Below are 72,089 nucleotides of genomic sequence, written 5' to 3'. Positions count from 1 at the left end.
TACTTAAAAATGCAGCCTTTTGGACAGTATACCGTAGTCGAAAATATTGTCTTTGAAACAGCAATATAGCGTAGTACGATTCCAAGAGCAGTATGTTGTTATCAGACGAAAATAAAATGTACGCGTTGGCGAGAAATCGTATTGGTATTACACGTCTGTGTACGAGAAAGCGAGTACGTAAAATTCAATAATCTAGTAAAGGGGTGGCCAACACAAATTATTTTACGGGCCACTTTGGAAATACATTACGATCCCGTGGGCCACATATAAAATTATATTAGTATTTTGCCCCAATACAAAAAAAGGCGGAGTAAACATTTTACACAGGATTCATTATTATAATTTTTTTTTTTTATTTTTTTATTCAGGATTAAGGCTTCAACTACTGGGTCGTTAGCCTGTGTTTACAATGTTTAATTTATTCATTATTATTACAAAAATAAGCTTTGGTGTATTGATTATTTGAAATAAACAGAATGAATTATTATTGTATTCATCACCGTATTCTGAAGCGCATGTGATCGACCATGATTTTATGAATACTTGCATGATATGGTTCACCGACAATACTCGGGAACAAAAATATTGTTGATGAATCAAACAGTTTGTTGGGATTACGTTATTAACAATACGGATTCCACGTTGTGGGAGCATTCCAAAATATTTTATTGGGACAAAAATAATTTTTTTTTTTTTGAAAAATGTTTGATAAATCTCGCGGGCCGCGGGTTGGCCATCCCTGATCTAGGTTGAAATGTATAGTTCAGCGCGGAACAGCGCTCTAATCGAAAGTTCAACGCGAGGGGGTTAAAAATGCGCGTAGTTCGGGCTGCAACCAAATTGCATGCCAAAAAAAAAAAAATGTCCGAATCGCATGCCCCGTCTCAGAGGTGTATGTCCGAATCGCATGCCAGTTCGATTTTAGCAATTATTTTTATTTTTTTTTAATATCCTGGGATGCTGTATTTTATCAATCCATTTTTCCTCTCATTTTGACATCAGTTCTACCTTTTTTATCTATAATAGGTAATATTTCAGAAATTACATCATACATTTGAAAGTTAATCGTCTATACTGCTCTATTTCCATAGTCAATATTCTATCTTATCGATATAATAATATTGTTATCTGGTATTGGACATCATTAAATGTCTATACATACGTTTGTATACATACATATAGCTTAAAAATTAAATTTTAAAAATTTCTTAAAATAAGCTAAATGCTGAACTGCCCAAACACATTGCAATTTTTAAAAATTCGCCCGAACGGCATGACTTCCCAGCATGTAAAGCGCGATTCACACTGGTACGGCACGACACGACAAAATATTCTATCAATAAATTGAATACGGTAATTCACACCGATCCGGCAAGCTCCGTAACGACACCATACGACACGACACGACGATACATTCGAGCAAAGAATGTTTTGTCGGTCTGTCGGTGCCTGTCGGAATCAATTTAGTTGAAATATACATATTTTTATGTATTCATAATTATTATATAATTGTTACTTTATAACTCATAAATTATTATTTATATTTATATATTTTATTAATAATTGAGTACCTATATAATAATTTGTTGAGAAATTTCAGAATGAATCGCGTGCAAACTCGTCGAGCGCTTGGTTTGTACACATAAAGATTATATTATGTTATACAATAATTTTATAATTATAATAGACGAAGTACATAGATACAGCATTTATATCATATTGCGCGTCGTGCAGTACTGCTGTCGTTGCCGTCTTGCCGATGTCGGTCGCAGGTGTATTGGACACATTTTGATCGTGTCGTGTCGTACCAGTGTGAATCGCGCTTTATTCGGACGTACACCTCTAAGACGTGGCATGCAATTCGGACGGAACCCTCCGAGACCTGGCATGCAATGCGGACATTCCAATTGATGTTTATTTTTTTGGCATGCAATTCGGACGGATCGGTGGTTCGAGTAACATTCAAGGTGTCCAAAAAATTACGAAACGGTACGCGTGCCCAAAGGCCGGTCCAAAGGAGAGGTTAGCTGAAACCAATATTGGCTGTCCGCATCGACGGTCGCAACGCGTGTACATCGCGTCTTTACGCACGGCACTAATAACACCGCTTATCGTTTCCGGTACGGCGTGGTTCGTGTGTTACAAATCGTCCGTTTTTTTTTTTTTTTTTTTTAACTATAACGATAACAACGCGCACCGCAATGTTCATTACGGTTTATAATAATTTATAGGACTAGGGTTTTTATACGCGATCCGAAACCGTAAGACATGCGAACGTATCCTAGCCCTGAGCTAGCGCGTAGTGTGTGTCATGTTCTCGGGATCCTACGCTATTAATAATAATAATAATAATAATAATAATAATTGTAATGTTTTCGACCAAGTTGTACGGGCGCGCGCGCGTACGAATAATAACGCGGTACGTAGATTATGCGCGCGGCCGAGTCGACTTGAAAAGTGCGTTCATCGGCGGCGGCGGCGGCGGCGGCGGCGCGGTGCATACCGGTTTTCGGATGGCTCTCTTAACCCGAGCACAATTGGTACGGGCGGCGGCTGCGGCGGCGAGGTCGTTTTGAAACCACTTTGTCTCTATACGTATATGTATATATATATTTACGTGCCAACCTCAGATCATGATCCCACACCGACGCGCCGCGCGCACGCGCGTGTGTGATACCGATATACTCGCCGCCGCAACCGTACAATAAAATGCGCGCGCGCACGCGCAAGAACGCGCCCTCACGTACACGTACGTACGCGTACGTACCCGACAACTCGTATGGGCGCGCGCGCGTATATTATAATATTGTACCGCGGCTCGTGCGGGTCCGTGTGCCAACGCACTCTCGACTCGCACCGGAGTACGCGATATTATTATTATTATTATTAATATTATTATAATATCCGTACAGCCGCCGCTCGCCCCGGTACGCCCTGCGCTGTGTTTGTACATTATTGTTGTTAATATTATTGTTATTTCTATTATTATCGCGACGGCCGTCGAGAACAATATTAAACGTATCATAATGTGCGCGCGGTAATCGTCGGATTATTTTTTTTTAAACCGCACGTGTAGGTTAGGTTAACCTACCACCAGCACCTGCAGCGATCGCGCGGACGGCCGCTTAACGCGTACAGTTTTTTTTCGAGGTTAAAAAAACCGCGATGACAAAAATATTGCGTATGCGTACGTAAACGAGTGCGATATTTTAGCGATTTTATTTTTTTTTATTTTCACCCGAAGATTTAGCCTTGTCGTTGAAGCCACTTTTTACTAACAACCGTTACTACTCCCTTCGCTTCAATAAACCATCTACAGCCCATCGTGTTCTGGTTGCATTGAAAAAAAATTGTTTTAGAGGTTAAAATATTGTTCACGAGTCCTCTTGGTTTCCTTCTTTGCACTGTTATGAAGTAATTATGTTTTAAAATTATATTTGTCGATATATTCCATATGGTATACGTGTAATCAAAATTATAGCGTCTTTTCTACACCTGTTGTCTATTACCGGTTCGATGGCAAAATATTATACTTCCTTTTCGTTAAAATACAATTTCGTTTAAGTTACGAAATGTATAACGATTTCTTTGTCCGTGTGTTTTTCTGTTTAACACATGCGTCCTCTTGAAGTCTGTACAAAATGAAACAAAATAAGTTCACAGCAAACACAATGTTAATCATTACGTCATTACTAACCCGCAACACAATTAATAGTGATCGAGATCGATATGGAAATACTGATGAGATCATTCCCGAGTTTTCTCGATTTTTTTTTTCACCGATTCGATTTTTTTCAAACGTATATATTTAGAGTATACAGTGTACATGCACTATATCCATTGGGAACGGTTTTACGCGTTTATAAATAATACAATAATTATGTGTATGATACTATTATCCAATGTATAATATCATGGATGTAATAGATACATGTTCCTACTTGTGTCTTGTACAGGTATTCGATAATAGTTCCCTTAATTCTATACTCCTATGAATATATATTTCGAAAACTTCTCCCATGCCCTCCCCTACAATTAATATTTTTATTTAAAATTAACTTAACTATCTAAACAAACATGGTATAGAATTATATTATTAGATTTAAATATACTAAATTAGTACAAAGCATACAACAATTAATTGCACATGGTTTATACTAAAGAATATTTAGTTTCACAGGAGCTAAATACATAACACCTCAAATAATTTTAATATTCCAAACAATTATGTATAAATAATTTATAAAAAAATTATATTCACATCATTGTTAACAGGGTTATTGCGCTATGTTTGAAGAGTTTAAGTGTCTCGAAATAATGTGCTTATTATACTTGTATACGTATCTCCTCGACATTCCAATGGTTGTTCGGTTAAAATTATAAAAATTAGTTATGAAATTATCTTCGAGTGTTCATTTTTTTTGTTCAAGTCGTAATTATTTATAAACGTTTTTAATAAATGATAAATCATCCCATTCGAAAAACAGTTATGTGAGCGAAAGCGGTGTAGACGTGTATTGTAATTTATTGGTATTACATATATCATGCAAAAATATTACTTAAAAGTATTGAAACACAAGCATAAAAATGTGTTTAATATTTTATCTGAAAATATTTTCACATGCCACACTAATAGATTAGAAACAAAATTTAATAACTAGGACCAATATTTTTTTTAAAAAAACAGCAATTATAATATATTTAAAAATTTTATCTCGTGAATCATTAAAATTATTGACTGAATTGAATCATTTGAAATTTTAATAATGGTTGAAATTATTTAGTGATGCAGGTTACTTATTTTTGTTATTATTTTGTTCTATAAAGTCTAGCGAGGTAACAAAATCAAAGAAACATGTCTTTTTGAATTCGCTTCTTTTTAAATAATTTTATATGTAATATGTAAACGTAAATACGTAATGAGTATGTATTATACATAATATATCCGAATTTAAATAAATATATATGTTACGGACAAACCTCAGAAATGCCCGAGCAAAACGCGAACTGCCCACAATCCTTGGGCAAAATGTCATATTTCGGCTTTTGATCGGGCAAATCTAGTTATGATCAACCTCATTTGGGCTAAACCGTATACTGACTTTTATCGTAAGGGAAAAACCGTAGTGTCTTATATACGTTCGCTAATATTTAATACAAATAGTGATTTTTATGATACGATTTTATTACGATTATAAATGACCACACGTATCTTGTTAATTTATCGTTGTTATCGTATTTTATCAACTCGTTATATTAAAGGTATGTACCAGAAACCAAATATTTCAGTGCAAGGAACAATTTATTACTAGCGATGATGTACCGAATATCGAAATACCATTAAGGACTGCTGGTATTCAAAATTCATTAACTGTAGGACAAGGATTTATTTTTTGTTCTTGCAAAACTAAGTGCACTACAAGAGGATGAAAATGTAAACAACAAAATATTTTGTGTAGTTCTAAATGCCATGGGTTTAATATGAGTAGTAACAAATAAACAAAAATATTATTTTATTATTATTAATTATGTGTATTCAATTATATTTGTAGTGAAGTTATTTAAGACGCTACGGTTTTCCCCAAATGAGGTTTCAATGTATTAATTTTTTTAAATTCTTTATTTTTACATTATAAGAGCACCTACCTAATATTATTATTTGTTTATTTTCATACGAGTACTTAATATCATTTTATTTTTATTATTATTTAAGTGTATTCAATTATATTTATACAAAATATTTATTTTATGATTATTTGGTTTTGCCCATACGATAAAAGTCAGCATACGGTTTTGCCCAAATGAGGTTGGTCATAACTAGGTTTGCTTAATCAAAAGCCGAAATATGACATTTTATCCAAGGATTGTGGGCAAATTACGTTTTGCCCGGGTATTTCTGAGATTTGCCCAATTTCGACTTTTGCCCGTGACATATACATCCGGTATATAATGGAGTTGTGATAAACGTAGAATATATTTTTTAAATTGTTTTACAGATTTGAGGCTAAACTAGATATATTTCATCCCATATTGTTGTATAATTTATTTCCAGTTGGTAGAGTCTATGCTGTACACGTATCGCGTTTTGAAAGAGAGGATTAAGGATTGTTTCTATACCTTATAGACGTAAGTAAAAAAAAATTTAATTGGTTAGATTCAATCCAATTTTGTTCGATAAAGAAACCGTGGGACGCTTTGTTATTCTCCAATCATACCAAAATAATTTCATTATTCAATTCTTATTGTTTGTATGTTTGTATTACTCATTTAATTATAATTTTAATGACTCATTACAACGTTGAATGTTAGAGTTTAGCAAAATTATTTAAAATAAATGTTACATAATTTTTACAATGTCAGTATGACTGTTTATTGATTATCCTATATGATATTAAGTGAATTTTTCTTGGAAGACTTGATTTTTTTGGATTACTAAACTTTAAGTCCTAAATCATCGTTTAGTGATAAAAAATTCTTTATTATTGTGTATAGTCAACGTAAAGTTATTGAAATTTTTAATATAGTGTAGCTTCTGACTAATGGTTTGGGAATAATATATATAGAGGTAATTTTGTTAAATTTGAGCAGAACTAAAAATTATTGGTTGCATGCAGTGGTACAAATAAGGGGGGTATTTTAAGTGTCTGAACTCCCCCCTTGAATTTACAAAAATTATATTCGATGACTGTCGAACATTTTTTTAAAAATGTATAACGTTTAACTGCCATCATATTTTATTCATAAGGTTTATTAGAACACATTGTAATACTATTATGACAGTTGAATGAAAATCATTATATATTAGAACTTATAAATGTACAATCATGACTTTTAATATAATATATAGAATAAATTCTGCTATGTATCATAAATTATCGTGAAAGTAAACATACTACTACAACCATGTAAACTATTATATTATTATGATGATAATGATAGTCACAAGTGTACTTAAATCTTTTTTTATTTTTTCCAAAAAATCGACAGCACACCTTCCTCCTGGAAATTCCATAATAGTAGGTATCTAATAGCTAATATTTTCCATTTATCGTTGTCAATATCTGTATAACATAATATCTATTTGTTTGACTGTCTGTGCCTATGTATTATTATTAAATCAGTTCAATTGTTCGAATGTTACTGTCGCCGCCGAACAAATAAAATGAGTAAATGTGCTAGTAAAAGTATAACTAACTTTTTTAATTAAAAAACTTTAAAAGCACTAAAAACATACCTCAGAAACTCAATATCAGTGTAGGTATAGACTAAATGGATTAGCAGTGTTGAATATTCACTGTGCAATTGCTATTACTATAAATTACGGCATAAAAGAGTTAATTCGGAGAAAAAAACAAAATTAGTAAAATTGTAATATATATAACTTTCTAAATTGTCTTTATATTTGACGTGATTACTAAAATTATATGTTATTTATACCTAAAAATAAATGTTGGTAATGATTTCCAGTTCATCGAATGAATGCCAAATACAAAAATAATTATAGTGGTAGATTTGAATAATACAATAAACATTAAATAGTGGTGATTCGAAATTCTATAATTATTAGCTTTTAAAAAATAACTGTACAGGTAAATATGTTATGTTATATATTATACCACTGGCGGACACCCTACTTGAAAAAATCCTGATTGTGCCACTGGTTGCATAATTTCAAATTATTCAGAAAATATACATGTATACATACAATATTGTAAAACAATTTATATAAATTTATATATATATATATAATTTATATAAACATGATGTATAATTGGAATCATATAATTGACTCAATATTTTTTCGAAATAATAATACAGCCATAAATTAAATTAGTTGATAAAAAAATACTCACTTGTAGGGAGCTAATCTTATCTACAGTTCCACCTTATTTACATTTATGCTCTACCTTTTATTTTTTTAAATTTTACAGTGTACAGAATAAACATCCGTGTGTTTTGTAGACTAGTGTGAAGCATATACAATGTACAATTTATACAAAACTACATACGTATGTATATTATACATACGTATGTAGTTTTGTATAAAACGTTGTTATGATTATGTGTATTTGAGAGATGACTTGAGAGTGTTAAATCAATACATTTTTTTGTTTTTATACTTCATGTAATAATGTATAGACTCGTCAATATCCGACGATTTTATTACATTTTTATTTCTAGTTCTTAAGCCCGTAAAAGTAACATTTATCAAAATACGTAATGTAACAAGCGTTATTTAAGGTGTGTCACAATTCGTAGTTTTGCTTTTATGTGTTCCGGAAACTATGTACGTCCTTTATAAAACGTGGGAATTGGATGTAGGGTCCGGTTAAAAAAAAATCTATACGTCTTTGATATAGAACAGGAAGTAAATACTTTTATTTTCAAGCTGACATTTTAACGGGAACTTCGAGGTACTGATTTTGATTGATTATTATTTTATCAATTACAATATTTTTAACAATATGATGTATATATATTTAATAATGGTATAAATATAAAAAAAAAATCTTCATAATATCCTGTTACTATATACGTATACAAAAGTTGTCGAGGTAACTATACGTGACGAATCGTCCTGTCGACATTTTTTGCGTTTTCTAAAACCGTATAATAGTCTCAATACCTCTCCGAAAACGTAGTTTCATCGAAGTCATTTGTATACGTATTATACAAACTGGTACCTCCATGTATAGTATGTATATTATATATCAAAGCAGGCGCCTGCGTTCTATTCTAGTTGATTTTATCGCTCCGACAAATTTATCGTTTTTTATTATTTTTCACATAAAAATTAAAATGTTTTAATATCATATACTTTCACACGATAGCATCACACTTTAGGTATTCGTGATCATTGCATACATACATTTTATACATTTTAACACCTCTAATAAGTAATCATTGTGCGCACCCTGTAGATATCGCCGTAGAAAGACGATGTGTACACATATGTTTGTCACATAATATATAATGCAATATTTATATAATTATCGTTAACAATAATGATGATGACGTTACATGGTAATAATATTATTATAGGTACATTTACCCACTTATACCGTCTCTGAACATACACAAGCCGATCACAACTGGGCCTATAGTGAATGCATGTCGTCATTAATAGTATGACGCGTGTTTCCGACAATAATCATTTTTCGCCTCGGAGGCGGTAAACGATCAAAGAATGTTTATTACACATAACGTCGACGTGACAAATCTGGACGGGACTTTTAGTATCATAATACATTTCTTGTTTTTCTGTTTTTTATTCGTTTTTTTTTTTTCGTTAGCCCTCTTCGAGAATTCACATGACTGAAAATTGTACGCGTATAACTGTATATAAATCAGTTGATATACTGTACATAATTTACTTACATAGACACATTTAAAACTACGTCGTTATGATAATATTTTACTTTCTTTAAGTGCTTATGTGTGACATCTATATAAATATTAACAACAAAATAATAATAATAATAATAAAATACTAATTAAAGACACAAAAATATTTATATATTTTTTTAAAACAAAATCGTTTATGTTTTTCATTATGAAATCACAATCAACAATATACTATTTTATAATATTACATGTATATGATATCTATGATATAAATAAACATTAATACATTTTTCTGTTTGATTTTAGAACTTTTAAAGGCGTGAACGATAAATATATTTATATTATACAACAAATAATTAATATTAATTTAGAATAAATACGTTTTAAATTATTTAAAAAAAAAACATATATTTATCCATTAAAAATGTGAAGTAAGACATCTCTACACTATAGTGTATTCTCTACTGCAAATAAAGAGCTAATACAAATATTTTACATCCATATATCTATATATATAAACAATATCTCACGAATATAATAAATAATATAATAGGTATATTTAATTCTATAAAATTGTTCAAGTATACAATTAAGTCACTAAGAATGAAACCATAACTAAGAAATAAAACATAATATATTAGTAAATCAATGAATTAAAGACGTATCTGGTCTATGAATAGCTCTAATTTAAATAATTAATAATATATTATAATATTTATACTTGTATATTAAAATTTTTTATAATCTAAGCGAGTTGATTTCATATAATGTTATAATTATTATAACTGTTCTTAGTCTATTAATTATTTATGCAATTTGAATAGAACTGAAAAATTAAAATCTATTAATTTTAGTTTAAGGTAATATTGAAATTAAAACAAATGATTAAAATCTTTTTTGTGTAAATTATTTTTATAGCACCTTATGAGTTGTAAACTCCATTTATATTTATAAAAGAAAAAAACCGTTTGTGCTTTCAGTTACATATATATATATATATATATAGTATGAACAATTGCTATACGTTAATAAGATTTATGATAAAAAAAATATACAATTTTACATTATAACAATGTAGGTTGGTTAAACTATTTCCTTTTAATTACGTACTACAGCGTTTTACATAAAGTAATCTACGTATAGGTATTTTAAATTTCTATTACCCTCTCTCTAAATTCAGTAACATTTTATATTTACCTAGTATTATTTCTTAGATACCTATTAATTTTAAATTCGAAAAATCGAAAAACTTTATAAATGACTATTCACCACAATATGATATTATTATACACTTTTTTGTGACGCGTTACTTCAAAAAAAAAAAAAATTATTTATTCATTGACGTTACACGATCCCTACTCAATAGTTTAATAGAACGACATTCAGGTGTATTCCAAACATTGTATTATTTATTTAACACCGATCACTGATAAAATATATTGCTGTGATGACACATGCGTCCGCGTGTACACACATATAACGCACGCACGCGCGCACACACACGCACACACACACACACAGGCACACACCTCGTGAACGCAGACACTTTTACAAACACGCTCTGTAAAATACGCATTGTACGAGTACAAAGCGTATTGTAAACAGTGTACCTTTCTGTATATACATATGTATTGATATATAATGTACGATGTTCGAAGGTACAAATGTTTTCGTATGATATCGCGTCGAATCATTGTATTAAAACGAAAATCACTAATTTAAACAAACAAACAAATAATAATAACAACACAATTGATATTCAAATAAAAGTGCCACACGTCGGCGTTGGAACGTAAGCGTATATATATATATATATGTGTGTGTACACAGCTGATATTTGTTACCGATCGTTGTAATCGTCCACGTAAACGATACCGATGGAAAAACGAACGATTCCGAAATACTATAATGGTCCCAACGGCCCATCGGAGTTCACCGTAAGTCTTCGCGACCACGATTTCCGTGGCACGAAACAAACAGTCTTACAACGTGCGCAGCAGACGTGCGCGCGCACGCACCGGTGTTGATAATTGTATTTATCGGAACGAAATACGAATACACGGATCCTGGACAGGTCCGACGGGAGAGACGGTTCGACGACGCGGCCGCCGCGGTCTAATAATGATACGCTCGCGTACCCGTGTGTACACCGTGCACATGGTGTCCACGCTGGCGCGTCATAAAATCACGTACCACGGTCCCACCTGACCAGCGACTATTCAATACGATGTATACACCTCCTGTGCAGTTTCGCTGGGCTCATAGGTGTCTTGGACGTGAGATTTCCCATAGGTTTGTTTACCCCGGGGACTCGCGTGCACGTAATAGGCATGCCGCGTGTACGCCGCGCGTGGGAGTTTAGCCATTAGCGAATATTCCGGACCGGCATGGGTGTACGCGATGCGCGCATAATGTAACCATTCATCTCGGGACGAAATCAAATGTTACACGCGCGCGCAGGTCTTAGGTATTCCGATGATTTATCATGCCTTTTCGGGCGACGCGAAATCATTGTTTTTTTTCTTTTTCTTCTAATCTTTCATCGCGCGTACCCACACGTAAATAATACGTATTATGCAAGCGCGCGCGTTTATATTATACACGTTAAATATAATAACGATAAACGTTTTTTTTTAACAGCGACGTTATTAAATAACGAATAAAAACAAATTTTCATTCGGTTCATTCCGCTCTACGTATTACAATATCACTCGTACGACGTACCCCTGAACGCCAGGTAGGACCGGGTATCGTGGGGCTCGGAGAGGGGGGGGTGAACCGGACCTATTACTATTAAGTTTTGATTAATAAATATTTTCAGTCAATTGTGCCGAGTTCATCCGTATTCGGATGTTCTTATAGTAAATTGTTGGTGTTCTACCGTTATATTTTAATATTACGTGTTGTATACGACACTATCGAGGGCCCAGGAGGCGATCGCCTGTTTGCCTCCCTGGCCAGTCCGCCCTGCCTGCATGGATCTGCGATGAAAACAAATAAGAGAACGTCGACGGCAATATTATTATAACATAAAATATCGATAATAATGCGTAGGTGGTATTATAATAGCGATGCACCAGTGAGTCAAAATGCCATGGTCAAAAGGGGAAAAATGTTGACAGAACTACGTCGAATACAAGTGTCGGACCATATAAATCACGGAGGTCTATATCACTATAGTATCACGAGCGTGCGAATGCGAATAACAGTGATTTCTACTTAATTTTTTTCTATATTCTCATGTTCAATGGCTTTTGATCGATCGTGTTTTGGATATCGACACGTGCCTATGTTATACGAGTTGGTGTGCGCGTCCGTTTGGTTTTTGTTTAATTCCGTACGAGGAGCATTACGGTACTACGGTACCTACATATTATATTAGACGGATGACATTTTGTGATAAATTACATTTCGACGAAAAAAAATAATAATAGTACACAGACGTATGTACACGTACACCTATATGTAAACGTTCTTTTCATTTAAGATAAAATATTTGCTTGGAAAAAAAATAATCCCCGTTATTATTGTTGCAGACAATCACATCCGTACAGACGCGAGTAAACATAAATTTATTTTTTAACGCACGTTTATTTTTTTGCCCGAAATATTTTACGACCGCGATTTCGAACCCGTGTGTATTGATCGGTGACGGTGTACCATTATTATGCGCGGCGCGCGCGCGCGTGTGTGCGCGCGTGTATATAAATACGAGTGTATACACATGTATAACATGCGGTATTCCGATATCCATGGTAAAACACGGAAGAAAAATTACCCTGGTAATAATATCGTGTTCCTTTCAGACCCTTTGGGTACCGTGTCCGCGGGAGGTGGCTAATGGTGTTTGCTTTGATCCTGTCCAATATAATCGTTCCGTACCTGCAGGTTTTGACAATGTACTACAATGCGTGTGACCCGATCGCGTGTGCGCATACGTACGGATAGGTACACGTATTGTGTACGAAGATAAATACATTTACGTACACGTGGACGTGCGGAGCATTTGTACTCCGATTTCGACAGACGACCGCGTCACTGCGCTTAATAGTTGTTTACGGCCCGGACAAGTACCATCACGCACGCAGCGGTTTCAATATGGGATATCGGACGGCCTCGTCGACACGATACGCCGTGGCGATATGATATAATTAAATAGCATACGAAATATGGTCGTAAAATACGCGTTCGAGTGCGCGGAAGATAGGTGTGGGGGCACACGGTCAGAGCCGGATAAAAATCTTAGCCGGTCGGGATGCAACTACTCTGACCCGGGGACTTTCCGTCGAAAACGAATCGATTTATGTCATCTATCGGATGTTCGTAGTCGTAGAAGTTTACATTTTGCCCGGATTTTCTACGGCCAAGAATAACCGAGTGCGGATGTATAAATACGTTTTCGAATTGAAAATACTTAATTTTCTTGAATCATTATTCAATACTTGATGGTAAAATGTTTTTATTTAATCGTAATGTACTATTTTATGCCGTTAAACAAATCTAACACCTGCGCATTGCACCTTCGATAAATCCGGTATTGTACACGGAAATAAGATTAATGGCTGCAGTCGGACGAAATGTAATGTGTTAAATGTTTGAAAACGATTTAAAATTTCGGACGTGGGGCCATTGGAACATGATGCAAACGGAATCAACAGATAAATGTTGAAGTGCCTTATTGACAATTTTTTACAAAAAAGAACGTTACCCTTTTTCAATGTCTACTTACACTTATAACGATATAATTAATTAAAACGTATACTTATATAGAGCATTGTATAATAATCTTACGAATAGCGTTAAAAATAACCCAAAACCCTAATACCTACCTGAAATTTGTTAATTGCGAATAATATGATAATTACCGGTTACTTAAATTATTATATTCAGTTAATTGTTGCAAAAAATAACGGGAACATTTTTAAAGTTTCAATATAATTTTATTGTGTTGGAATGTTAAAAAAAAAAATGATCACTGCACACAGAAATAATATTTGAAATGAATAGTTCAATCCGTTACGTATTGGCTTCAGCCGCATTAATTTTTGAGCGATTGGGCTTGTAAAAATATTGAAATTTTATCACTTATAGACTCAGTAGTGACACTAGAGCTATTGATACCCTGCAGATGGGTGACAGTTTTTTTTTATATTAGGGAAGCAATTCGTTTTTATTATTTACTTATACCCAGGGTAGGCATTTTATGCGCTCTTTCATCTAACTAACATAAAACATCGTACTTAAATAATATTAATCTAGAACATATAAAAATATAAATTTTGCTTATGTAACTTAAATAGTACTTTTTTTTATAATTAAGCAATGACTGACTGCAGTGGGTTAATTATGATGTAGATACATTTTAGGTCAGGTTCGGGTGCCGTTTCAGCGTAGATTGAGTTAGACTCTATTACAATATTACAGTTAATTCGAGAAGAAACGAACTATGAGAACAAATGTAGGTAAAATTGAATGTGTATGTATATAGCATTTGTTTATGTTATCATTATACATTTTCAGCACCAACAAATCAAATATACATCAACTAAGCAAAACATATATAAACTATGACCATCTAATAAAAATTAATTATTTACACAAGAAAGTTAACATGGAAAACGTTTATAAATAAATCTTAAACATCAATAAAATAACTAAACTCAACGTATAATAATGAATAGACTTTACGACTAGGCACTCGTGCTGAACAACACAATCAAAATTATTTTAAAGTGAGGCACTTGAATTGGACTCAGATGATTGAATAATGATTAATTAGTATTATTTTAATGCATAATAATATTATATTATGCGAGTTATATTAATATTATTATAGTTTTAAACGTTTAGGAAGTAAAAATATTTTAGACAAAATTACTATCTTCTTCGTGGTAGGATATAGGGCGGCCTTGTTGTTCTCGGACAAGTAATTGGTGGGCAGCAGAATCCATTTCCTCTCTAGTCATATTTAACGCTTCGCGCAATTCTTTGGATGTATTCTTGACAAAAACTGGATCACAGTACTTCCCCAGGCCTTGTTCCGCTAATATCTACATAAAAAACGAAGTAATAACTATTGCGTGGTGATATTCGTGATTACTTAATAGTAAAAGTAAATATATAGACGTATATTAACTTTAAAATTTGCAACCAAACAAACTATCATTTTTAACAAATTGAGTATTAATGAAATGAGAATAATAAATTTAATAATTTTACAAATCCTATGGCTTGATTTTAAAATCCGACACAAATTATTTTAAGTACTTTATGAACGTATTAATGCTATTTAAATTGTACGCCAGACCGATATTTATGTTACTGTTATTGCAAATCATTTAGTTTTGTAACTTTTTAAGTTACTGTTGACTTAATATAGATATAATAATATTAAGAATAATATAAATAATTAATAAGCAATTAAAAATGTAAATACCCTTCCAACGAGGCTTTCTGCAGATCCAATCACTTCGCCTGTATTCAGTCTATCATCTACGGGACTTCCAGGTACAGAATGTGATAACCTGGTTAACGGAATGGCTCCGTTCATTTCGTCTTTACTACCTGTAAGCAATCAATGTAAATTTTCTTGCAGAATTTAATTAAAATCAATATGTACAAATTAAATAGTCTTTAAAAAAAAAAAAAAAAAAACTTTAAAGGATAAAATTCAATCGATTTTTAAGTTAACAAATGAAATGTAAATTAAAAGTTACAGTAAAAAAAAAAAAATAAAAATGTTGAATGGATTACATGAACATCTGAGAAATAAATAATCACGAAAAATTCTCAGTGTTCAGAATTTTGGAACATAAATACACACATGACTGTTGTAATTTTAGTATACAATTAAGTGTACAGATTTTTCTAGAAAAACTAACGAAAGTTTTAAATTTAAATTTTTTTTAAAAGTAATTTACATTTGTATCATATTATATATATTTATTTTTTTTTTTATAAAATAAAATATTATATTTTACAGTTTAGGTTAAACATAATATATACAATAAAGCTTTACTTAGCATCGATAAAATATATTATTATCAGTATTATACCTTTGAAATGAAATGAAGCGCGTTGTAAAATATGCATAGTTCGATGGTTATTATGGCTGTATAGTAATTTAGCAGCACTGCGGTTGTGCACGGGCCAGTATACAATATCTTCATCTAAGTTCGATATGTTATCATCAGTGTCGAGGCTTCTGTTTAGCCAATCGTAATGGGAGTATCCACTAATGGTAGCGTTTCAAATAAAAGCAACAACAACAACAATAACAACAACAACGATATAAATATGTTAGCATTACATGCATAATTATCATTACAATATGTTATGTTTGATTAATAGTTATATTTTGTTTTGTTTTATTAAAATATCGCGTTCACATCAAAATTAATTTTATTACTATTATGTACAGTACTAAAACAATGATAATCATTATAATGTAATATCACTAGTGTTCAAGCTTAGGCCGATACCTACTTAGAACGCATAATTAGTTGTAACGCACTGCAAGCTTATATTACCCTACGGTATCGGAGCGCTTGTCTACTATATAAAAAATAAATACTTAATTCTCGACAACGAAAAAAATATAATACCGTTTCAGTTCCAAAAACTGGTATTATGAACCTGAAGTGAACGTTGTCTAAACGAGCATAGTAATACAATAAAAATGTATTAATTAATTTCCGTTTCATTATTAATTAAGAACGAATTAATAGTGAGTTGACAATTGTTGTGATCGATTAATGTAAAACGTGTAATAGGCATATGTTATCAGTATTATGTGGTATAAACTGGATTCAGTTGTAATAATAATGGTTATTACTTGTATAGTGAAACAGAATTAACTCGTTTTAATTAAAATTATAATTTTAATAACTTGCACAATAAAAGCAGTAAAGTTATATTATTAATTTGTTATATACTCGTGTAACTACTCAAAATAAACTTCAAAATGGAATCACTCATTCGAGGGTTAAGGTTTGTTAATTTTACAGTGATCCCTAAAAACGGCATCTTTCTTACCATTAGAATAACGCATTTGAACGGGTAAACGTCTGAAATATACATACATATATAATCTTGCGTCATTTGTACATCATACTCATTATTTGTTTTGGCTAAAAGACAAAAGTGCCTTGCGTTAAGAGAATAAAGACTGTGTCCTAAACTTAATAATATTTATAGAATATTATAACGTATAATCGATATTTTATTTTTAAACTAATATAGGTAGTAATACACATAGGTATATTATGTTTACCCATACATTTATTTTACTTAATTTTGATAAAATTAATCTTTATTTTATTGCAAATGTTTCGATGATTTTTGTATACCCATAAACAGGGTTTTTTTTTGAACAAAGTGAAAAATATTTTACTGTTATTAGAAAATAATAGGACACTGTTTTATTCAATATAGTGTACCAGGGCTCGAGACTTCTAGCATTTGCATATTTATTCATATGATGTTAAAATATAGCAGAGTAAGTTACAAATCCGTTTCATAGTAAAAGGAATGCAGCTTTAAAAGTTTTTAGAGCATATTTTGACATATTTTAGGGTTTTTAGATATTTTCTACTATTTTTTAAAGTATCATGCTATTTTTTGCATATAATTTGTTAATCAAAAAAAAAATGAAGTAGTTTTGTGTGTTTTGTGAACGCCAAGTGGTAAATTTCTATTTTACAAAAGTAAAATGTAAAAACGTATAAAGTCGCGTTTATATTATAACTGTTCAATGTGAACGCCGATTTAGCCTAAAAACTATTTCGTTCAATCATTCACTTTTATAAAGTAAATGTGGCTTTTTTTGAGTTACTTGACACTGACGATGCAGTCAGCATTCAAGAAGTGACAAAATGTATCAATAAAAACGGAATAGACGAAGATCTTATTTTCATCAAATCAAATTCTTTGTCTCTTACTACATCTTTAAAAAAAATACAAATACATGGGTTGTTATTATCTGACTATATTGAAATAGTTAAGAAAAATGTAGAAAAATCTTTTGAAACTCTACGAGGTCCAATTGGATTGAAAATACAGTTAAAATTAAAACAAGTTTTAGAAAAAAATACTGGTCTATCACTTTTAAAAAAAATGTCTCGCATTTTATTGAGTATAAGAGACATCGAAAAATTAGATAGTTTTCTAGATGATATTACTTGTAGTGATGTTCCATACTTCAAGTTTGCCACTATTACATCGGTCAATGTAGAACGTTCGTTTTCAACGTACAAAACATTTCTAACCAATATTAGAAGATCGTTCAAATTTTAAAATATTTACAAACACGTGATAATACAGTCCAATTTTCAAGGTAAAAACCAAAATTTAAAATTTGTTATTTATAAAATATAATATTTTTCTTACTTACTGATTTATTGAACTTTACCAATTATATTTATAGAATGAAGAAATTATACGTATGTACAATTGTCGACAAAAAGAAGAACACTCGTGAATGTTTTTTAGTATTGGATTATATATAATTAAATATTTTCAGAATTAAAATTAATTAAAATAAATGTTTTTAGATTTTTATTAGAGGATATTTAATTTTTATATTGAGCATAATATAGTGCATATTTTACTATTTTTTAAGGCATATTATAGCTCATATTTCATGGTTTTTTAGTGCTAAAAGTCTCGAGCCTTGTACTGTACTATCATAATTAATACCAATTACACCTAATTACTTAATTTAATCATTAATATAGATTTTAAGTTAATATTTGAATTTTTGTATTTTTTAGCAGAACAAGGAAATAGAAAAAAAAATTTTTCTTAAAGTAAAATTATTTTACTTTAATGAGTTTTATTACATGAATGGATTTTATTTTAGATGTTCTATTTCAGATTTATTGAAATATTATAACGCTTAAAACAAAAATATTTTGTTAGGCACAATACTTTTATATGAAGTAACATAGGTATTTAATTAATTAATAGTTTTATAAAGAATACATTTGAAATGATTTAAAGGGGCACTCAAATATATATAAAACACTAAAGAAAAATGTTTTTATAAATGGCATTATAATTAATAGTTTAATAAATATATACTAACAATTTATTTTTTTTAAACCTAAATAATAAATAATCTAATCTTAAATATACTAAAATCCTAACCAACAAAAAAAAGTAAATTTCTCCCAAATGGCTTCTACAAAACTCTCTAATTATGGTCTATAATTTATTAACGATCAAATAATTAGAAAACTTTCTTCAACCAAATTTCTCAACTGATATAGATAAAATAATTGAAATGTTCTCAAGAATAATCACCAAAGCTGTTGAACTCACAATAGATAAAAGTTAACCATCCTTTTTTAAAAAAAAAGGCCCCTGGTGGAATGAAAGTTTTAAAAATTTTTAAATTTGTACTACAAGAAAGCACTAAATCGCTTCAGGAAAACGGAATTGCAATCAGATCATATAGAACTCAAGAAACGCTGGGCAATATCATGACAAATAATAATTGTTTGTCATGAATATAAATATATATATATATATGAATATTAATTATTAATAACAGTAAAAATGAATCATGGAAAATTTCACATCCAGTATCAATTATAAAACAACCATAAATCTCACGTAGTCAAAAATCAACAATACAAAAGGTAAACACCAAACTCAAACAAAAACTATAAATTTCAATGACGAAACGATAATAAACAAAAAGAAATTGTAAATGCCTTTGGATCTTTCTTTCAGTCGAACAACAGCAATTTGAAAACTATAACTTAAATTATAGAGCAATTTCGTTGCTCTAAAAACAAAAAGCTAACTCGAAGCTCGTCGAAGCTAACTCACAATGTAAAGCTGATGACTCAGACAACCTAATAAATTCACCCCTTACGATTATTGAACTAAACACTTCACTGAAAAAAAAAAAAGTAAGAGAACCTGATGTAATTCCATTTTCTATTCTTCAAAATTTTACTTAAAATCTTTAATATTATCTGGATCAATAACCTTTTCCTTAAACAATGGAGAACATTACATAGTATTCCTATTCCTAAATTTGTAAAATGCCCTTACATAATTAACAAAACGCTCGAAAGCATAATTAATTCCAGACTCACATGATATTTAGAAACACAAAATCTTTTTTCACCACATAAATCGCAAAAATTGATCAACCGTAGATTCGTTAACAACAATTCATACAAACATATGCGAGTCATTAGAAAAAAAATAATAATTTTTTAATGGTATCCCTCAATATTGCAAAAGCATAGGACATAGTATGGAAACATAGGGTTCTTTCTTCAATCCAAAAATGGAATCTTAAAGGCATTATTCTTCAACTTGTTAATAACTTTTTGACAGGAAAAATCATTGATGTTAAAGTTAGACATACTCCATCATAGACATTTTAAACTGAAAATGGATTGCTACAAGAGTCTTCATTAAGCGTAACGCATTTTTTAATGGCTATCAATAATATCAGCAAATAAATAAAATCACCTGTTAAAATTATATACGCTGACGATTGTAACTTATAATTTTCAGGATCTAACATCAGAACTACTAGCTTACGCATACAAAAAACAATTAAAGAAAAAAATGGTCAATAAAGACAGGATTTAAGTACTCTCCCTAAAATGTTGTCTCTTCCACACGTGAAATATGAAGATGTACCTAATTCACGCCTTAAAATCAAATTTAATTTTTTTTTCTGGCAAAATTGATGAAAAAATTAAATTAACATAAATAATAAGTTCAAGTAAATAAAAAATATGTCACTGTGAACTTACTGTTAAATACATATTCTTAAAATGTCGCACCTATCAGAACGCCCGAACAAAATCAATTATAAACATTATCTCACCGAAAGAAGCATTCGATCCCAGACAAGAGAAAAAAATTACAGAATATATCAAAATATCCAAACTTATAACAAACATGAAAGAATAAATTATGCCACATTTAAAAAAAAAAAATGTTCATAGATAAAATTTAAGAATTTAACTCCAAATTTACAAACAGATGTAGACTAATAAACTTTGATTTAAAGCCTTAATTAAAATTGAAAAAAAATAATAATTCTTATAAATCATTGAACGATGGTATGAATAAACTATATGCATAAAAGTAATGTGTGTTAAATGAATAATTGTATTTTGAGTACTGTATTAAAGAGGCATATTTATTAAATTGAAGAGCTATAGCATGAAAATTGAAATATTTGTTTGTATTCTTTTACATAAAAATTCTTTACAAAACTGTCAATATAAATATGTTATCAGTATTAATACTAATACAATAGGTTTCCAAAAATTGTATACATTTATAAATTGGAATATAATTTTTACCTATGTAGTGAAACAGATCCATTTTGAATTTTGGTATCTCGCTGTGGTTTGGCATAATTGTTGGGTAAAAAATCTACTTCAATTGAACTCGATGGAGACAGCTAGAATGAAAGAACCCATGAGTTTAGTTATTTATTATCATAATGATTATTTTTTAATTATATTAACTTTAATATCATTCTATTTATAACACTATATTAATCACAAGAAATACCTTTGTCACATTTCTTCCTGACACTTGTAAATAATTTTTCTGAAAAATTCGTAAGTTTGATGATGTTATAAAATGTGTTTATTTAAATAATAAATGTGTATATTATAATGAAAACAATTTTAATTTGTAATTGCACATAACACAGTGAGTTGTTAGCATTATTTTTTAGTAATTATTAATATTAGGTTTTAGTTGAACAATTGACACTACATTATAATACTTGAATGTTACTGTTTATTGTTTTCATTAAATTAAAATACTATATAATATAATATATCAATTTATAACATTCAGTTTTTCAATGAATCGATTCATATGAGCATATTTTAACATATATTTTTTACATTTGTTAATTTTAATTTAATATTTTTATTATATAATCATTCATTTGAAAATATTTCTGAAATAACATTTATTTAAATTATAATAAATAAATTATCTGTATTTTTTATAACAAAGATAGTAAATAATAATAGATATAATAAAATAATAGATATGATTAACTAAATATTTTTAAATATTTTTTTTGACAAATCTCGTATTATTATAAACAAACGGGAAAATAACTAATTTAATAATATTTTGAGCAAATAATTCAACTGCTAAAATATATATAATTTAAATTTTTCAAAATAAATTGTTTCATTATTATTATTTATACATATTAAGGTGTATGACCGCAGCGGCGGTCATCAAAATCGTAGACTTACCGTTCATAACCACACATATTTATTCTTTTGTTAAAAAGGGAAATTTGAAAGGTCGGTAGTTCAAAACCGCATACATTTGGTTAACAGCTCCTTTCTCTCTGCACACTTTGCATGTACAGTTCACGTTGCCGGTTTCGTATGAACTTTTTTATCCTGGGACCTACTTGGCGTGTACCATATCGGGAGATATTTTCGTTTTTAATTGTCCAAGCGAGCGAGTGATCTCGCTCGGTCTCGAGGTGCACTCATGTTATTTTAGATAAATATACTTACTTGATGTATATATATGTATATAAATTTGTGCGGTATTGAACGGTTTAATTTGGCGAAAATATGTGGGATTATATAAAAGTGTGTGGTTTTGAACGATGACCTGATTTGAAAGTATACGGTAATGAACGACGCCCGACCGCAGTAGGCAAATGTTGACAGTCACCGGTGTATGTTCACATTTAACAAAAATTGTAGTGAATGTTGACAAAATGGTCTTAACGCGTTTATACACCAGTGATTGTTGACATTTACAATCGGTGTTTGGTAAGTGTTGACCACGCTTAAAACACGATGTATGTAAAAGGTATTTTTGTATTATTTTGTAGGATCGATAACATTTTCGATTGTTGTATTAAATAAAAACTAATATATAAAACTATATATAAAAAATTACTATAAAAACTATATATTAAAATATTAATTTTTTAAACTATAATTATTTATGAATTTGATATATATTATGTTGTCAGACATGTCAACATTCACTAAATAACTATTGCGCATGTCAACAAATACTGGTAAATGTCCGCATTGTGAGATATTTGAAATAATTGATAACATTCACCAAAATGATCAGTAAATGTCAATATACACCGGTGACTGTCAATGTTCACTGCCATGCGGTCATACAACCTTAACATATATATATATTATTTAAACAAATTTTAGTCATTAGTGATTTCATCAATTAATAATAGAAAAAAAAATATAAAAACAAATTGAAAGTAAATATTTTGCAGTCATAAAAATAGAAAGAAAAAGAAAAGACGGATTTTATTCTTTATTTTAAAAAGTATTTTTTGTGAGATATAGTGTCAATTCTAACACTTGAAAAATAAGAAACTGAACTGGTACATAATGAGTGTATTTCTAATATCATTAATTATTTGTATCTGTAATAAAAAAAAAGTTATTAGTATTGTGAATATATATGTTAAGTGTAAGACCAGACTAGATTAAAAACATAAAATTCGTTTTTGGATTTAGGTAAATAAACCAAAAAATAAACTGTATTCAATAATTATCTCATAAATATTGCACTTCAAATAAAATACGCGAATTAAATTTATTTTATACTAATAATTCTTAAGGTAAATCGATTATACCTATAATGCTGTACTATACTTTTATGATTATTATTCTCACTAAACGTTTAGTGTAACGTTTTTTCATTTAGCTTCTTTTGTGTTTTAGTGGAGTTTTTTGGCCGCCGTTAAAATATTAACAAACATATTTTGAATAGACTTTACTCGTATAATGCATAATTAATTAGATTGTAATGAAAAATGGAATTACAGTCATGTATTGTCTATGAACAGCGTTCAAATGCAAATATCAAGCTTTTAGTAACTATAAAATAATCATAATATATCAGCTTATTAGCAACTACGTTAGGACCTATCTTGCTAATTTTTTAAGTAAGCTTTAAATTCAACTACGCGCAAACAGTACTCGTATTAGTATTTTAAATTTAGTGTTATTAAGAGCTGCAATCGTATAGTTCACCAATTAGGTACGTAGCTTACATGCTTTTTTTTCGAATGAGTATTGCTTACTCTAAATGACCGTTTCAAACTGCCCGTCCTACGTCTCATTGATGACCACACGCTGCCAAAGAGCGAGTGATTTCTCTTCAAATTTATAATTGTTATAAGAATGGTATTTTTGAACTTATCAAATTTTAATAATTAAATTTAAAATAAATACCCTGTGCGACGGTTCGGGATTGTCATCGATGAGTTCATCAAGGTTTCCTGATATAGCTCTTTTGATTTCAGGACCAGCGTCATGTAAAGTGCGCAAACCAGCCTGTAAAAATATTATATATCAACGCGATGCGTGAAAAAATTTTAAAGCAATTATTGTGGTTTAATACTCGTTAACGCTGTACATTAATATAATATAATACGATTACCTGAAGTGTAACGGTATTTCGCGCTTCTTTGTCCCCTTCTTTTAATTCTTGTTCTTTTCGTTTTTTGAACCGACGGAAATAATCTTGAATCAAGAAGGTCGCGTAGAATTTGCCTACAGTCACTTCGTCGTCAACTGTATTATAATAAGTATTGCAATCGACGATAAGTATTGTACGGTATTACCTACATTAAATATCTACGAATAAGCGCGTGACAAATGTCTAACGTACCTCCCGGAGGCGGCACAACTTGGTCGAGAAGTTTCGGGTTGGTACGTTTCCAAATCTTTTTAATGACAGCTCTTAACTCAGCGTTTGCGTCATCGATGTTGCCTTCAGATTTTATATGTAACGACGTTCGGACGACTGCAAACAGTGTCGCGTTGAACAACACTGTGCCGTCACTATTTAAGGGCATGTTCATGGAAACCAGTCTCTGCAATCACAAAAAACATATTTAAACACACCGAATTAAATATTACATTTCATTTATGTTTTGAACATGTTATTTAAGTCAACAGATATCTTATGATTCTCGGCTAGCGATCATGATCAGCTTAGGCGTTGACAAATTATACGAATTATGTACGTTAAAAATAATTGAAGGTAGTACCTTACACGCGACGCGGTGCGGACACAGTTTACCGAATCCCAGAGGAGGTGATATTTTTCTCAACAACGTCACAACGTCCAGATGTTTTATTCTACCTTTGGCATCGGGATCGTATTCGCTCCACAACCTGATGAACTCGTCTAAATGATGCGGTCCCAGTATGGACCAATCTCTGGTTAAATAATCGAAATTGTCCATGATGACCGCGACAAACAAATTGATGATTAGAAATGAACACAGCACATAAAACGAAATGAAGTACGGGAAAGCAAAATCGGAACCGCAACAGTTATCATCCGTCTTATCTGCACCGCTATCGCAGAATACTTCGTTAGGTCGATAAGCACACGACATCATAATGTCTTGCCAAGCTTCACCTATGCGCATAAAAAAGCATAAAAATTACAATCAACAACACGCCTGTCATTGATTTTCAATAAACTTAAAAATTTACCCGTTGCAGAGCGAAATAGAATGAGGACGGCTTGAGGGAACGTCTGAAAATGGTTGTTTCTATGTATTGCAGATTCCTTGGTATCTTTTGCTATTCTTCCAAAAATCTATAATACGATTTTATATAACGTTTTTTGTTTTTTTTTTTTTTTTTTTTTTTTAATTGTATTGCATGCAATTAAATTAAAAATGTTCAACAGTTCAAATTTACCTGCATACCGATAACTGCGTATATGAAAAACAGCATAACAATTAAAAGTGCGACGTACGGTAGAGCTTGAAATGATTTGACGAATGTCCATAATAATGTTCTAATACCATCACCACGACTTAATAATTTCACTAGACGCATAACCCGAAATAGTCGAAAAAAGTTAATCGAAAGTTTTCTGTCTTTTTTCTTAGGAATGGTAATGTTAGTAGGCTAAAAAATATAAAAATAATTAAAAATTTAACTCGGTAGAGATTCAACACACGATTTATACATACTGATAAATTTTCAACGACAATATCAATAAAACTTCCCAGTACAATTATGAAATCAAAAACATTCCATGCGTCACCAAAATAATTCTGAAATAATAATTACAGATCGTCATTGATATCCTTGTACACAGTTTGGTTACAACAGTATAATTTCAAGTATTTCACTAGGCATAGTCGTTTATCGAATATACACATAGGTCAATTTGTTATAAACGTTATTATTAATAAAATTCATTCAGTTTTGCACTAAAACTATTGAAAATTATTGTAACTTCAAATGAAAAAAATAACTTCTAAACTGTATATTATAATAAGATTTATACGTTATATTTGTATTGCATAAATTACATTGAGTATTATAAATATTACTCCGCCCTCTGCTCGCTTTGCTCCGCCCGACTACCCCCTGCTCACTTTGATCGCCAACCCCCTGGTATTTTGTAGTTTTTGAAGTGCCATAATTTTTATATCACTGACTTTTTTTCATCTTTAAAGATATTCAATGTTTTAATTTATGCTAAAGAAATAGTATCAATGATTTTTCAATATGATAAAGAGGTTTTGTTTTTCAAAACTAAATTTATTAAATAAAATATAATATTTCAAAATATATTATATTATAATTCTTTATACCGTTGAATTTGAATAAACATATTGAAAACACAGTTATTTTTTATATCGTTTTTCACTAATGCATTACCTAATGTTACTTATTTAAATTAAACGATAAATAAAATATATATTTACGTATTATTAATATTATTTATTAACTTTTTTGTTAAAAATAATTTGTTGGTTTATTTTATTAATTTTGGATGATTTATATGGTACTTTCGGTTGAAAATAGCACCTTTATTATGTGAAAAAAAATGTCATTGTTTGATTTCGTTTAATTTTTATTTAATTTATTAAATTTGTTGTTAATATAATTTCACGAACATAATTAGTCTACCATTTAATAATTATGTATAATAATATGTAACTTGAATAGTATTTGACAAAAAGATAAAAATATAAATTATAATTTTATGAAATGTAAAAAAATCAAGCAAATATTCAAATTATGAGTTATTATTTTAACTGCCGTTAGGACTTTGATATTCAATTTACATTCAATTTTCTTTTAACGCACGCATGAAAATGTATCGAGATGTATCTTATCAGATATTGCTCTTGGGTGTTGCACGGAATATCTGTTTATTTATTTTATTGTTATTTGCTACAAATATTTTCGAAATAACAGATGGCAATTGATAAATACCTTAAATCGAAAAGCTGCTAGTTTGAAAACAAATTCCAACGCGAATACGGCCGTGAAAAACAAATTTAGCATATCCAATATGCTATCGTAATATTGGGGTTGTTTATAGAACTTCATAGCGAGTGTTATGGTATTGACCATAATCAACACGAATATTGTATATTCGAATGGCTGAGATGTCACGAACCACCACACTTTGTACTGGCATCGATGTTTGGGTATATAACGACGGACAGGTTTGGCTTTCAGAGCAAAAGCTATGCAGTTCCTCTAAAAGAAAAAAATATATATATAAATGCATAAGATGAGTGTGAAAAAATTATAACTCTCATTAATGCAAATAGTCACGATCGTTTCCAAGGATTGAAATCATAAGTATCGCATATTATTCGACGATAAGTTCAATGTTAATTCTGGGATTTGTCGTACAGTTAAGTTATAGATATAAATTTGAACAAGTTTTTGCGGAACTAATTCGCCCCAGTGAGTCTCGATACGTAATCTATCATGCTATAATTTATAGAACAGTTCCGTTTACTTGATTTTTATCTAGTTCGCAATTCTTGTACTCCTGTTCTCCTTCGTTTTGGAACGTTACTATAACGAAACCGACGAATATGTTGACCATGAAAAACGCTATTATAATTATATATATTATATAATACGCGGCCACGATTGGTCTGTAATTGTGAATGGGACCTTTTTCTTCTTCATTGGAATCGATTGATTTGTGCAACAGTCTGTAAATGTTTAATTGATGAACATACGTAATTATAACCGAGACAAATGCGATCTTACGAAGGCCATCCCTCAAACGTCGAAACAGTAAACAACGTGAGCATGGCTTTAGCCACATCGTCAAAATGGAACGAGTTGCGTTCCCATTTTCTATCTTGTTTTTTAGGAGTGTCCACATCACCGTGGTCAAACGTTAGATACAAACCTCTGCAAAATAATGAATTAAATGTAGAGACAATAGTTAAATGGTCCTAAATGTTTGTAAAACTTTTTACGTTTAAATAAAGATTATAATAATGAAAAGCGGTGTTATGATAGTGGTATGCAATTAGAGTAAGTCAATTAAATATCTTTCAGTTTTATTTGAAAATTATGATTTATTGATCGATAATTAGCTCATGGTTATGTGCGTAAAATAAGTGCATAAATTATATGATATACTAACTGGCATTCAAATTCTGTAGTTTTGGAAAGATCATTGCAGGAAAAGAATTTCCCCTAAAATCAAAAATAAAATATTTTAAATATTTGAATTACACATATTTGCTGAAAACAGTAGTCATATAGTTTTATTTGAAAATCAAGGAATCAAGTATTAAACGTCGTGTACTAAATGTTAACATGTATAAATAAAAAACAAAAAATAACATCATGCAATTAATTATTCTCCGTATTATTTTATTAGTATTTTATAGGTTAAAATATACTTACTGCTCAAATAGCAAAATTGTGTTCAAATACAACAATTATTTTGAAGCAGTAATTAGAAAAGACGTTAATAATTATTATTGATGAATGATATATTTTGCAATGAAATATACTAGTGTTTATTGTTATTTACTACAAATTAAGTTTTATGTTAGAATTATGTTTTGATTTGAATTAAGTATTTTGTGATAGATAATTAAGACAGTAATATAGAAAGTAAGCGTTTCAACAGTTGAATTCAATAGTTTGAACAAGCAATTTTATATTTTTTTTAATAAAAATCCATTTTCAATAAATTTTAAATTCCCTAATTGATTCTACACGATATTAAAATATTGTAACACAGTTATACTTAAGAGAGTCTAAAAATACCACAAAAAAATTGGGGATAGCGGCAAATATTATAGGGTATTTGTAAAAAAGAAACCGAGGTACATAATATACTTATATTCATATGCATTAAGAAATAGAAATAATAATAATAATAATGATGATGATGGTGATGATGATAATAATAATAAAATAATAATAATAATAATAATAATATTTATAATAATAATAATAATAATTAAAATAATATTAATAATAATAATAATAATAAAAAGAAAAATGTGTGCATAAATTATACAATCATGCACTATATTTTAAAAATGTATTATCTGTGATACTCACAAGTCAGTATCATTGATTTAACTACAGTTGAATAAATTTAAAAACTAATAACAAAATAATGTGGTATATATAAAGCAAAAATTCTATGTATGAAAATGAGTTTATTATATTGCTACGAAAATTAAATTGTTAAATATTTTTTAAATATTGACCATAATAATTTATATGTTAAACATACAAATATAATGATATTTTATTAATAGGATTATTTGATTTTATAAATATATTATTTAAAAATAATAATTAAATTATTTTATACTGCATTATAAAATTATGCTTTATTTTTCATACAAATTTAAACAAAAAGTAGATTTTATTGAAATTTTTATTTTTATTTTTTTTTAAAAAAAAATAACTTATTAGACTTTTTTGTCTATTAGACAATTGTGAAAAATGAGCTAAATTATAAAAATATTAGCTATTATAATACATACTTTAATTAAATTAAACTACATAATATGTATAATTATAAAATTATACAGGGCCGGTTTTAAGTATAGAACATTTCCCAGGGCACACTTTTAGAACGTAAATATAAGTACCTAATTATTAAATATTAATTACTATATTTTTATTGGTAGATAAAACTAAGATGAAACATAGCTGTATGGTCTGCATAGTCATTAGACAACGAATTTGGATATATGGATTATGGATTCAATTTTGGGAATCATCAAAATAAAATTATTTTTAATAATAGTTGATGTGATGACGACTGTTTAAGGTTCTATGAAATATGTATAATGTATAATTATACACAATTATATATATCATTTTTTCCGCATCTACCCATTGTTAGTATTTAATTAAAACAAAATCAAAATAATTTTGATAAATAATTTTAATAATAGATAATAAAAATAAATAAAAATATAAAAAATATAAATAAATTATTATAAAATATTATTAACTATTAATTATTTATTTTTGATTTTTCAACTATTGAAAAATCTTTTCGAAACAAGATGGTCCTCTCGGGATGATGCTTGTAAAGCTCTAAACTAAAATTGGTCTTAAACAAAGTCTGTGTGATATATCAGAAAATATAGAAGTAAAACCTAATACTCATAATGAAGCTCATGATTTATTTAAATTAATGAACAGTTTTGAAGTTACATTTATGTCTCTATTATGTGGTGAATTACTTCAACCATTTAATATGGTTACTTGTATTTTTTTCGTGCAGTAAGTAGGTATACCTAATAGTAAAAATGTATAATGAATGCATACCTAGTTAGAACAGCTAAAAATTAACTGTCAAACTGTAAACGAGAAAAGGTAATAATAATAATAATAATAATAATAATAGATATATTAATAGATATAAAATAAATTTGAATGAAATTGTATACAAAATAAAAATGCTTTACTGTGAGTTTTAAATAATAAATAATAAATGATTTATCAATTTCTACAGAATTTATTATATTCACCCAAAAAAGCTACAAAATTACCTTAAAAAGCTGAACTCCTATGACAGCAAACATGAATTGGAGTAAATATGTAACCAGCATGATATTTCCGATGGTCTTAATTGCAACTATCACGCATTTCACTACATACTATAAAAAATTAATACTATATAAAATATAAAAATAAAAAGACTAGATTTTTCCTAGGTGGTGTTGATATTCTTTAGTATAATAGAAGATAAATTTTTCTGAAAAAATGTATTGATAATTACTAGACACTACAATTAGTTCTATTTATTTAAGATTTATATAAAATTTAAGATATTAATTTTTAGTATATAAATATGATCCAAATAAATATTATTTCGAATCCATAAATAACATTCACTTAGTATTATTTTAAAATATAAAGAAAAGTAAAAAGTAAACAAAAAATAAACTAAAAGTCAATATAAATCTATTTAGGTAGAATATTTTTTTTAAAAAAAATTGAAAAAGGGTTAATCTAAAATTATTACACACAACTGTAATTATAATTATTTAAATCTAATTTTATTGTAGATTTTAAACCACTAAACGCATTCCTATTAAATTCCGTATAAATATTGTTTTTACAATGCTTTCTAACATTTAATTACGGTTTTTGAACAAAAACTGATATTTCTAAATGAAATATAAATCGATTCTAAAATATAATATAGTAACATCTTAGTTTTCATTAAATTTATGTAATATTATCATAACAAAAATAATAATAATAGTAATAATAACTACTAAAGGATTTTAAAAAATAATACCTATAGAACTAAATAGAATATGAAAATTTATTGCATGAGTTATAGCCTATTTTATGCTTACATCAACATATTTTTCTATTTTATAATTACAAACAATACGTTTGTAATTATACATATATTAATATTGTAAATTCGTATATATTAATATATATCTATTTATACTATATTAATATTAATGTACTCGTATGTATTACCATAACACTCAGTAACGACTTATAGCATTGTTATATTAATAAATTTTTGAACTAATCTAAAAAATAGCCTAAATAAAGCAACCACATATACACATACGTATGACGTATGACCAACTGTTTATATTACCATAATACAACAGATATATGCAAACATATATATATATATATATATATGTATGCAACAGGTATATTATCATATTTTAAATAACTTAAGAATTTACACATACTAATAAATAAACTTAACATTTTACAATTTTTATCACATTAACTAGATAATAATATAAAATTATTATTCGCTAATAAATATACATAAATAATGATAACCTACTTACTATATTAACACTTATATTTTTCTAAAACTATTATCATCCGAAGTCTATTCAAGAAACAATGAACAACCAAAAATTAGTATATATTTTAAAAGTTTTCAAAGAACTAGTAAAATATGTTTTAATTATGATTTAATATCGTGTAGATAAAATAAATAATTAATATTAACGTCAGTGGCGCACACAGAATTTTTTTTTTGGGGGGAGGTCAAGGTAAAAATATAATACATTTTACAATTAACAAAATTATGCAAATTCTTTACATATTTTGACTTAAATAATATCATTGATAATAGAATAGACTATTTTATAATCAATGATACTAGGTATTCAATACTCTTCATATTTAAAAATTGTAAATTTTGTAAATTTTTACCTAGATATCGGAAAAAATGTCGAAGGGGGGGTTACAACCCCTTTAACCCCTTAATTCCTCCCTGCGTGTGCCACTGATTAACGTTGTAAATATATATATATATGTATATATATATATACCCGTGTGTGTGTGTGTTTTTGCGTGAATATAACTATATAAAACATATTATCAATTCTATTACAAATAATATATTTCCTTTGGAATCATACAAATTGACAGTCGAATAAATATTAAAAACGCATAATTAATTGTTAGGATATTGTTAATGTTACAAAATATTACGTTAATTATTAAATTGATGAGTTATTTCAGTTAAGTTCGTCTTTCAGGAAAATGTCATAAGATAAAGAAAATAGGATATTAAGGGATAACAAGACATTTATGAGAAACCCACATCCGGGTACGGCTCGTACCTTAAATAATTGTACTCCAATTACAGCAAACATGAATTGAAGAAGGCAAGTTACCAGCACTATATTTCCGATTGTTTTGACCGCAACAATGACACACTGCACTACATGCTAAACATTTGGTATAGTTTTATTTTTTATTGTGTTTTAAGATAATTAATACAACTCAAGACAGCTAATTCAGGTATATTTTACATTTTTCAAACGATTAAAAATAATTGTAAGTATTATTAAGTTAAGCTATCAAAATATAGCTTATATTATTTGTAATTACAGATGATTGTATAAAAAAAACCGTATACATTTCTTGAGAAATAGTATTCACGGACACAAAGATCATCATAACAAAACTAGAACAATTTTGTCGCTTAAATTAATGAATAATTTATAATTTTATCTACAAAAATATTGACTTATTTTAATGAAAGAATAAAGTATTAATTCCATAAAAATGATACATCAGTATGACCGACATTATATTCAAATCACTGCATAAGGTACAATTAATTGAAAATAAATGTATACTTTATTGAAAAGAAAATTGAATACCAAACAAAATATCTCTCTACTTATACTTTTTCATAGTAAGAAATTAAAATATAAGTATACCGAGGACAGCATTGAATTCATAATGAATTTACTAATGTTTAAATTCATCATATGATTAGAATTTAAGGTAAATTAATAATATTTTTAACATAAAATAACTGCACAGAGTCTTAGTTTTAATATCAATGATACAAAGTCATATTATAGATATTTTATTGGTATTATTATAATAATAAAAGTAAAATAGTATATAATATGTATTTTTGATCGAAATGATGTACTCATTCGTTCCGTCGATAAAATACATACCAATAACTCGTAAAAACTATGGATATACATATATTTATATTAAAATATACTCGTCATTTTAACAAATGAAAAATTACAATTATTAATTTAATGGTGACATTTACACATAAATACATACCAAAGTTTTATAATTATTATTCATGATTAGTGTTTATACTAAAAATGTAAAAAAATTTTTTTATTAAATTAGAATTTCCAGTTGCATATATTTATAAACTAAATAATCACTGAGCTGTTTTTTTTTTTTTGTAAGAGCTTTATATTTATTTTCGTAACATTATAGTGTAGGTTCTAGTGCGGTGTGATTCTGTGTTATTTAAATAATATCACAGCTAATGCCTAGTGATATAAGTTTAGTATTTAATTTCTTCATATTGAAGAGTTACGATTAATTTAACATTTTAACGAACGAGTATTGTGTAATCATTGTGTATTCATCGATAACACATGGGAACAAATAGAGAACAATGTTGTTTATTTCAAAATGTGTGAAAGAGATTTAACCTAATTTTTATTTTAAAAATATTTGATTTTAGTAGTTTAATTAAAATTAAATATAAATATAAATTAATATATGGTGCATTAATCATTCGAATAATTTTAAACAGAACTCTGAACAACTATTTATTTATTATAAGTGTAAGTCATACTTGCAAATATTCGTGTTATTATGCAATATATCAATATTGAAATGATAGATTTGATTATTAATAGTTTAAACAATTTTACATGTTTGAAGAATCAAATACATCAATTTAACTATTCATAATATTTAATTGAAAAATGCTTATATCAAGAGAATTTTTTAAGAGCTACCCTCATATAACTAATATATCTAATACATTTTGAATCTAATCTGTAATTATGATAATCGATTATTTTTCAACAATCGATAATCGACTGTCAAAATTAACAATCGCCCAACCCTAGTAATCACATGCAACAAGGTACATCATAAAGTTATATATATATTTTTATTATTGTTGTTTCATTATTTTGTCAGTCAAATATATTATTATAATACAGTATATTTTATGTATAAATATTGAAGTTATTATTTTATTATATAATATATAATATACTATATTATACTATATTATTGTCCACTCATAATTGTCATGTTAAATATATTTATTAAATATATGCTTGTTCAAATATAATGAATTAATAACAAAATAATAAAATGGCTTTTAATAATATATATTATGTATATTCATTAACACCTAAAAATTCATAATAATTTTTTACATATGTACTTACTTTTAATCCTTTTGCTCTATTTATAGCACGTAAAGGTCTGAGTACTCGCAGAACTCTTAAGACTTTTACTAATGACATTGGTCCCGCGCTAAAATTTTGAGTACTGCCATTTTTAAATAGTATATACTGTTCATATAAATCATACAACAACAAACCTTGCCATTTTAGAAAAAACTGTCAACAGCGAGACAGCAACTACTAAAAGATCCAATAGATTGAAAAACGATCGACAGAATGCTCCATCGTGCATTACAAAACCATAAGAAATGATTTTAAAAATTATCTCAAAAGTGAAAACTGCCGTGAAGAAATGATCGAATTTTTTTAAAACCTATGAAAAAGATAATAGTTATTTATTACAACTATAAATAGAATATCAATTGTTTCGAAAAGGTAAATATTTCGACTTACGTTGTTTCTATCCGAATCTGCTTTTAACGGATCTTCTGCAGCTAATAAAGCCGAAGAAACCATTATACATACTAATAAAAAATTACTAAAGTAAGTATGGTTGCAAAACCAATGGCAGAACGTTCGAACCCTAGAAATATTTACAAAAATATTTATTAATTTTACAAAGTGAATGTTCTGAAGTAGGTATATAGATTACATTATAATTTTAACTAATAAATAATACACTTATAAATTTGTTTTTATTGCAGTTTAGTTTTTATTTTAAACGTAGTGCGAATTTAATAATGAAAATTTGAATAAATTCTGGAGAAAATGGTTTATGAAAATAAGACTAAAGTTATTATATATGAGTATATTTTCCTCTCCTAGATCGTAATTTTTACTATAAAACCAATTATTGTTATATTACTCGATATTATAATTTTATTTCAGTACTGTACACATTCTTAAAGATTTTTCATTAATAATCAATGTACAGTTTTTATTCATCATTTATTGAAATCAAGCTTAGCTATAATATATAGGGGCTTGTACTATACGTATTATGACAATATATTTAACAAAATAAATAAATAAATATTAAACATACTGTTTTTAATAATTATATGTAAGTCATTATAACTTCCATTTTTGATTTTTCAATACTTAGGTAGTTTTGATATTTATTGATTGTTAATGATTATATTTATAAATATAGTGAATGAAATAAATAAAATGAGGACTCAAGTTACTCGCCTATTAGTTGGGGAAAATATGAAAAACGATGAAGCCTGAGGAATTGGCGGCATCCCTTTATTCGCATTGTTGAGTTCCGACATCCGACGAGCACGACCTTCTTCATTTTCTTCATCTTCTAAGTCAAATTCATATTATTATAATAAATTTTACAAAAAAGTTAATAATTATAACTTTATAGTCTAACCTTGGTTATTATTTGGTTCAAAATCAGATCCTTCTTCAAGATTGATTTTAATGTTACTGTCACTTTCGTAATCTTTTCTTGACGAACTGTGTAAAATACCCCAAATTTATTAGATTTAAACAGAAAACAATGCTTACTAATTTAAATACTTACCTTTGGTCTGAAAGTTCTTCTTCGACAGATATTCCTTCAGAGTTTTCACCTTGATATTCATTTTCCCTTTCTCTCGTTTGGCTATTACTTCGAGATTTTTGTTTGGTTTCCGGTTGCTAAGTGTAACAAATTAAAAAAATTATTAACATAATTTATTCTGTAAACCGATACATTTATTCAGTAACTCACTTCTTCTTCTTTATCTATAGCAGTTAAAGACTCGGCATCAGCTAAATTATCCACAGCGATAGCCAAGAAAACGTTTAAAAGAATATCTAATTGATTTAATGGATAAGGTTGAATATCGAAAAAAAATGAATACGCATATTGTTGTTTTTAAATTTCAATTGGAGGCTTAATATTTTTAAACGCACCGATAAATATATTGGTGAGTAAATTAAACATTAATTAAAATTAAATTAATATATTAATAAAAAGTTATAAATAAAAAAATAATTTTAGGAATGAAAAATCAATATGAGTTGTATGAATTAGCAAATTAAAGTAATTTTATTTAGATACTCGGAGTAGTAAGTATAAAAAACACTAGTAAAACACAGAATAATAGTATTTAATTAGTTATTAAAAATATGACTCACACGATTATTGTATAGTCATTTAGTCTAAGAAGTAGTCGTAATAATAGTTTAATCGTTAAATTATACTTTATATTATTAAGGTTAGATTTTAGAAGTCACGGTAGATTTTGATTTTGAATACGTGAATTTTTTATGTAGTTATTTAAATAAGATATATTTAGTATACGAGTACATGATTTACGTATTGAACGTTAAAATTAATATAATTGATTCTTAGATGATTATTTCAATGTGTGTAAACAAAACTACCATTAATAATATAAGTTTGATAAAGGATACAGTTACCGCAGATAAACAATATAATAAAGTAGATGCAAGCTAAAATCCCTGGTGATGACACACCGTTGTAAGCGTTTATTCCATTATACATCACAACATTCCAATCCTCACCGGTCAATATCTGAAAAAAAAAACATGAAATTAATGTTTAAAAACGTGAATCGACAAATATTAAGATAAGTCTATAGTTAGTATCCTATTATCAAATGTATATCTCAAATATACCGACATAATTATTATAATTTAAACGTAATTTAAATTATAATTTAAAATGTATTTGTATTAAGCAGATTGAAAAACTGATCACATTTTTTTTAGAACTTGATTTAGTAGCTAGACAACATTTATTTTTTTAACAATGCGTACTTTTTCTCTTCAGTTCTTAGGATGTTTAATTATTTTCTCTTCGGACCTTTTATTTTATAACTTTTATTGTATATTATTCAATATCTATGTAAATACAAACTTAAAAATTTTTAACAACAATAGAAAAAAAAAAAATTCTATTAGGAATATTTTTGAAAGACCATAATATCACCAGTGCCTGTACAAATATTCAATGGATATGTAAACAATAATTGTTAATGAGTTTAAGTTCATATGAACTTAATGAATGACGTTAAAAGTATATTCCGATATTGTAAATTTTCTCTATTCGCTGATGATTTAAAATTATACCTAACAATAAATTCAATAGATGATTGTGTTAGACTACAAGAAGAGTTTCATCGTTTCTCTAATTGGTGTAAAGAAAACCACTTAAAAATTAATGTAAATAAATGTGCACAAATTTCATTTACCAGGAAAAATAAACCGATTTTACATAATTATTCATTAGACAATCATAAAATCAAAATAGTCTCTTCTATCAAAGACTTAGGTATCATACTATCATCTGATCTTACATTTTCTGAACATATATCATATATTCATAATAAAGCGATGCGCATGTTAGGGTTTATTAGGAGACAATGTTGGAACTTCAATAATATTCAATGTCTCAGAACTTTGTATTGTTCGCTAGTTCGATCAAATATTGAGTATGGGTCCATATTATGGAACCCATCGCAATCTGGTCATATAAATAGTTTAAATAAAATACAATCCTACTTTTTAAGATATTTGTCAAATAAATTTGCTATTCATTGTACAATTGATGAACTTGCGTCAAATTTAGGTTTATACACCCTGTCTTCCAGAAGAAAATTTTTTGATATCTCTTTTATTTACAAAATATTAAATAATCAAATTAAATGTCCTGAAATTTTGGGGGAAATAGATTGGTTGGTCCCTACTTTTTACTCAAGATCTAAATTAACTTTCAATGAGCCATTCCACTCACAACTATATTGTTTTAATGGACCTTTATGTCGTATGCTTCGAAACTGTAATGAATTTAATTTCGATTTTAATTTTGATGAAGAATCTAAACTTCGGCTTTTATGTCTAAGTTTCAAATAGAAAATCACCAAACTGTATTATGTACAACTCTAATATAAATAAGTAATTGTAGATAATTAAAATTATATATAATTGTTAGTTTTTAAAATATACAAACATAGAAATAAGTAATTAAAATTAAATACTACTATTAGATATTATTATTTATTATTTATTATTATCATCATTATCATTATAACTTATATTTATAATTTTTGTAAAATATGCTGAAACTCAATTGCTCTATATGGGCGTTAATAAACTATTATTATTATTATTATTATATCGATTAAATATTATTATGTTAATTATTAAATGTACATGTTGACGTTTTGAACTTAAAAATTAAAAATAAGTTTACTCATAAATAAGATAATAGGTATTTGATATTTTGTGTATTTACTAATTAAATATATATTATTTTTGACAACAGGAAATAATATCATACTATAAAAAATATTATTGGTTTATTGAGACTTAGAACAAAAGTTGAGAATAAGATCATTTTAATAAATCAGGGTGAGATTATACTGATTTTGTACATCGTTATGCTATTAGTCGTTAGTAAAATAAAACTGTACGTCATATACGAACATGTTAGGATAGGTTCATGGAAAAATAACCTTAAGGCACTAATGAATAAATATTCAACCAGTATATATGATGGGCATTGCAATTCATATTATAACTTATATGCGACCCATTATGATTATTTCATTAACAACCACTTACTTGAAATACAGTTAGTAAACTCTGCCAAAATGTATCAAAATTACTACGTGGCTTGTAATCTGTGGCTTCAAAATTAAATTTTCCACCGAATACTTGCATCCCCAGCAGTGCAAATATGACGATGAAAAGAAATAGTAAAAGCAGCAAAGAAGCAATGGATTGTATCGAATTGAGCAACGAGGCGACTAAATTTGAAAGCGACCTCCAGTACCTTGAATCACAGAAATAACATCATGCCATGAAGTGTTCCGTTCAGAACATCAAATAGGTTGCAGTCTAATATTACTTAGTAACTTTAAAAACCCTGAGTAGCCGAACACAACGTAACACTGATACTCCGAGTGGTAACATTAATGCCGTTCGCGTTAAAATCGTTTCGGTTATACTTCCGATTACTACGAAACAGTCGAATCGATTGAAAAGCGAAACAAAATATCCCTGGAGGCAAACATATATTAATTCATTAATACAGGTTTCGATAATTAGAACAATCAGTACACTTAAATTAAGTTTAGTGCGTAGTTCGTTGTCCAACACGACCTACCTGTATTCCGAGGCTATACATTTTTAACAACATTTCCAAAGTAAAAAGTGTAATGAAAAATACATTTGTTATTTCTGAAAAAAAAAAAAGAATTAGTAAAAAATCAAATAATATAATAACACAACTTATTATCCGTAATTTGATCACACGCACCTTGAAAATCATCTAACCATTGTGGTTGTTTATAATGTTCTGTTGCTAAAACACCGGTGTTCAAGAACACTAAAATAATAATCAACCAATAAAAAGCTTGCGACTTCACAGCTTTTCGACAAGCTCGTCTAGCCCTGCGATTAATTCTAAAAATATGCAAATCAATAGTTTTATAATCGACAAATCGTTTGATGAGATCACCAAATTGTAAAAAATATACGGAACTTGTCAAAATTTTTCCGCTTTTTTTTCCACCACGATTTACTTTGATCCACTTCATCACGTTCCACATTCGTCGATTTATTTTCATTTACATTATTATCTAAAATAATTCAAAATAATAGTATTGAAATTACGAATTCATTATTTGTCACAATAAATATTATTCGATTTAATGCTATCAGAAAATTAATAATTTATTAATTTTAATTTACACAATAACGAATATAGGATTTATTAAAATAATAATATTTTGATTATATCCATGAAAAAATTCATATATTTCTTGATAATATAATTTACTTTAAATCAGATATTGATACTTAAAATCAAAGCTTGCGCTAACGGGTAGTTATAAATTAAAATGGATAGTTGTAAAACCTACTTGGTCAGTACCTAAAACCCGTGAATTATCTGTATTGTTGGCATATTTATTACAATTTTTTTTTAATTTTATATTTTTTTCAGAATTTTTTCAGATTCATCACAAATGTTATTAATCATTAATCCATTTCATAACATTCATGATATTATTATAGGTTAAATAATGTACACAATCATATACACATGTATAAGACTATATTTAATGGTTAAAATAATCATAAACAATAAAATATATTATTATCTATGGTAATAATGTGTTAATTCAATATTTAAATCCCCACTATGATTATGTGATCTTTACGCTCGGTAATAATTATAACTTTTAAGATTATAATTTATCGAGTAATTAATAATGGGAGTGTACAACATAACTATATACAACTTTTATATTGTTTTAATATGGTTAACGTTTACAATAATTTTCATCGTGTTGCATTCGTTTTTTTTTCATTTTCATTTTTCATTATTTCCATGTTTGTGACGTATATATTTTATTAATATCTAATAATTACATGTTAAATCATAATTCTTAGTAGGTATTAGAATGTACATTGTTCATTTTATTAATACTTGTTTACGTAGTTTATTGAAAATGTACATCGATATCCAAGAATCCTTTTTATGGATTTATAGTAAAAAAGATACCGATACCTATAAAAACTTACTATAATAGATAACTAATAGATAAATATTTAAAAATAATTACTCACTTTGTTGATTAGAAGATTCATCTTTTTCATCTCCGTCAGGTTCAATATCTTCTGCTTGTGTTATCCAATCTAAATAACCTCTCAAATCTTCTTCAAGTTGTTGTTTTTCACGAAGTTTCTGAAAATCTCCTCTAGCTTTTGCCTTTTCTCTTTCTTTAGAAAATTCTCTACAATAGGGTTAAGAACGATTAATATAATAATTATATATTGCCTATTATATGAGGTATAGCTTAAAGAAAAAAAATTACATACCCGCTCAACACACCAAGAATTAGATTCATAACGAAAAATGCTCCTAGGATGACCATTGAAACAAAATAAATCCATTGCCATGAACTTCCTAATGAATCTTCAATCTAAGCATATAAAAATAAATTAAAAATTATTCTACTTCAATATTCCTAGTATAAATGTCACGCAATGAAAATTTAAATTTTACGAACTATTTATGAATGGAAATTAATATAAATCACATTTTGTATAAGTTATCATATTATAAATAGAGGAAAATACATATATTTATTATTTATATAGGATGACAATCAAGTCTCAATTGAAAAAATATCTTAATAATGTAATTCATTTTTTCAAGAAGCTTATGTAATACATTTATAACTATTTTTTAATTATTAATTCAAGAGTTAGTATTGTATTTACACTGTATAAAACGTCCGTCCATCCTTCAAGTGTAATACACTGGAAAACCGTTAACATAGACAAACCGAAATTGTCAAAGTTAGTTATTCCTGAATTCGGCCCATCCCAGTGACCGTGGCATGAATAATTACCAATGAGAGTAGCGCAATTGAATCCACTGATTTCGCCGTAATCACCTTCATCACATGGATGAGGATCATCCATCACTGCGACAGAAGACAAGTTCCATTAAACTATGTTATATACTGTGTGCAACTATGCATCGATAGGTGTTATCGTATGTCATTTTGTATAAAAGAAATATTAATAAATCTACGACAAGGTCAAAATGTAGAATTAGTTTAATTATTGGATTTGTACTGTACGGTTATATAATAACAAACTAATTTCAACTTAAAAGTATTTCTATAAAATATTGTTCATCGTGTATTATATACAATATTTTTTCATGTACATGTTCATCAAGTTTCTCATTAAAAAAAAAAAAGAAATATAATATACAACAGTTGTAGGTATTTTATTTGATTTATACACATATATCATACACTAACTGATGTGACACGTGTTTTAAAACCTAAAAAAATTGATACTTATAAATAAGACCTACAACAAAAATAAATCCTAGGAAAGGGCCTATTTAATTATCGCACACGGGCCTCCTATTTTGATGACTGATCAAGACCCGGATTATTTTAATACTCATGGCATAAAAACTATACCCCATCCTCCATATAGTCCAAATTTTGCCCCATGTGATTTCTGGCTATTCCCTGAGATCAAGTTTTTGGTCTGTAGTCGGAAAATCAATAGCAATCTAGAGATAATCATAGTTGTGGAAGCACGATGCAAATAACTTGAGAAAGAATGCCTGGTGTTTGTATTTAAAAAGTAGCAAGAACGATGGAAAAAAATATATTATTACCGAGAGATTTAATTTGGAAAATAAAATGTGAACATGAATGATAAAAAAAAATATTTTTTTTCTGTATGACGTTTATATCATTACATTTCGAACAGCCTACGTATAATTACATTGTATGATAAATTGGTAAGTGGGTAATTATTTTTGCTACTTAATACCGATTAATTATAATGTAATCGACACACCTGTGAAAAGTCTTTCAACCCATTATTTTTCTATAGCAATTTATACACTTGTATTAATAATAGAGCTTAGAGATGCTAGTGGAAAGAGTTTCTAAGTAGTTTTGGATATAGGTCATGCATAATTATAACAGATTATATTCTTGAAAGATAAACAAATAAAAGTATGTATCTTGGATTATGATCATAATAAGGATGGATTTACGATGTCGAAAACAAAGACGTAATTATGAGGACACAAACGACCAACGGTAAAGTTTAATGTTTACATCTCATGTTGGAATATATGATGTTAAGCAAAATATTGTGTTAGACTTTAATTTGGGTATTACGATCATAATTCTTGTTAAACATTAAAAAAACCGAGTGGGTAATATGTCAATATTCAATTCGTTCATGTTAAATTAAAATAAAGACAAACAAAACTTATGCTATCATGTGATGTACTTATATAGGTACCTGATATTACACACATGATAACACCTAAATAAATTAAATACATTTAGTTTAAATAATGTTTTACTTGTATCATTTTCCCAGCAGGTAGTGTGCAAAGTTCCAGAGAACAGTTCTAGTCCGATAATTGCATATATGATAATCACAAATATAACTAAAAGTGCAATGTGTAGAAGAGGTACCATAGCTCGTAAAATGGAATTTAATACGACTTGTAAACCTGTAAATTTTAAAAAAAGTACAACATATATTAGTGTTGTTAGAATATTTGAATCGTGAAAATTATATTTTTTACATTTTTAATTGTTTACACAGTTAAAGCTATCACGAATCATATTAAACGAATTTCAATCAAAATAAAATAATATAACATAATAAGATAATGTGGAATAGTTTTTTGTGTCTTATTTAATTTATTCCACGTATACATAATAATAATTACGGAATATAGTACAAAGTATTTTTAAATCTTAAATAATACGATTAAATAAATAAATAATCTATGACATTTTTTTTAATATTTGAATTTTAGCGTTTATTTTGAATAGTTTAAGTCAGTGACATCCAAATTTCTGTTATTTGGAGCTGTGTAAAAAATACTTAAAATTATTTTTCCAGATACATCAACTAACTTAACCGTCACATGTTTCTACATGAATATAACATGATTTTATTATATTCACAATGAGTGTCAGCACGTAAAAGATGACCAGTATGGTCAGGGCCAGACGTGGGTTCTTAAATATTTTTGCCACCTCGTGCTGTGTATAAAACACACTCCCTGTTATTACATTATTTTTTATTCATTTCTTTTTTTTTTTTTTTTTTTAATGTGAAATAATAGTTACTTAGTGAAATATTTTTATTAATAACTTGTTGATTATAATCTAAATAAAAATTTAATAAAAAAAAAGTATTTTCTTTTAATAATATTTAAAAATTAAAACAAGGTTTTAAACAATAAACTTGTGCAAAACTCAATTTTATTCATTTTAGTTATAAAGGGACCAGACCCAATAATAAATATTATATAAATCATAAAAATCGTTCGCCCTAAATAATAATACAAAACGAAAATACAATTGTCAAATTGTATAATTCACTAATAGCTGTGAGTTAACATTATGAAAAATATTACACATTAAATAAGTCGATAATTGGTCATATAAATAAATCGATTTTTAATTCATTTATAGCCTTCATAATTTTATTGTGGGGGGGGGGGGTTGATCGCATGATTAGTAACTTTTGTGTTAAAGTAAAATGTATTTTTATACCAAGGGCTATGGATATGGGAGGAAAAACGACTTCAAACCTCAGAACAATAAATTTTACCCACGAAAAGCTCATAAAAAAGTAAAAGGTAAAAAAGTTATTTAATAGAAAACGACGTTGTTTAATCGTTTCAAAATGAAGAATCGTTAAAAGTAAGGATAAAAATAATGCGGTATGCTATGGAGTATGCTTTGAAAAATTTTAATTAGAGAAAACGTAAGAACTTTTGCTAACTTTTTTTTTAATTTTGTATTTTTGACCCGATTGGGTCAATTAAATTAAATTTAATTAAATAATTATTTAAGTTCACACAATTTATTTAAATGAAACCCAGTAGTTTGATCTGGAAACAATATTTTAACAGAAGAATGTTGTCCTCGTATATTTTAAGTCACTGAAAGATGATTTTTCTTGTTTTGACTCAGGCCAAATATTTTACAACCTCTTCTGCGTTTAACTGTCGTCTCAATTAGGATTTAATTGCTTACAATGTAGCTATACTTGCGTTGGATAATCCACTCAGTTGATCATTATTGTCAAATTGACCCACTGACCGTAAATACGTCTTAATTAGTTTAGGTTTCATTTAAGTTCTTTCAACTCTGGCCACGGTAACTGTCAAAGTTAACAAAATTAAGTGCAATTCTAATGAAATATTTGGTGCAAAGTACTTTGGCTCTATTAAATTTTGAAGAAGTTTATTAGGACATAAATTAGATTGAACAATCGACACTAAAACCCTTAATGCGTTAGCTATTTCAATATTATTTATGTTAACGGAAGCATTCTGTCGATACAAGCTGTGAAAGCTTCCGATGTTTTAAATGTTCATCGGAAATGAGATTTTTTCTTCTAACATAATTAAATTTAAAAATTGTAATAATAAAATTATAACATTTATAGCAACGAAATTAACGAATTTAAATATTTAATGATCGGATGTACTTTGATTTTGATTTTTGATTATTTGCTTGTAACATCAAGAACGGATATTCTGGTTTTTTACCAAATGTACACAAACTACACACAGAATTCAAAATACATATGTATACATGTATATTCATCGGTAAAATTCTTCGGTCAGCTGTGCAAGATAAATGGTCCTCAACGTGACAAATTTAACGATCGTTCAAACATAAGTAGACTCTGATGTGGGCGTCCCAATAATTTTCTAAATAAATAATTTATTTTATTTATATGTATTATTATTATTATTATAATTATTATTGCTTTTAAATTGTTATTGACATTATTATTTTATTATCTTTCTTTCATCATTCATTTAAATTTATGAATTTAAAAAAAGAAATCTAAAAAATATGATCAAGAACGGTTGAAAATGTTTGGATTTTTTAACTTTATATAATATATTAAATTATGTTATACTGTATATTTATTTATGATTTAGTTATAATAGGATTATTATTAAAATAATGTTTATTTATTGTTTTTAAAAACTGATAGAAAACAAGTTCAAAGTTTTTTCAAAGCGATGGAAAAATGGTTTCGAGTATTAAGATTCTATTAGAAATGTATGTTTATAACATACACACAAACATATATTACTTTGATCAAATTGAAAGGTGAATTTTTTATTTAAATTTACTGGGTTTTTCTAATCGATAATTTTTTCCTTGTAAATAGGTAGTACTGTTAGTGCAAAATGTATATTTATATTTATACAATGGTATATGTATATTATACATTAAAATTAAATGAATTCACTCTTACGTATGAGTGATGGAATGTTTTTAACACAGCCATTGGAACCGAAATACTTATTTTTTATATTTGTTTTATTCTTAACATTAAAATCAAGCTCTACTTAAAATCTAAAAAAAAAATATTCATCATAATTAATTAATTAGTTATACCAATTATAACTTCCCACAAAAATAAAATTGAAAATTAAGATCTTAAATTTGAAATATGGAATATAGCAATATTTTTTATAAATAATATATAATATATAATATAATATATTATATATAATATAATATATTATATATAATATAATATATAATTATAAATAATCATCCTTTTTCAATTTTTTTATTTTTGATACAACTTTTAGACACTAAATCATCATCAAAAACGGTGCATTTGCATCCATAATAATTGGACGCGGTCGGAACTAAAAGGTCTTAAAACTTTTAGAGGAGGGATGGTTTTTATTACTAGCGTAAACTTTTTTTTCTAATACAAATGTACCTCATCATAAAATAAATGTAATCTCAAATGGGTTACAAATATATAAGATAAGATACTCGTACTATAATACAATATCATATATGTTGTATAACATACTATTTATTAATATATTACATTAGTCATTGCTTAATACCGTTTTTATAATTCAATGATTTAAATTAAACATTTTCATGTAAAAGTTTCATTTAATATCGAAAAATAATTGTAGTGAAATATCTTAAGCAAAATATGAAATATATAAATGCTATTTATTCAATTAATATGTCTTACTTGGCACTCCTGATACTAATCTTAGTGGTCTTAAAACTCGAAAAGCTCGTAGGGCTTTTACATCGAATCCATTGATTATACTTATGGCTCTATAAAATAATAATTAAACATACATGAGTACAAAATATGTATAAGAATGGTTATTAACATTCAAATTACCCCATTAAAACAATAGTGAAATCCAAGAAGTTCCAACCGTTTCTTAAGTACGCCCCTGGATGGGCAACAAACCCATACGCTATAATTTTCATTATGCATTCTACTGTAAATATAACTAAAAACACGCGTTCAATTCTGTCCTAAAAATCGTAGCGTATTTGTAAACAACATTGTTTAGTTTGTAGAAAGGTGTTGTTATTTAGACAAAAATATGTTTTACTTACTAAATATCCATTTATTGTGTTCGAATCGTTGCATGGGTATGGTGTGTACACTGCGAGAGCAATACAATTAGCAAAGATGGTCATTAAAATTAAGTATTCGAATGGTCTGAGTGCGTTTGTTAAGGAATATAGTAAACGGGAAACTTATATAATGTACTCTAACCTGGAATTTGTTACTGTAAGCATTGTGGAAGAACATGATTGTATGACATTGAATATTTTTTTGAACGAATTCAGTCGAAAAATAGTTTTAGATTATTATTAGAGAATTTGTAAAAAAATGTGTTGGAGCGATTTCTTGATATTCGAATTCCATTTTTAATTATGCCGGTTTAAATTATCTTTGAAATCATAACTGTTGTACTTGATACAATCCGTTCATATAACACTGTTCTACCGTTAATATTTTAGTATCTACATTAATATATTCATATGTTTATTTATAGGAACATTTTATGTTTAATACTTGCAAAACTAATAAAAATACAAATTACAAATTAATTTGTAAAAAAGGATACTTCCATTCTATCACGCCGATGCATAATTTTCGCAATGGATTTTTGAGAGTTAGGCAACATAATGCTCTTTGCGGTCTGTCGGGAAGCTGTTTTCCTGGCCTTCGGATGGGTCTTTTTACTACCTGCTTGGTCTGATTTGTGTTATTTGCCGGATTACTGTTGTTTGCGTTGTTGTTGGTGTTATTGCTGTTGCTATTAGCGTTCGCATTGTTGTTGTTATTGTTAGTAGACACCACATTAGGATCGGCATTGTTGTTATTTACAACACTCATATTTTTTTTTCAAACATTTATTTCGATAAAGACGGAGAATAATGATCACCTCACTAAAATCATATTCTACAGTTTTACCTGAAAATATAAAATTAAATATTATTAGTACGAAAAAGATTTTCTATCATTGAGAATCTCTATAGTAGTAATTGTAGTTAAAATATGATGATTTGTATATTTTATAAACCTTATTTAAGTTAACAACTTCGTAACATTACAAAATAATAAATAATAATTAATTCATTTTTTCAATTCATTGAGTGATTGAGTTAAACTCTTTTAAGTTTTCAAGATTATTAGGCATTATCTAATTTATATTTGTTAAGTTATTTATTTACTTTTCGTTTATTGATAAAAACATAAGTTAATAAATTCAGTAAAATTTCTAGGAAATATATATTTTTGGTTTATCATCAAATACCAAAAAAAAATGTACCTAAAAAACCCAACTAAACATTTTTTAGTGTAATGCTATTGAAGTATAATTTTTCGGGATGATAATACAAATAATTAATTTTAATATATCTGTAATTATGTAGAACTTATGATTTCCTACAGGGACAAATAAATATCCTAACACACTGAATAGACGGTAAATTTTAAAATAAACTTAAAATTGTCAGAATCAATGAATTGTGTAACCATCATAAATAATTATAATTTGAGTGAATTTATAAAAGGTTAACTTGAAAGACTCACGTGGCTGAATAAATACGGAGTGTATATATATTTACATACACTTGGGAAAATAAGTCTGTAGAATACTATTGATTTATCAGATTTTGAGAAAAAAAGTATTTGTTTGTACTGAAATTGAGTGTTTTAAGAACTGTTTTTATTTTAAATGTATTATTTTTATTGTGAATGCGTATTCAAAAATATTATAGTTAAATAATGTTCTCTTCGTGTTTTTGACATAAAAATAAATGAGACAAATTACCACATGAATATGTCAGAAATTATTCGTTTGTTCTATTACATTTAATTACTAATTAGATACGCTTTTTTACATACAATATGAACATAATTAATGTTAATATTAAATTTTGATAAAAAATTATATTTATATAACTATTGTATATTTGATATTTATATAGAATTTTAACATTATTTTCTAACACATTCTGTGATCAAAATTATTGATAATTTTTCGAATTAAAAATAATGCTGATTACATTTTTTTTCTTATTAAGAAATAAAAAAAAATCAAAAAAAGAGTTTAAAAATAAAAATGTACGATATTAATAACAAATAATCAATAGAAGATTTAAATTCATATCAGTAAGACTATGTTAATTTAATCGAAGGTATGTATTTATAATTAATCAAAGAAATTAAACATATTAAATGGATATATTGTGTATATTATTTATATACCTATAGAAACTTGAAATATTATTTAAATAAAATATTAAAAATACCTATTGAAAAATATTTACTAAACTAGAGAAAGAATTAATTAAAGAAAGAAAATGAAGAAGAGAATCTCAACACTTATGAATCATTCAACAATAAATAGCTCAGCTTAATCATTCGTGGAATGATTCATTATTTTTAGTTTTAAAACAACAAAATATTACACGTGAAATATTCTTAAACATAATAAGTGAACATTGCTACCATGTTGGCTATTTAAATATTTAAAATCTATTAATAAATACTGAAAACAAATATTATTAGATTATAGTTTGTTTCAGCGAACTAGCGAACTCCAATTTTTTTTTATTTTTTTTATTTTTTTGTAAATACATTTTTGCTTGTAATTCTTTATTTTAATAATGTAAACAGATTTGTTAAACTACAATTGCCAACTATTTTTATTTAAATGTAATATGTGTAATAGTAAAATGGAGAGTAGTATTCTATAGTCATTAAACCATTTTGCAAATATATTGTTTATTGGCAGTTTATAGGTATAAGTCACATAAAGTATGTCTATATAATATATTAGATTTTCCAGGTCTCGATTGATTACCAAGATCAATAAAAATATCCTAACTATACGGACAATAGTATAGATACAAATCTAAATTAGGTTCACATATTTTAAAATGAAATCGATATAACTGAAAACAAGAGCTTAGCGAAGTAATTATTTTAGTGGGAAACCAAATTCATTTGGTCAATTATTAAAAAGAATATGAATGCATAAACTTATAAAATATGATTTATTTTTTAATTGTACTATATTGTCAGTATTCTTAAGTCAATATTAAAATGTAAAACTGTTATTTATTCAAAATTAAAAATGATTTTTGGAGGATGAACTTATAACACATAAAGAAATTGATAAAACAGGTATTAAGTATACATTTTTTTTTTTTTTAATTTACTATTGCTTAGCAATAATATCTAACTTTATATTATTTATTATGTTTTTTTTCCGAGGAATGTAACCACAAACTGTTTAAACGGTTGTTCTCAAGTAATTATTTATCAACTATAACTTGCTAAATTAATGCTTATTTCAAGCAAAAATTATTAGAGCTGTATACAGTAAACGAGACATTCTATTCACTATAGGAAGCGTGTTTTTTTTTTTTATTCAGAAATAGTAGTTATATCTGAGACAATTTTCACTTCTTTACAAATATCGAAAAGTACTTGTTATTCAACCTGTAAATTTAACAGGTATACAACAAATTGTTTGGGTAAAAATGTCATTGCATCTTGAATTCCAGTTTCAGTTAAGTTATTCTTTGATATAGGGGGACTGAACAGATTATATAGAGGTTTAATTGTACCAATGCAACTGTCTAAATTATTTTTCATCAGTGAAGTTAGTTAATTTAATATAGATTTATATTATTTCCTATAAATTTTTTTAAATTATATATTAGCAGCTTTATCTCTATTATTATTAAGGCGATTAGATTCAAATCAGCGTCTATGATGAACTATAAACTCTTTTTCAATATTCACATTAAATTACTTCAAAAACTTAAATGATCTATTTATAAGATTATCCATAACATCTACGTCAGAATTAATAATATTTAATGATTTTAGAGTATTAATGCATCAGTTGTGTTAAGTTCAATCGATTCGAGATACTCAGTTAACAACTTCATCTTATACATAAAATTTTTCATAAACAGAATATTTACAATAAAATCTACAGAAATTAAACGTTTTGATTGAATTTCTGTTGGATTTATCAAATTTTTACTTGGCATTTGTTGTTTCATTTAAAATGTTAATAATTATCAAATAATTATCAAACATACTTAATTCTATCGTTTACGTTCTCGTACAATTTGTATGATAAAATTAATTTTTTTCATTCAATTTCTTTACAACGATTTGGCCGACTGAGGTAAGTTTAGACAATAGATTTTTAACTGAGGGGTCCGTAGATGGTTACTCGGGGGTCCATGAAGTTTTTGTGAGTTTTTTTTTAAATTACTCGAAAATAATTTTGTTTCGATTGTGTTTTTAAGATAACAATAAAAATATCTAGTCCGCATTCTGCCACTTGAACGACAACAATGTTTTTAATATCAAACTTAGATTACGATAATATTATATGCCATATAAAGTTACCGTTATTGTAAAATATTATATGACAATACAATCTAACGAGCATTTCAATTGAACACAGTATCCATACGGAAACTAAAGCCAGAAATCGATTGGACATTAAGGACGATATGTGCGTTGCTCTATCCAATATGATCCTAGATTTCAAGATAATATTTTAATCAAAACAACAGCAAATGTTACATTAAGACTTACTTTTAAACATAAGAAAACATGAATATTCACAATAGTTTAATATATAGTCTTAAATGTATCATTAAAAAATAATAATAATAAAAATTAGGTATATAAATTTTTTTTTTGAGGAGGGAGCATGATTATATTTTATACTTTAAAGGGGTCCATGGCTCACAAAAGTTAAGAATTTATGATTTAGGGAGAAAGCTACCCCTAGCCTTCTTTAGTTTTGCCATTGACTGAAAAGCATACAAAAATGGTTTTATGAAGTATTTAGCACTGAACAAGAACAGTTATCAATAATAATGAAAACGTTTTTGAACGGTTGATAATATTATCATTCACAAAAAACTATTGAGCTTATGAATTTATTGTATGAAAAAGTCATTACCTAAAATATAACTGAAACCGATACAACAGATATGTTGATTGATATATAATGTGAGCCACAGATAGCCGAGACAGATTTATATGAATTTGTTGGGACAAAATCGATTTAATCGATTTCTTATAATTGAAATATGTATTAAAAACACAAAATTAATGCATTATTATAATATTTTTATTTTTTTTTTGTTAAAAATTTTCCATTAAACTTTTCAAAAATTACAAATTTGCCAAATTCATTATTATGTATTTATAATAAACTATGATTTTTTTTTATTTAAATTTTATACTGTTATACTGATGTAATATCTGTTAATAGGCAGTCTAGGAGTATTATAGCATAAACTTGTCATATTCATAATAAGCATACAAAGAATGCATTTGATTTCTGGGTGTATATTCAGAATGATCTAAAATGATCTAAATTTAAACTTCTATTATTATTATCTAGACACATTAATGGTCATATATTATATCTGTAGATTCTGTTTATAAAGTAAGGGGAAAATCAATCCACTACATAAGAAGACCCATGGGAGGAAAAGATTATATCATCACCCTATATCCTAATGTAAGCATCCTGGTTTGTTCATTAAATTCATAACAATATTTTAAATTATAACGAAGCTATACATTAATCATTTAAAGAAACTCAAGTGCAATACAACAAAAACTGAAGTGTCATCCACTAACTACTACAGAATATATTATTATTAAACATTTTAAAAGCTTACTTGACCATTGATCGATGACATACATAAATTTAACAAAAACAGTAAATGTATACTGGAATAAAAAATTATAAATTATAATCATGATATATCATGAATTATCTTATTAGATATTTTATTCTTTCGAAAATTGTTAAGAATACATTTATTTTTACGAGATTGTATATAAATCGTTTCTTGATAAACATTTTTCATTAGGTTTCAAAGTTTTTAAATATAGTTTCTTCGTCAACGGTTAATGATATCAATTCAAAATTGTTTTGGAATGTGATGATTCATCGTTTTTAGAACTATAATGTCAATACATGCTGCCAAATGGCCGGCCTACTTCATGCGTAAAGTTATTTTCTGAAAGATATTCAACATTTCTTACAGTGAAGTATATTATATTCAAGACCACGAATAATTTACCTTGTAGTTTTATTTGAAGTGTATGTTTTATTGACCGTATGTATAAATATTCAAATAAAAAAAACAAAATAATGGTCTTTTGTCTACATGAAGCCATATTAGTTAAATTATAATATTAAGTATAAATAACTATTATTTTTATTAATGTGTAGTTTTTACTATGAATATACTGTTGGTATATGATAATATAATACTTATATAATAATATAATAATACGTATTACGATAATATAATTCAAATTTAACGATACGCAATATTTTAATTAATTTTGTATAGTAGAGTTTTGTGGTTTCTATTCTGTATTCTTTGTACTATTATTTATTAATCAGCGAAAAAGAGTTATTTCAAAATGTTTCAAGCACTATTCTTGCTAAAGTGTTCGTTGTAGTAATTTTTGTCGAAAGCAGTAATAAAAAACTACAATCAGGATTTTTGTCAGAAGTCTTGCACCAATTGATTAGAAATTGGGGAGGGAGTTTTAAAATAACAACTTTCATAGTATATATTTCGTGACTAAAGTGTTGGAATCAAAATAATTGTTGGAAATTGTAGGAAATCCATCTAAAGTGATGATATTCATTAAAGAAAGTGAAAAAAATAGTACTGAATATGAATTTCGTTCTATAAGAAGAGGTTAAAAAAATTATTTTCTGAATATCATATAATCTCTACTCAAATTAAATTTCATCAGAATAGATAATTAAATAAATAAAAATGTTAAGTCACATAATGAGCAATATACATACAGACGGACAGATCGAAAATATAAAGGTTCATAAAGTATTATAAAGTTATGATTTGTATGATTTTATTATTACATATTACTGAAAACATATTTTAATATCTGTATACTATTTCAGATTAATAGTACAGTTCTAATGAATTTTAAATTGTTTACTGTATATTATTATTGTTTTAATTAGTTTTGTATTATAAACTATATGCTTTTGTCAGGGTATTCATTAATTAATTTAACTTTATTAATGAAATATATCAGTCAATCAAATCAAAGTTTTAAAAAGCGTAATACAAATACATACAAGCGGGCATTTTAATAATAATTATAAATTATATACAAACAAATATTATTGATTTATGTTGCTGAACGTTTTCGCTAAGTTAAAATTAAATTATTATTATTATTATTCAAACATTTCAAATTTAATCAAGTACATTTCATATTACTTAAACTCATAAATATGAGGAATGTACTTAAAAGTGAATACAACATTATTAATTAATATTCCTAGATTTTGTCTTCATATTTAAAATTATTTAATTAATTATAATGAAAAACGCATATTGCATCAACTATAACTTGCAATAACGTCAAAAAAAAAAAAAAATAATAATAAGTTGAAGTATTTTAAAAAAATCAAGTTAAAAAGAAAAAAAAATGACAACTTGATTAAAAAAAAATCGAGTACATGTTTTGTGTTACTGTATACATGGTGATCTAATTAAATTACGGTTGCAATGTTGACCTGTAAAAAAAATATTATTAACACGTGAAGAACAATTTCTAGTACGATTCAATGAATAATTAATGATAACGAGCAGAGTAAAAATAAGGGTGTAAATATAAACATCCAAGTAATTAAAATTAAAATTCAGATCCCATCAGATACAGAATATAATATTAGTTACAAGTTTATTCATTCGATAAAAACGAATGAGATCACTTGTGCCATTTATATGCCGTAAACATCAGGTAAAAACAACGGTTACGTAACGAGAACAACGCAATATGATCGATTAAGCTAGTATAAGTAAATAGTATAAATTATACACATCTAATTATCATATCGACTTTATATAATTTAACGGTGTTAGCAATATCGAGAAAGAAATCTCTAAGTCATGGCTACGAACGCGCGTGAGATATTCGATGCTGAGGGAGAAAACGGTCGACGTTAGAAATATAATACGCGAATGAAAACGGGCAAACATGGATGGATAGTTATTTGTTATATAGTTGATTGTTGATCGATGGTACAAGAGAACGATTGAAAAAGTGATACGATATTACCGATTTCGTTGGACTGAAAAAGTTTCGGAAGACACCTTATGCTGGTCCGTGTTCGCAACAATCAGAGGTAATTTGACAGATATACCGGTGGCAATGTTTGGTTTGCATGTCAAACGCGTGACATTTGTTCGATTATTTTAGACGTATGCGAGGAAACTGTACACGGCGTATTTACGACGCGAGATCCAGCGGGAAAACGATGTTCAAAGGCCAAACGTGCCCGCTGGTTCGAATAATATCTTATCATTTACATCAGTATGGTACATACATACCTACTACAAATGATATGTACAACTACAATGTGATATTACGCGTTATTATAGATACATTTTAGACGGACGAATCTCCGTTAAAAGGTTGTGTAATGTGATGTGCAGTACGCGCGCAAAGGTCCGCACCGACGTATCGGTTGACACGGGAAAGCATGTGCACCATGAAAACCATTCGTGGAAACTAATACGCAACGATCCGTGTAAACATTGTAACAATAAGAATAATAACATTTTTAATCTTCGTTACCTCTTAAGTCCCGTCGATACTGTTCAAGATGTATCTATATACGAGACGGAAGGGAAGTTCTGAGTTTCCGAGTTAAAAGATTTCATAGAACTCAAATACAAAAGTCGGGGGTACGCACATTTTTATAAGAGGAAACCAAGTGTAAGATTTTTCCGAAAAATGAGAAGTGCGCTCCGCAGCCGCTTGCACAACCGTTATTAATCTGTTTAAACGTATAACATGTAGTAGTATATTATATTGTGCAACGTCAGCGGAAGTCATTCGGAAGGAGAGTCGAAACAACCGACATGTAGTGTTTTCACTAAAATAACTTATTGCGACGCGGACTGTAATGGTGCAATGTTGCACAGCCATAATGTTAACAATATCAAAAAATGGAGAATTTATCAGAAAAGTAACTTTTCAAGTCCGATCGTATGGACTTGGGTATTGCATATTTGAATCGTAATGACGCGAATTCAATAAAAAAAAAACCTCGGGCCATTATTAATTCGTCAATGATCTACCGTGCGGTCAATGCGTACTACGCGTAATGATTATGTTGTTATACGATCGCTTTTACTATTTACTAAGTGAGAGCCTACCATGCTTCGGACGGACGTCGTGTCGCTTGAGCAGTGAAGTTTCGGTTGAAGGTCGAGTGATCGGTCCAGCCGTACGGGGACGAAGATGATGACGACGGAGAAAGTGATGTCGGAGACGACGGCGACGGTTATGTGCGCGTTGTCGGAACGAAGCGATATGGGGTGGCCGACGACGGTGGACAAGTACGTCCGAAGCGAGTGGAAGGTACGCTGGTGGTCCGCGTCACGGCAGCGGTGGCGGCGTTCGAATGTGCGCGCGGGACGGCCGCGGGAAAACTGATAATTGTATCGGCGTCGTCGTCGTCGTCGTCGCCACCGCGGCCGCCGTTGTCGCCGCTGCTGCCGTCGGGTGGCGGCGGCACCAGAAAACGAATGACGGCAGTGTCGAAAAAGTCAACGGCTGCGCGCAAATCTATGTGGTCGCTCGGCGTACAACAATATTATAAGTCATAACGAACGGTATATGTTCATCGTAATTTTATTAATAACAAATACGATCGAAAGAGGAAGCGAGAGAGAGAGAGAGAGAGAGAGAGAAATTAGTGCGTCAGTCACGGCGATCAGTCAAAAAACGAGCGGGCGACGGATGGGAGAAATGAAAAATATTACGAAAATAAAATAATATATTAACGGTTTGTGTGTGTGCGTGCGTGCGTGCGTGCGTGCGTGTGTGTGTGTGTGTGTGTGAGTGCGCGTGTTTGCGCGAGAGATGTCGAAAGAGAGGGAGAGAAAGAGAGAGAGAGAGAGAGAGAGAGAGAAATACGACGAAGATTTTCTTCGGAAGCAGAGTGAAAAGACAAGAAGAGCGGAATGGGAAAAAAAAAAAAAACGGTCGGACGGTACGCGCGCAACAGTGCGCGGCGGCAAAGTTCTAAATAAAACTATCGGGTAGCCGTTAAGACGGCGGCGGGCGACGGCGGGGTGAACGTTTGCCGCTGATGCTGCTGCTGTTGGTGCTGATGTGTGCGCGCGTAGCGGTGGCCCCGTTTACCTCCGTCGCTGCCACGGGCTCTCTGGTCCCGACGCCGCCGGATGAGACGGCCGGATCGCAGTCCGTCGGCACGCGCGCGGTGTGCACCGTCACGAAGCGTGCACGGCGGCACGCACGCGCGCACGCCGTCCCTCGAGAGAGAAAACGCAAACGCGCACGCACGCACGCACCAGCGGGCGCGCGCACCTAGCACGCGCGTACGTGCACACGAGTACCGGAGACCGCTTTTCGCGCACGCGCGTCCCGTTCGCACCGAATTCTATTCGGACGTCTCCTCCGTCCGTCCCGTATAGCGTCCGCTCGACCGCCGCTGACGCAAGCGCGAAACGTCCGACCCGCCGCCGTCCTCTCCGTCGCTCCGACCACGTTCTGGAACGGCACGTCTGGAAACGGACGCGGTTCTTTTTCCTTTTCGCTCTTCTCATTCCCATCCCTTCTCCGGCCACGGTAAGTGGCCCGCCGGCGCTCGTGTCGGGAATTAAACGGCGACGTGTATTAATAAACTCCGACCGGACGGTTTAAAAATACCGAGCGCGCGCCGCCGCCGACGACGTGTTCCTTGACGCGCGTACCTCTGCCCGCTACTACCTCCGCCGACGCTGCTGCTGCGGCCAAGTCGTCGGTGGCTATTTTTTCCGTCTTCTCTCGTTGTGCGGACCCTTTTTTTTCTACACGGTTCTCACCGCGGTGGGCGAGGGGGAAGGCGGTGGAGGGGTGTTACGGTTTCATCACGCGCACGTTTTTTTTTGAACGAGGAAAAATATGATCTCATTCGCCCGGCGGTCGATTTGTATCTCGATTTGTTGTACCTCACTTGGTTCGCGCGACAGTAGAAAAACAACGGTCCCCGGAACGCCGAACGAATTACTTCTGACAATGGTTTTGCCCACCGCAGATTAATCTAGTCGTGGTGCTGTAACTGAAAAACGTTGACACGAACGATTCGTTCAAAATTATCAAATTGATTCATATTGAGAAGGTGAGAACGATTCGTTCAGTATCGCTCAAATGACTCCGGCTGACTCGTTTCGAACTTCGTACGATTCACTAATCATTTACTTATAGTGCGACAAGTATTGAGTCTTCGACAAATGATTCAATTGTTCGCTTATCAATTCATATCACCCTAGGATTTACCCACAACCGACCAAATACTATTTCGACACTGTAGAGTAAAAACTCATTTTGGCAAAACATAAACCTTAATTATATATATTATATAAAAATGCATTTAACATTGAATTATAGGGTAAAAGCAGTAGCGATTTTAACGGGAAGGACGATAGATTAACCACCCCTCCCCCATCTTGAACCGTGTAAAAACTAAAAATATGAATGAACAAATCGTTTACTAAAAATCCTTTTTGCGATAATTTTGTGTCAAAACTGTTTACAAAAATGTTTGCTATATAATTTTTTTATTGATACCTATTTTTTTATGTTATTCCATTGTGATATAAAAATGTTATAGAATTTAAAATTACTTCTCATGTATCAAGCAATAGGAAATAATTAATGCAATATGTATGCAAACTGTAAGTATATACAAAAATATTTTCGCCCCCCTCCCTTGTGGCTTCTCAAAAACCGCCACTGGGTAAAGGCTATAAACCTACTCAAATATAGATCCGTGATAACTATTGTAATCAATAATTTTATAGAATAATCAATCATTATATTTTTTTATTCGTAGCTTTCTTAAATCCATAATGTACAAATTATGTATATTGTAAATTTAATTTTATCATATTAATACAGTTATTTAAACTCTTACTTATAATGAGTTACTTGGAAGTGACTTATTCTGTTCAATATATCATGATATTTTTTTAATTATGTTCGTTGGAAATAAAAATATATTATTATTATTATTGCACATTTCCATACATTTTAATAAAATCTTAAGTGCTTCTCATTCATTAGATAATATAAAATATTAGTTGAGTCATAAATTCAAAACTGTGTTTGGAGTGTTTAGTTATAAAAAAAATACTAGTCTGTTGAAAATAAATTTAAATTAATAAATATTTTGTCTTTTAGTAATATAGATATTTGAGTGGAGCAAAGCTATATCAAAGCAATGTGTGCAAATAATTTAGGGTAGAACTCCCGACAATCTGATCAAATGTAGCATCACTATACACATAACACAATATACATTTAAAATGCTCTAATTATTAATTTACTTTCATATTAGTGTGTGAAAATGAAAAAAAAGCGATAAATTGATTTTAGATAATTAATTATGATATTACAAAGATCATAAATTAACAAAATGAATAGTAAATTCAATTTTACGAGTAGTTCGTGATTCTTTGAATCAGCATATGAATTTAAATTTAGTGAAATTAGTGAATCAAATGCAAATCAGTGAACGAATCATAAGAAAAAATCGTTTTGGTGAATTGAATAATTTATACGTTTCATTTTTTTCATCCCTAGGCTGTACTTAATGTGTAGTGTGAGAGGGCGGGCGCATGTTTCTCGCTATTAGATATTTTACAGATACATTGGTGAATAAGAGGGAGAAGACAGGGCTTCTAGGTTTACGTCTATAATTATACACTTATATCGCAATAAATTAAAATTACGTTATTGTTATTGAATAGCGATAATACCGTACATAAAAAAAGTCCCCAAAAAATTGTTAAAATAATATGGACAGTATTCGCTTGATTAAAATTAATATATCGTGTTCTTTTGACTTTGTGTATACCTGACGATGAATTTTTAATTCGAAACCAGTCGTCCTTTACAAATATAATAATACTCTTTAATACTCTAGGCTAAGCATTTATTTATTTCCATATACATACACGTATATCAACTATTTGTTTATTTATTTTTATATTAAAATTAATATATTTTAATGTATTTTATTATTTTATTCATAAAAAATATTTAGTTTACTATATTATTGTTAATTTATTATGTTTTTTTATTTTGGATCTATCCTTGTAATATAGTTTTCATTTTTTTTTTTTCATTAATTTATGTTTGGTTTAGTATTTAACCAAAATAATACTACAAAAATAAAACATTCTGATATGAGAAAGAATTAATTTTATGATCGATAAATTCGATAACTGTAACTTTTTTATAAACGTCTTCTTTATAATATTTATAATTTTCAGCTATAGTTTACAGCTTTATTATTATTCATAATATATGCGAAGAAGTAATGTTATTGATAAAAATAATGATCATACCCATCACTAACTCTCAAAAATTCAAAACTAATGACATTAATTTAAAAACAGAATAAATCGGCATAAATATCGTTTTTTAGTTTATCCAAAACAAATTATTACCGGCTCATAATTAAATGAAATTCATAAGAGTTTATTAAAATTAGACCAATTAACCTTAGAATTTGTTTTTATAGTTTTTGGTAAAAAATATTGACAGCTGCGAAGTGAGTACATACGTGTATTACTAAAATCTTAATACGTGAAATTACTAAAATTATTATGTATCGGTCGGTGTTGGCAGATGAATAAGAAATTGCCTATATTATGTTCCTTGTAAAATCGAATAGCATGAGTGTCCGATTATCCATAATTATTCTCGTTGATCTTAAAATTTACATTCAGATTATCACGATATCCAGTTACATTTAACTATATCATTTTTTATTAATGTTTAATATGAAAATATAATTTCATAATTTTATTAAAATTCTATATTTTAAAAGAATTTTTTTTAATGAAACTAAATTTATTTTACAAAAATGTCCTTATAAAATTTGCCACTTTTAGTGTTGTAAAATTATCGGTTATTTATTTGTATGTAAGTACTTTGGTAAATTATATTAGTTTAAGTTATAAATATTTTTAAAAACTTATTTTTGGTTCATTTTCTAATTTTTTTTACCTAAAATAGACATCAGAGTTAAATGCTATATTAATAACATTTCATAAAAAAAATCAAAGGATTATAGTTATCTTATAAGCGGTTACAGTATCATCAAATAAGTATAATTTACATATTTATATATTAATTTGAAACTTTTCAAGTAGTCGTACAAGAATCGAACCTCGAAAGAAACACGGTTTTCTCCAAAATAAGTTTGCACGTGTAATATTAAGTCAGATTTCCGAAAAAATATTTTAATGCACACTTCACATTAATTTGGTTAGTTACACGTACTCGTTTGTAATTTTAACTTAATATTTTAACCATTACACATGAATACGAGTTAAAATCTAAGTTCACGTATATGTACTTTAAATGTATTAATCTTAATAGTCTTTTTTCAAACACATATCGTACGAATTCAGTTAATGTCCTTTGTAAATCTTCCTATTAAATATTAATTTTAATATTTCTTTAAAAAGTTTAGACGATTATAATAATTTTTTTTCACTTTAAATACCTTTTTAGGTTTATCGATTTTTTATTTTCTTTATGTTATAGAAAACATTTAATTCACGAATACAATTTGATTTTGCCAAAATATTTGATATTAGCCTTTGAAAATTATAAAACTGTTAGTTTTTTTTTTCTCAAAATGTTTCTTTAAAGACGGATTTTATTTATTTACATACATTTTTTATTGATATAAAAAGTTCGTTAGAAAAATACTAGTAAGGCGATAATTTCAGCTGTTGCAGTATTTTATTATGTAAATTATATTATTTTTAAATATAATTAAAAGCAATAAAATATATCATAAATAGATGATAAAATGATTAATAAATGATAAATAATATATAATATGAATAATAATATATATAATAATATATACTATATATAATAATATATAATAAATGATAATAAATTAATAAAATGATAAAATTAGTTAGAGTTTACCTAGAATATACAAGATTTATATATTTTGAATTTCATATTTCATAAAATTGTAAATCAAATATGCAATAAAATAAAATAATTAAATGTTTTATTAAAATTAAGTCTTAATATAAAATACAATATAAGTTTATTTATTTATTATTATTATTCTTTTTAAATAATACTATTAAAGTATTCAGTATAAAAAATAAATCGTAAATTAAATCATTTTTTTGAGTTCTGACTTGGTAGTAAAACTAATTCGCACCTCATTTTACACAGACTTTAAACAATATTTAATAAAATTTAATTTTAAAAATACCGCAATATTATATTTTATATATTTTATAAATCTAATAAACAAAATAATTTTTATAGTTAACGGAACTAACATATACTTTGATGATTTTCAATCATAAATTCATAAAAATTTAAATTAGTCTATTTGAATATAACATCTAAAACTAGTATATGAATTCAACAACAATTTACTTTCAAAACAAGATTTTAGATTGTTGAATAAATACACCGTCTCATCATGTCCATATAATTAAGAATAAAACATTCCGTTCATAAGAAAATTCAATATTTTAATTACATTTTTTTTTAACAATAAATGTATAAAAATACAATTTAATACATAAAATGGTATCATAAGTATAATATAATATAGTAATTGTTTATATATGTGATTTAGTATATACTTATTTTGTATACTATACAATATAACATAATTATTATACATACTGTATAAATCGTTTAGATTAAATAATATTATTAATACGATTTCGAATTTTGACCTATAATGGATGTATTTTTTTTAATGAATTTACAAATGTTATAGTTTAAAAATATATTTTATTTATAACCAACCAGTTTACGTTCTCGTTTGTAAATATAACTTTTTATGTAACTGTTAAGTATTCAATTAGAACTTTCAAACGAAAAAACCATTTATCTAACAATTTCAATTTCCTATTTTTTACAAAATTATTCAATAAATATTAAGTATAAACAATGTATTGTTTGCAATTAATTAATATAGGCTTTTAAAACCCGTAAGATAACTTTTTTCGTCACATTATCCTAAAAAGCAAATTAATTTTTCTTTTGTATTCATCTTAAAGTGATCAGAATATTTTAATTTCTTGAATGTAACTATACTTTTACTTTACTTATGCAATGTATTATTATAATATTATAAAGTATGAATTTTTTTTCAAATAAATAATGTTTCATAAAAAAAAAACATAATTTTAACAATTGCTTAAAATTGACTATTTATATACAATTACAATTAAATAAAATAGTTATATATTGTTCAAATAATCATACTAATACTAAAAACTTATTTATTTAAGGTATAAGCTATTTAAGAAATAATAAAAAATTAATTATTTTCAAAACTGTAAATTTAAAAACAATTACATAAAATGTTAAATTTTAACATTCATTAAAAATAGATTCGAACTCATCTTTTAATTTACTCATAAATTGGAAAAAAAACTTTAATCAAAATTAATCATCTTAATTTAAAATTTATTTTTATTACATGAATGACACTTAAAAATATTTGTTTATTTGTTTTCTTTTTATTATTCCATATGTAAATATATAATTGAAATAATTTGATTAAACAATTAATTATAATCTAATTGTTAGTCATATTTTATCTGATTTTGAATGCTCTTGATTTAAAATATATTGTACAATTGCATAGAAATTTCAAATACTATTATAGTTAAGTTGTGTTTTTACAGCTCTTGAAAGTTTATATTCGGTTTCAGAGCATATTTATGATTTAATGTTGTTTTTTTTAATAATAAATAAAATTTGAAATATTGATGACTCTTATTATTAGTATTAGAGTATTAGATAGTTTATATATTAATTTAGTGTATTCGTATAATTAAACAAAATATTATATAACCTTTAATATATGTATTATACATCAAATCTAACTTATAATCGTCAAATAAATTATAATAAAAATCGCACTTAATGTGTAAAATACCGATAGGTATTAAAATGCACGAGTTAACTAAAAAAAATAAAAATTATTTTCTCAGCATTTATAATTTTCATAACATTTTATTTTATGAATGCAGTGGTTTTAAATTGTTGTAAACATCATAATTATTGAACAATATTTATACTTAGAGAAAATGTATTCAATAAATAGTGAGATTAAAAATGCACAAACAATCGAGAATATAATTAACTTTCTATAGGTAATACTCTAAGTTTTTTGAGCATTTTTAATTTAATCATTTAAGTGCATTAGTAAATAAAATTAGTTTATACAAGCACAATTTCTGTTTTTATAACTTTCATTCAAAATGTTTTATTAATATAATTTCTAGAACATTTTCGTACATATAACATTTAATATCTTACATATTATTATATATTACGTATCTTATATATACAGTTTAATATATTTATTACTTTACAACTCATCGTTTGATGAGCATTATATGAAATGGTATATATTACGCAAGGAGGGAAGTATTTAAAAGTAAAATTTGTTTGCTGAATTTGAACACAAACTCTAAGGTTTTTTATAATGTGATTGGTTCTGGGATCATAATATTGTTGAAATTTATGGGCGTAAAAATAATTGACAATTTGTTAAATATATTTTTAAAAAATGGTCCAAGGTTATAATTAAATTGGTTATTCTTTAACACTTTAACACAGTACCGCACTTAAAAAAGTATTTAAGTGACTGAATGTTTATTAGTATTTAGTGAACGTAATCAACAATCAAATAGTAATAACTTAGGTGATTATCGATAATACCTTATAAGACGTGTATAACTATTAATACATTTGATTTCATATTAAATACCTATGCGAATAAATATGTAATGTAAAACAAATCTAAACTTGACACTCACACTTACACTTGGTGGTATATAGAGAAAATATTTTTACTTGGCAGCAACTGTCGAAGAAATAACCTCAGTAATATGCAATCGTTAATATTATTGATAACAGAATACAAATAATAATAAATTATTTTCAGTAAACTGAGAACTTAAAAAATTGAAGAAAATAAATATAATTTAAATGTCTTTATTAATACAAAATATATTATTACTATATAATACTTTTGGGTATTTTGTATGTTTGTATATTACAAACACTGAACATTTATATATATATATTGTAAGCATGCGTGGATATATTATCTAAATTAAAATTTGTATACATTTAAAACTATATTATATTAATATTGTAATTATTATATATAATGTTGCAGCCATTATTTATAAAAATGTTTATATATTATTTTATAAAAAAAACTTTTAATTATAATATTTTATGTAAATGATTATTTATTTAAAAATATTGACTTATGGTTATAAAATGACAAAGTATAATCCAATTTTTAAAAACAAAATGTTCTGATGTTGGTTTGTCATAGGTAATATATATATAATATATATGTCGTAGGAATATAGTCAAATCAAATAAAGTTAAATGACTAGGAATATGATTAAATGCTTATTTCATGTCAGGCAAATAGTAAAAAATATTTTGTATTATTTTAAACATTTAAATATATTTTTTATCAGTTTTTATTGCTATTTTATAAATAAAAAAGCAATGTATTATTTATTAATATGTAAAACACATTGGTATATGAAATAATATGTTTAATTTCATGCTCATTATTACTATTGTTATAAAAATTAAATCATAAATATGTACAAGTAATAACTAATTAGATGTGATAGACGTAGATGATAGTACGAGTATATTGTATACCCTATAGTCAGTATGATTTGACTATATGCCTACGACATATATATATTATACATGACCCGTTTATACTTAGTTCGAACTATTGATTATTAATGTATTATTGTATCAATATAATTTTTTAATATGTGTATTAATTTATAAACTGAATTTGTGAAAGCAAAGTAGTGTAATTTATAAAAATAGACCTATTTTTAAAACACTTTACTATTTAATTTTTAAAACAAAATAAATCACAATGTATTTATCAGTTTCCTATGAATACAAAAAAATAATCTATTTGAGAAATAAAAATGAATATAATAGTCGATGTGAGTTATTTGATAATATATGTCAATTTAAAATAACACAAAAAAAAAGAGAGTATATTAAAAAACATAAATTTATTATTATTAAGTCTAAATACGTATGATAATAATTTAAAATAAAACTAAAATGACATTTTAATATTCGTGAGCTCAAATAAATATGTGAATCCGCCTTGAACAAGGATAAGTAACTCGTTTATAAAATTGTGCAAGTGATGGTGAATCATTTTTATAAAAACCACTTTTTACGAAATTACTAAAATTAAAGATATTGCTAATATTGTCAACACAAAATGCTTGACTTTATATACAAACCACTTATTTATTCATTTTTTGAGATGTTCTTATTACATTAAATTAAACTGCTCGTATAAAATCGGCCACCTAGTTTTATTAAGTTTCATTATACTTCTATATACTTGACTAGAGTAAAATAATATTTCTGAATATATTAAATTATTAATTTATGTGATACAATAGAATGCACTTAGTTTATCCATATTAAATTAGATATTTAAGTCATTTATCATTACTACAGCTATGGATATCCTACATTTCAAAAATATTACATATTTAATGTTTAGGATGATATTTATCTTATTTGACATTTATAATTTTAATCATATTAATGCTATTATTGCAAGCAATATAAATGTTCAATTCATATTTCAGTACGGATGAATATTTTTTCAACTTTTTTTGCAAGTTTATACTTCACTGGATCCAATCCATTTGTATAATAATAATTGGTTTGCTTATTCTAAAAAACAATTTTTTAAATTCCATTGTGATTAATATACCTTTTTGTAGTTAGCGTATTATAAAATATGACCTATAAAGAATTATATTTAATAACTGATTTATTAAACTATTTTATTCGACTACTGAAATCTATATTTTTAATACTAATAATATAGGAGAGGAATAGACTTAAACATGATAAGATAATCACATGAACACACAAATGTGATCGATTAGGTAATATATTGAAACTGGAATTACTGCCATTTAACCAATCTAAAGTAGGTATTGAGTTAAATCCGTAATCCGAACGTCGAGGTAGTTTCAAGCGACATTTTTTTTTATCATGTAATTATATAATATAAGGTCAATATTTTTTCCAGTATTTTATATTATTTTTTTCTAACGACATTGCGATAAATGGTATTTTATATTTTCTAAATATTTATAAGTATATATACGACGATACGTGCATAATCTCATTAGTTATCACTTACTATATAAGTACACCACTTATATATCATATGAATAAATATATTATAGTACAGATACAAAAAAATGCGACACACCGAAGTTCGCCAAAATCGTTATCCATACATGAATATTAAATTATATGCAATAAAAACAGATTAGTTTTTATGTCCGTAGACGTATTGGAGAACGTTGTTCGTGGGCAGAAAATTTAATATCCACACTAGGTATACATAACGTGTACAATAATTATAACAATAATAATAATAATAATAATAATAATAATAATAATAATAATAGTCATAATAATATGTCGTCTCGTTCGGGTTTTTAATAAATTTTAATGACGCTTTTGAATTTCTCGTCACATTAATATTAGTATCTACCGGTAATATTTTTTCAAAATGTTAATTTTTTTTTTTTTTTAATAAACAATAAAACGTCATGATTTCGATTCTAAGTACTATTCTCATTATATTTTCCGATTTGCTAGCTATTATTTGTCGATTGAAGGACTACTTCCTGTCACACAAGATCAATTTTATTCCGTTTAAATTGTTTCACCGTTGTTACAAATTTCAACAAAAATAAAAACAGAATTCATGTATTCTAGTTAAATGGTAAAAATCACGATATAGTATTATATAAAAAATCCCCAAAGAATTCAAATGAAATACAATATATAAAAGCTAGAGTAAATAAACGCATAGAAATAATACAAATATAATTGCATAAAATTACTAAGAAAATAAAAATAATTTTTATAAGAATTGCAAGGAAAAAGAGAAATCAATTTGTATCTACCATCATTTTATGTTGATAATTATATACACATTTTATTACATTTATTTCTAATACTGCATCTGGTTTTTTATCTTATTATTTTTAACTTTAATAAAACAGAACGGTTAAAAATGTTTTTTTTATTCTTCGATAAATTCACATTAAAAAAATCGTTTACTATGATAAAAAACATATTATAGACTATCGTGCAGCCAGCAAAAAAATAATTATGGTCCTTAATAATCCAATAATTTCAGTTTTAATAATATTTTTATTTGACATACATTTCTCACATTGATTATTATTAACTCAATTTAATTGCATCAAGTTTGTATCGTATCTACGAGTATACATAGATATATTTAATGTAATCATGCCTTAAAATTAAACAATACGTTTCAACGTATTCAATTACAGCAGTAGCTACTAGGTATGAGAGTCCAGATATATATATATATATATAGAGACTGAATATTAATCACTATAGTCTTGTTTTGCAGAAGCTAAAATTGTAATAGTATTTTATAATTGAATAAAAACGTAGTTAAATCGTTGCGAGTTTTAATTAACAAACCTTGGTTTAACCAAGGTGAATAAGTGTTGCTGTATATTTCACTAATTTTCAAATTAATTTTTAAAATATAAAAATAAAGTTTTATGTCCCTATCTATATACGTACAACTTATATTCAATTTCTTTCAACTGAATTAAACTTATGAAATAGCTTATTTATTTTTGGGCATTTTAAATATAAGATTATCATTTTCTCTCTGTTTAAACAGATGTATTACTTTTGCATACATATTTTTGTACATATTTGAGATATAACAATAATCATACTTGAATTTATTTGTTTCATAACCAAATAGTTGTATTGTATGTAGATTTAATTTCAAACTCATCCCGAATGAAAAAATAAAATATATTATAAAATATATTCATTTATTGTAAAAATACACGTTATTTATTTAATAAATAACGTGTAATAAAATTTTATTTTATTTTGTTATTTTATTATTAATTCTGTAAAAAAATTTATTTAATAAATAACATGTATTTTTTTAAATGTATCATACCAGGTAAAATTAAAGTACAAAGAGTAAGTTGTACAAAAATTGGATATTGGCACTTATTTTGCTTTACAACATTTAGAGCAGAATGACATATATCATTAATTTTATCTACACGTCACAGCAAAACCATTAAAAAAATGATTCTTAGTTTAAATCCGTTTGACCAAATATAGTGACAATTTCCTCAAAAGCCCATGTTGATGGTTTCTTTGACATCAATCATTCTTTTGTAGATTTTGGTTTTCTCGTGATTTTCTAGAAGACTTTCCTAGAAAACCTGAGAATTGCTACGTTGTTACATTTTTACCTTTATGACTAAATGTATTAAATTGGAATCTATGCAATGATATTTTATATGAGGTTTTTAGAACTTTTAGTGTCCAATAACCAAAGACATAAATTCTTAACCATTAAAATATAAAATAAATTGCCATAACTATCTCGTTTGGAGTCTAATGTTTATTGATAATTTTATATTCTAAACATTTTCTTAATTTGATGTAAAATCTTTGTTATAGATACATAGTTTTATTATAAAACAAAATTGGTACATTATTGTTTACAATGTAAGTGTTTGGGACAAAGTCTTTCGAAATTTGTTATAACAGTTTTAAATTATTTTCATAAGTTATATTTTCAGTTGAATATTTACCATTGATCACTAAAAACAATTTTATTTTTCATACTTTTTTGGCTTTTTAGATTTAAAACTATATGAACAATTTAACCAATATTGTATGACATATATGTATTCATTATGTTTATAAAATAATGAATATTACAAAAAGTAATTAACCGCAATAAAAAGTTAATGTGTTGGCATTATTCCTCCTAAACTGTATTTCTAGAATTTTCTAAGTTGGAAAAGATTAAAATGATTATAACAATATAACTATAGATATTTATAAAACTAAGCCAAGTTTACAATGTAGGCACCACACGGAGTAAATTTAATCAAAATATTAGATATTATAAAATCTGACGAAGTTAATACGACTAAATCGTCAAATAGTTAATGTGGCTTCCAATTGAAATTATTTTTATCTTTAATAAATAATAAAAATCTAATGTCTAATCATTAACCACAGTAACTTATCTGGTGGAGTAATAATCAGGCAGAAATGAAAAAAAGGGGGAGCTAATAAAGTGAGTTACTGCCATAATTCGTTGCGTATGTTGATTTGTTCGAAGTCTTTCTTACGTATAATTTTTTTATAAATTGTAAAATACTTACGTCCGATATAGTTGTACCTAATATCTAAAAGGGGGGCTTCGGCCACCATAGACCACCTTGCATCCGCGCCTGGTAAGAATTAAGTACAAAATACAGAGAACATACTTAACGTATTGGATAAAGAGATTATCCCAGCTGGATTTTTGTGATTATATACAGTATTTTAATTTGTAAACTATAATTGTATATCATCCGATTTTGAACATAATTATATACGAGTATTTATTAGTATTTTGAAAAAAAATTATAAATGAGATGATTATAACTATATTTTAATTTAATTGCAGAATTTGAAAAATATTTTTACATAGTTTTTTTTTTCATTTAATATCAATGGTCTCAAATGTATATTGGTATTTTAGAGTAATATGGCAACGATATGGCAAATAATGAACTCGTAAATATTTGGCTGTTTTCCATAATTTCTCGTGAAATAATAAAAATGTTCTAACCATTTGAAGACAGATGTATTAGTTTGAATTACATAAAACTTT

At 27.6% G+C, this 72,089-nt stretch overlaps 1 protein-coding gene across 12 annotated transcripts; it reads right to left on the bottom strand.

Moving 5' to 3' along the window:
- Nucleotides 1–12,583: 12,583 nt before the first annotated feature.
- On the bottom strand, nt 12,584–58,108 carry LOC112683606 (voltage-dependent calcium channel type D subunit alpha-1). Of its 12 annotated transcripts, none has more exons than XM_025554946.1 (40): nt 57,436–58,108; nt 48,786–49,135; nt 48,268–48,373; nt 48,044–48,183; nt 47,885–47,973; nt 44,196–44,348; nt 42,569–42,774; nt 42,164–42,267; nt 41,912–42,078; nt 40,824–40,920; nt 40,599–40,744; nt 40,446–40,519; nt 40,188–40,339; nt 39,902–40,112; nt 37,730–37,850; nt 37,041–37,126; nt 36,852–36,967; nt 36,699–36,784; nt 36,512–36,629; nt 35,774–35,903; nt 35,518–35,693; nt 35,363–35,465; nt 33,248–33,355; nt 28,792–28,844; nt 28,407–28,553; nt 28,147–28,348; nt 27,609–27,878; nt 26,351–26,434; nt 26,073–26,285; nt 25,863–25,968; nt 25,409–25,785; nt 25,027–25,231; nt 24,796–24,929; nt 24,588–24,689; nt 24,437–24,511; nt 21,898–21,936; nt 21,684–21,784; nt 16,401–16,579; nt 15,782–15,909; nt 12,584–15,395 (listed from the first exon to the last, which is right to left on the bottom strand). In XM_025554946.1, exons 2-40 carry the CDS (start codon nt 49,055–49,057, stop codon nt 15,210–15,212), a joined length of 5,562 nt encoding a protein of 1,853 aa, XP_025410731.1. In that variant the 5' UTR covers nt 49,058–49,135; nt 57,436–58,108; the 3' UTR covers nt 12,584–15,209. The 12 variants fall into 12 exon arrangements, 11 of the variants coding, with proteins under 11 accessions (XP_025410731.1, XP_025410602.1, XP_025411178.1 ...); XM_025554817.1 differs by lacking the exon at nt 33,248–33,355 and adding an exon at nt 31,181–31,288 and having other exon boundaries at nt 24,407–24,511; XM_025555393.1 differs by lacking the exon at nt 16,401–16,579 and adding an exon at nt 17,380–17,411 and having other exon boundaries at nt 24,407–24,511; nt 57,436–58,107.
- Between the last annotated feature and the right edge of the window lie 13,981 nt (nt 58,109–72,089).

The sequence above is a fragment of the Sipha flava genome, unplaced genomic scaffold (assembly GCF_003268045.1).
Source record: "Sipha flava isolate LNK unplaced genomic scaffold, YSA_version1 0_pilon_pilon, whole genome shotgun sequence".
Classification (NCBI taxonomy): domain Eukaryota; kingdom Metazoa; phylum Arthropoda; class Insecta; order Hemiptera; family Aphididae; genus Sipha; species Sipha flava.
This window is presented reverse-complemented; position numbering and strand designations above follow the sequence as displayed.

What these genes read in the sequence shown, in the direction of transcription:
- LOC112683606 (XM_025554817.1), bottom strand. Translation starts at nt 49,057, where the DNA reads ATGAGTGTTGTAAATAACAACAATGCCGATCCTAATGTGGTGTCTACT. An exon ending in ATTAGTATCAGGAGTGCCAA is followed by an intron (nt 44,349 to 47,884) that starts GTAAGACATATT and finishes TAAAATTTACAG; the next exon opens with GTTTACAAGTCGTATTAAAT. An exon ending in TTGTCGTTGAAAATTTATCA is followed by an intron (nt 26,286 to 26,350) that starts GTATGTATAAAT and finishes TATATTTTTTAG; the next exon opens with CCTACTAACATTACCATTCC.